Raw genomic sequence first — 72,089 nt, forward strand, 5'->3', positions numbered from 1 at the left:
TTAGATTCAGGTGCGTCCTTCCATGTGACGCCTTACCGTGAGTGGTTTCACTCTTACCGTACTATATCTGGATCAGTCAGACTTGGAGATGACAGGCCTCTTGATATTGTGGGCTGTGGAGATATTCAATTGCAGTTTTCCACTGGCAGTTCCTTTTTGCTCAGGGATGTACGTCATGTACCTGCGCTTACGCGCAGTCTTATGTCTGCAGGACAGTTGGATGATGCAGGGTTTCATGTCTGTTTTGGGGATTCTGCCTGGAAAATTACCAAATGCAGACTTGTGCTTGCTAGAGGCGCCAAGGCTGGCAGCCTCTATCCTCTTGTTGTATCTGGGTCTTCTATAGACCATGTTTTGGCAATGGGCTCTATCCCACATGTATCACTTTGGCATGCCCGTTTGGGGCATATGTCTTTGAAGGGAATGAAAATGTTATCTGGTTTGCAGTATCTTCCGCCTTTGGACTATGCACGTTTTGACTTGTGTGATCATTGTCTTTATGGTAAGCAGAATAGATCTACGCATAAGAAATCGGGTAAGCCACACATGAGTGAGCCCTTGACATTGGTGCATTCCGATGTTTGTGGGCCTATGCCTTGCATGTCTATGGGTGGCGCGAAGTACTTTGTTACCTTCATTGATGATTTTTCTAGGAAAGTGTGGGCTTATCCCATAAAGCAAAAGTCCGATGTCTTGGCAGTCTTTCAGCATTGGCTTGCTCTTGTTGAGAACCAGACTGGGTATAGGCTGAAATGCCTTAGGACTGACAATGGGGGAGAATATGTCTCACGTGCTTTTGAGCAGTTTTGTGATGACAGGGGTATTAAGCGTCAGTTGACCGCCCCTTACACCCCACCCCAGAATGGTTTGGCTGAGCGCATGAACAGGACTATTCAGGAGCGTGTGCGCTCTATGCTTAGCCATGCAGGCCTACCCCAGAGTTTTTGGGCTGAGGCAGTTAGTACAGCAGTGCATGTCATAAACCGATCGCCTTCCAGTGGATTGGATTTCCAGGTTGTAGAGGAAGTTTGGGCTGGTAAGCCACCCTCTTATGCGCATCTCCGTGTCTTTGGATGTGAGGCATTCTGCCATGTGCCCAAGGACAAGAGGAGTAAATTGGATCCAAAGAGCATTAAATGCATATTCCTTGGCTATGGTGAGTCAAGAGAGATGGGCTATCGCCTATGGGATCCGCAGGCGCGGAAAATAGTACGCAGCCATGATGTCGTCTTCCATGAAGACAAGATGCACAGGCAGCCTGAGAAGGTGGTTGAGATCCGCAGAGTGATCTTTCAGGAGGAGCCTAGAGCTCCAGCATAGCCAGTAGTACAGCCTGCAGCAGTTCCTCCACAGGGCGAGGGTACTGGACAGGCAGCAAAGCCTGCGGTGAGACGGACTGCTAGAGACAGACGTCCACCTGACAGATTTCAGCCCTCTATGCATTATGTTTTGGTTACAGATGTAGGAGAGCCTTTCACTTATGATGAGGCTATGTGCAGGGGTGACAGTCACTCCTGGGAGAGGGCTATGCAGTCTGAGATAGACTCCCTGCATAAGAATGAGACTTGGGATTTGGTTGCCTTGCCTAAGGGCAAGAAGGCTTTGCCATGCAAGTGGGTGTACAAGCTGAAAAGTACCCCTGGACACCACAAGCCGGCATACAAGGCTAGATTGGTAGCAAAGGGTTTTAAGCAGGAACATGGTGTGGACTTTGATGAGGTCTTCTCTCCTGTGGTTAAGATGACCACCCTGCGCTTAGTCTTGGCTTTGGTTGCACAGCTTGACTTAGATCTATATCAGATGGATGCCAAGACGGCTTTTCTACATGGGGACTTGCATGATGAGATCTATATGGATCAACCTAAGGGCTTTGCAGAACCTGGCAGGGAGCACCTAGTGTGCAAGTTGAAGAAGAGCTTGTATGGCTTGAAGCAGGCACCTAGGGAATGGTATCATAAGTTTGATGCCTTTATGCAGTCACAGGGCTACAGCAGGAGTGCTATGGATCCGTGTCTTTACACGAAGAAAGCCCATGATGGCAGTTTGCTTATCTTGGTACTCTATGTTGATGATATGCTGATAGCAGGGAAAGCTCATGATGAGCTAGATGCTCTTAAATCTCAGCTGAAGAAGAGCTTTGAGATGAAAGATTTGGGACAGGCCTCACATATACTTGGGATGCGCATTAAGCGCGATAGGCATCAGGGGTTTTTGTATCTCTCACAGCGGGAGTACATTCATAAAGTCCTTGAGCGCTTCCGCATGCAGGACGTAAAGCCTATTGGCTGTCCATTACCTTCTTATGTGAAGGTATCATAGGCCGATTGTCCGCAGACAGATGAGCAGAGGGCCGAGATGGCCAAGATCCCTTATGCTATATGGCTACACCTGGCAGCAGACATTGGGATGCCGTGAAGGGTATCATGAGGTACCTGAAGGGCACAACAGATATGTGTATTTGCTATGGCAGCCAGGATACAGGGGTCGTGGGGTACACTGACTCCGATTATGCAGGACGTGCAGATAGTAGGAAGTCCACTTCTGGCTATGTATTCACCTATGCTGGAGGGGCTGTCTCTTGGATGTCCAGGGTTCAGAAGTGTACGGCTTTGTCTACCACTGAGGCCGAGTATGTTGCAGCCACTGAGGCTTGCAAGGAGGCCATATGGTTAGGCCATCTAGTTGCTGACCTTGGGATTGATGCTACACCTACGCTGCATTCGGATTCTATGAGTGCCATTCAGTTGGCTAAGAATCCGGTCTTCCATGCGAAGACGAAACACATTGAGGTGAGGTATCACTTCATACGTGGTGTCGTGGAGGACAGGTCTGTTGACCTTGTCAAGATCTCCACTGACGAGAATCCTGCAGATCTGCTCACGAAGAGCCTCACTACTGAGTGCTTTGCCTTCCTCAGGAGGTTGATGGGCGTTGGATGAGATGTCGCCTTTCCTCATCCCTTGTACCTATGTACATTTGTACTGTCTTTTCTTTTTCTTTTCTCTCTCACTAGGGCAAATTCGCCTTTAAGTGGGAGGTTGTTGGGGGTAAAGGCGCCTCCGCCGTGCCACCCCGTGTATTACTACACTGACAGTACCCGCCACTACACACTGCAGGTGGCGGGCGCCCGTCACGTCACTTTATTCTTTATTCTTTTAGTGACAGTTTGAAAAAAGGAAGGCCCGGTCACACATTGTGACTGTTGGAGTTCCCATTTCTTGTCTCTCTCTTTCTTGCTGTTGCTCTCCCGCCATAGCTCGCGTGCAAGCTTCGATCCTTCTCACCTTTCAGGAAGTGCAAGGAGATATGTCCTAGGTGACCGCAAGTCTAGACCGCAAGTCCATGACTCTTGGGTATGCCCTCCTACGCCTCTATCTCTACCTCTACCTCTACCTAATGCCATCACTGGTATTGGTCTGTAATCCATAAGATCGGATTACCCTCTTCCTCATATGAGATGTAAGGGTTTAGGTAAGGTTCCTCATCATTCAGCTCCTCCACATAGTGGACTGGGGAGCATTGCTCGGTGTATAGGTTATGTAGGGTCTAGGTGGTCTTGGTATTCCTGTGGGTTTATCTCCATCCTAGGAATGGATTGTTTAGCATCATTGGATGTTGAGAGACCCAATGGGGCTCCTCTCTCGAAGAAGTTTGGTGGCCTATTCGCTAGGTAAGGCTGATTGTAAGGTTGTGAATACAGAAGTCTCCTTGGGTCAACAATGCACAGCATTGTGGATGAACTTACTACAATTTACACAAGGTCGGACCTAAGGTCCTGACACTCAATTGGCAGGTGGTTTCCACCACAATACACACATTGAATGTGAGGGCGTGTTGGTCTTCTCATCATCTTTTGTAGTTTGGCTAGCTCCATTATCATCTCCGCTAGTTCCTGACTTGGGTCAGTGCCTTTTCCCTTATCATGAGTACTTGGACCTGATTCTTCATTTGATGTTGGAGTTCTCTCAGAGTTCCTAGGGTTAGTATCTTCTTGAATTGAGATCCTAGAGTGCCTCTCCTTGAGTTGGTCATCCACTCTAATGGCCTCTTCAAAGACCTTGGCTAGCATGTCTCATTGCAAGCCTGAGTTGCCTACCAAGGCCTTGTAGAGTTCTTTGCCTCGTATCCCATTGATGAAGATTGTAGACACCACTCTCTCTATGGGTCGTTTGGTCATTGGGATTCTCTTAAAGAGACTCCACACATGGGCCACATAATCCCTGATGTCTTCCTTATATCTCTATTTCATGTGCATGAGTCATGCGATCAGGTTTTTTGAGTACCCAGCCTCTGAGAATATCTTAAAGAAGAGATTCTTAAGATTAATAAAGTCATTGCACTCTGCGGCATCTAGGATGGTGTACCAAGTCCTTCCCTTATCGCTTAAGCATAGGTCGAAGGCTTATGATCATGTTGAGCGAGATTCGTAAGGTCGTTAGCTTCACAACCTGCTTAAACTGCTCTATGAAGCTGTAAGGATCATTGTCCAACTGATATTTTTCTAGCTGCTTCGTGACGACTACACGTATTTTTGGATTGGCTCGTGGAGCCCTAGGTAATTCCTAATCCTGCAAGCAACAAGGTAGCCAACGACACTTCGCTTGGTAGAAGTGTTGGTCTAGCGATTGCTTAATGAGAAGTTCACTCAACGTAAGATCTCCTTACAGTGCTCTTTCCCTCTTGGCATTGGGGCATGCCTGTTTGCTAGCGCTAACACTCACTAAATTTCACACATTTCCATCCTTTGCTGCAAGCTCCTGGCTTTTTGTTCCTGATTGTAGGTTACTAGGCTCTGTAAGGCTTCCTGCGCTAGTCTCCTCTCCTCTTCTAGGTCTGTTATGACATCATCAGTCATCCTACTGTGGTGGTCTGTCCTCGGGGGGGTCACCTTATAGAACATGTAATATACCACGTGAGTTCAAAAGAAAGGGTTTTTTTATTGTGTTGACTTACAGTTTTCCAAAAACAGAAGGGGTTTATAAATGCCACTCGTGTAAAATTTACATTAGGGGTCTTTTTATTCATAACTTTCTAGAAGCACACTTTTTTAGGGAGGCAAGGGGGGTGTGTGGGGTGGGAAGGGGATGGGTGGGGGGAAGATGGGGGGAGGGGAATCAATACTTAAAGGCATATATGTTCTTATGAGACAAATATTTACAACTAGCATGGGGGAGAGAGGATGGATTCTATCACAGATTTTCATCAATATGAGTTTACCTTGTGTTCACATTAAAATCCAGACAACTTCCAAGTTTGAGGATTGTAGGCAACATAAGAGCTTTTGTCAGGTGAGGCAAAGCATCCATAGTTGTTGCCTCTCTCTCTACTTCTTATTCACATCAATGCCATCACATCAACAATGAAAGCAAGGTGGAAAGGCAGTCAAGAAAGAAACCAAAATCTCCAATTGCCACATGCTATTGCAACCATTGGAGACCCTATCCTTTAAAATCACTCAGCTGCTTGGGGCTTTGTCTCTAATCCCATATCCCTTGTCCCATGTTGGTCAAGGTCCATTGAGGGAAAGACTCAACTCACCTATGGTCAGACATGTATCCTTGAGTCACTTACACTTTTCTCTCTCTACTTCTTATTCACCTCATCGCCATCATATCAACAATGGAATCAAGGTAGAAAGACACTTGATAAAGAAACCAAAATCTCCAATTGCCATATGGTATTGCAACCATAGGAGACCCTTTCCTTCAAAATCACTCAGCTTGGATATAATGCTTTCTCCAACCTACTAATGGAGTCTCCATAATCGTCCCCAAGCATCCTTTTCCTCAAGCACTAATAATTATTCCCATCTTCGAGAATCATGTCCTCTTGCTTTATCAACTATGTCATCATGTGAAGTTGTGTTCTAACTATGTAACTACATATGTATGCACGTCCACTCACATAAACTAATCTATGCATGATATCAGTCCTTGTAAGTGGGATAACACTCCAGGCTTGCTTGGATTTCTAACCCATCTCCCACATCATGTTATGTGCACTAAAAAGAAGACTAACACTTCCACTAGGGAGAGAATTCATTCGAGGTTTTCCATTGCAAGACAAAAGATGTAGAGAATCTTGAACCATCATGTATCCCTCAACAATGTTTTTACATCCTCTATGACCTACAAACCAACCCTAGTGTGACTAGTCAAGTTTATACAACAAGAGAATCACGCATTAATTGTAAAAAATCAACAATGATAAGATCTTGACCAAGCACCACTTCAATATTAGTAGCTTTGTCACCGACCACCACTTCAACCAACAATCACTAAGTACCATACAACATTATTTATACAAAAACACTACAATACTTCTAAGCATAAGATCTTGATCTCCCAAGCATTCCACGTCTTTCATGATGACGAGTGCCATGGGATTGGCACTCAAATAGTGAAGAAGGATGCAAAGTCGAGCAAAAGCATAATGGGCCGAATTTGTTTTGGAATGTTTTTTTTTTTTGGATTGCATTAGATTTAATAGGGCACCAACATCTGCAAAATACAACATTAATGTATTCCAATTATCCTAAGGTTGCAATTTTATTTTGTAAATATTATTGAGAGTTGGGATGACTCTCATGGAAATTGTAAAATGTCCCTGTGTTTGATAGGAAGAGCCACAACTAGATGAGGTTGTGGGTGTTAAGCTTCTATTCACTTTCAATGGGATTGGTTCAATTAACCTAATATGTATATATAAATAAAAAGAGAACCAATTAAAGGCCAAAAAGATGGTTAGGGTACCCAACTTATGGGGGAATCTTAAACTCAAAACCTTATGCATACAAACTAAAAAGTGAATAGAGGGGCTCATTCATATGTGTGAATATTTCTGTGTCCTAGTTCCTTACCTCTCTTTTGCCTACTTATGAGAGTGTGAAGCAGAGGGAGCGAGTGAGAGTGAGAGGGACTTGAGAGGTAAAACTCTATCTATTCTCCTATCTTCTTATCCATCTCTTCTAACTTGATGAAAGGTAAAGTAAAGTGTGTGCGTGAGGTTGAGTGACATGGAGCGAGTGAGGGAGGAGTGTGAAGCTCTTCTTGTCCATCTTCTCCTCTTCTTGTCCATATTCTCCTCTCTGCATTATAGTGGCAAGTACGTAAATGACTCACAAAGCTATGTGTGGATATATAATAAAGAGATAAGTCCTTTCTCGCTACATCTCGATATTGATTTAAATTTATCATTTCTTGGACAACAAAGGTAGGTGTAATTGGTTTTAGTAGAGTGTGAGTTGAGGTTATGTGTGAGAGGTAGTCACAAATGTATGTGGTTTGAAGCTCTTAAAGGAATAAGAGTTTGTCCTTAAGTCCATGCGTGAAGCACAACACATACTCTCCTAGAATGTGACATGTTGGAGCATTGATAGATTGTTGCATCTTATACATTCTTATTGGGAGAAAGGAAAAGTTAGGGTGCACTTTGTAGGCAACATGGTTTATTGATGTACTACATGTAATTGATCAATCATTATTGCAATGCTTTGCATGGCATAGTTGCCATAAAGATTCATCATGGAGGGTAGCAAGATTAAATAGAGCATATGTAAGCCAATGGGCTGGTGGCTAGGCCTTCCTATCAAGGTGATGATTATCCTAGCTATCATGGCTTTTGACCACTATCCAATTGATGTAGTCTTCAAAATCACCTCCATTTCAACTCAAGGTATCCTTCCTAAAGAAACATAAATTCGTTTAGTAAACCAAACAAGCTTTGGCTTAGGCTAGTTGAAGGCAAGTTCAACCCACTCTCAAATTAGAAGGCTACATGTTTTTATCTGATTGCACTTTCAAATGAAGATGGCATAGATAAAATTGCATTTAGAAGAAAACATATGGTTGGTGTTTCTAGATGTAAATAGTTTATTTTGTATGATATTGCTCTTAATCATAAAGATGCTATTCTCATGTAGCTCCTAGTAGAACATATTGAAGTTTTTCTTATAGCTCAAGGGACGAATAAGATTGAATGTTTGAAAATCCAATTAAAGGGAAGATGGTTGATAGAGGGAGATACCTCCATCCCTATCTTTTTTTCAATACTCTTAAGATTAAGTATAGAAAAGAGATGACAATCATGATGGAAGAGGAGAATGGATGCTCTCATTTTGATGGCCTCCACATGTTTTGTAGGCCTTTGTTGATGCTCTCCACAACTTGCTTAATCATAAGGGAAAGTGGTTTTTAAGATAAAGAAGGGGATGCATTTTGAGAGGAATGACAAAGCAATCTTCTTGAAGTCAAAATACAACTAGAAGAACTTATACCCACAAACCTCTTAGAGAAGAAAAAGTAGGCTCTTAGATGTCTAGCAAGCTACCCCTCTCCTAAACTGAATGTGTTCATTTGGAAGATATTGGCTAGAAACCTATTGATGAAAGATACACTTGCCAAATTTAGAAAGCTTCAGTACTATGCCTTGTTTGTTTTAGGGAGACATAAAACTATCCTACACTTGTTTTGGCAATGCCCAATGGCAAAGACATTGTATACTAAACCAAAAAATCCGGTCTCCCAAGTGGGTCTTAATGCTTCTACTAGCATGTGTCTATTACTTTTTCAAGGACAAAGGTGCCTTGGATGGCAAAACCCTCAAGCTTTGGAACATTGTAAGAGCTGTGATTTTGAAGCACACATGGTTTCATAGAAACATGATTCCTATGTAGAAAGCTAGAGCCCCATAGGTGCAACTTTTGTTTAGATCATGTGTATTTTGAAACCTTAGCCTTATTGAAAACCATAGGCAGTGCCCTATGCAAAATCGCCCCCCCCCCCCCCCCCCCCCCCCCCGCCCAACACAACCACCACCACCAACTACTGCAATGAATCGTATGGCAAGATAGTAATGCAAATGGCTAATATTTGTAACGTAAAATGAATGTTGTGATTTGACCTTTAAGTCCGCAATACACATCTTGTGGAGCCCAATCAATAGCATATTGTCCACCTAAATAATGAGAATCAGCAGATTGAGGGGATGGGTGTTAGTATTTCATAAACCTTGAGAAGGAGCACCCTTGTGATCAAAGGTACCGAGATAGATTGAGGGAATGGGTATGTTAGTATTTCATGTTGGTTTGGGTAACAAGTTAAAAAAGGCCGACATAAATCGAAGTTTCGTGTGATGAAATGCTGCTGATGTCGACGTCGAGAGAGAGAGAGAGAGAGAGAGAGAGAGAGAGGTAGCTACAAAGGATAACGACGTGCCACTGGGAGCAGTCCTGGTCTCATCATCAATGCGTCCTGATCGGGCTGGAGCCTGCGGGTGACAGGAGAACAATCAAAAACACATACACACGCATTGACAGAGTTTCTGATGTGTCGGACCTTTCTTGGTTTCTGATGTTCAAGTGTGGCCGTGTATATACTCAGTGATTGCACAAGGGCGTGTATATACTCAGTGATTGCACAAGATCGTGTGCATCTCTGTTGTGAGAGAGAGAGAGAGTGTTCGTGCGTGCATGTGTGTGTGTGGGGCATCATGAGCCAGCACTGTGCCCCCTACATCTGATCCTCGCTCACAATGCTTGTCCAGCAGGAGCGAACCAAGCCCCTGCATTCAGCCTGCCCACAAGCAGGGTGCAAACCCGCCCCACGGCAACGATGAGGACGACAAGAATGCTTCCGCAGTGAAGATTGACTTCAAAGCTGCTTACCTCAGATCTCAGCTGCTCTGAAAGGACCCTGGCCGCCTCAACCAGAAGCGCACCCTCTCCGAGCTCGTTTCGGACAACCTACCCAAGCTTGTCATCTTGGGTCTCTTGCTTCTCAGTGTCCTCATCCTCATTCCTCATTGTCATTCGCAGCTGCGGTGACTCCTCGGCCCTCCTCTGAGTTCACTCAGGCCTAAAGAGTGCCGAGAAGAATCCATACCCTGAAGTATTCTTCAAGAAGGTGCACAAAGTGGTAGTACTGGGAAATTCCATGTTGTCAAGGCAGACAAATGGATCGTGGTAACAACCCCTGACTCTTTCACGGAGCAAGTTCAGGCTATGGTGAAAATGCAGGGATGGCAAGTTTTTGCCGATGGAGATACAGACACACCAAGTGATTGGGAAGTGAGAGGAGTCATTTTCTTGTCAGTTGAGCAGCAAGCAGCTCTTGGATATAGGATCCTTGCCCACCTTCCATATGTTTCATATGTGAGGAAGAGTGTTGGATTGCAAATAATATGTGAGGAAGATTGCAAATAATATGTGAGGAAGAGTGTTGGATTGCAAATAATATGTGAGGATCTGAACAACCACTTTGACTTGGAGCTATCTAATAACAGGAGCAATAATTTATTGCAGTATTTGTCGATTCATAACAGAACAATTGTCAACCCTTACATTCACTTTGGCCAGAGATGTGTGGCCTAGGGGCTTCCCTCTGGAATTTGTAAGCAACATAAATGCAGAGATTTGTTATGGACATGTGCCAAGTGGAAAACAGTTTATTCAGCAAGGATTAGCCAATGGGTTCCTTGACGTTGACGCTGTTTTTTATGATGCCCCAAAATCAGAATCTGAGTTGTTTGATATCAAGTTTGATACACATGCCCTTCTTGCACTTCCACAGGGTATGATAGCTCCCATTAATCATCTCAATACATTGTTCCATTCTTAGGCTTTCTGGGCGCTCATGCTTCCTGTATCAGTAAACCCTCGAGTTTCAGACATAATGAGGGGATATTGGGCGCAAAGACTCTTATGGGAGATTGGGGGTTATGTGACACTATATCCACCATCGATTGACCGGCAAGATACCTTGAAGCCACATTTCTTTGAAGATGAGAAGGAATTACATGAAAGTGTTGACACACTGGCTGACTTTTTGGTCTCTTGGAGATCAAAGAAGGCAACCTTCTTTAAATGAGCCGTTGAACTAAGCTATTCTATGGCTCAAGCAGGTTTTTGGACAGCTCAAGATGTGGATTATACTGTGGCTTGGCTTTAGGATTTTGTTTCAGCGGGGTATACCCAACCAAGGATGTTCACTCTTGAAATTGACAGGGGGAAAGCTCTGACAGATCAGTCTCAGTACATTGGGAGTTCGTGCCTTTGGCAGTCCCCTCCACACACCTTGGTGTGGTTGAAGCTTCAACAGTAGGCTTTGAAGTTGGAAATTTGCTCAGATGGAGAAAGTTTTACGGGGATGTTGTCTTAATCATGTTCTGTGATTGGCCAGTTAATAAAACAACACTTGGATGGAAAATGCTTTATGGCAGAATTTTCAAAACTGTGGTTATACTTTCCTAACAAAGTGATCCAGCTTTTGGAGTTGAAGCAGTTGAAGACTGGCAAGTACACAAGTGAGTGAAAGAAATACTCTTTTACCTCAATGCGGACACACATGCTGAAAGTTATCAGGACATTCAAATAGCTTGTGTTTGCAGTTCATAACATTTATTTGTGAAGGTCCAATCCATAAACAAAATCTTGCCTTGATGTCTTGGGAGGTTTTTTAGTTCACAGGTTTATGAATGATGTAATTATTGAGAAATGAAGCTATTGTCCAAGGGGGCGCCTTCTCTTTGGGCTTCTTTAGTCCATCTTTTATTGGTAGAGGTTTTAACAACTAAAGCCTTGAAAGTAGTAGGTTCTATTATGTTGCAGTGTTAATGTTTCTGAAACATACTAGGGATGCCTTCAAAGACATGGTATGTGTCAACAAACTGAAAGCAACTGAAACTCAATATAGGAATGGATGTCTAAAGCGGGCCAGTTTTTTGACACTAGCTTCATTATACGAATTGCCAAAGAGTGGAGTGATAGAAACTTGCTTTGATGATGTTGACTATAGGACAATTAGAGGAGAACGACTTAATTACTGGAGAGTTGTTGACCCATGAGCCATGCAAGCATGCTTGGATGATGTTATAGATGAGAAAAAAAACCCATTAGCTATACTCTTGCCATTATTACAGTGTGCCAATACATCTTCAAAGTCTTGTGGAAACAATTAGACCTGGAGACAAAAGTGCTTCAAGCACTATTGAATAGGCCCTTCTTTAAACTTTTATCTCTGTTGTGATTGCCAAATTTTGTAGAACCAATTGTTAGCATTCAACTCTTTGGTCACCAAGGGATTAATATCAATCGAAATACATGATCTATATATCCCAAACATTCCCTCTAGATGTTGTTGTCACAAAACCAATATCAAGTAGCTAGTTGGATGGATGATTCTACTTTGTATGCACATTGGAGTTTTGTTTGTTAACCATCACTTTTTCTTTTGCAGACGACTTTCTCAAATCTTTGAGCATTATCCAAAAGCAGAGGGGTTCCTGTTTATTAAAGATCATGTTATTTTGAATTATTGGAACTTACTGCAAGACAATAAAACTAAGTTCCGGAATTTGCAGAAGGTCAGTTTGTCAACTTTTTGCCTTGAAAATTAACTCCTTTGTAAATTTGACTTAAAAAAAGATCATGTTTCTGTTTTTAAATTTCATTTAATGTAGATTTTATGTGAGGATCAAGAGTTTGGTGTGGGGTCTAGGTTGTTGCACAGTATATAGATGGAATTATTTAATTAAGCTTTTTTAAAAAAATTCCAATGGTTAAGACACATAGTGTTGGTAGCTATTGTTCACAAGAATCTTCTCTCACTTTGGAGGACTTGCTGTTTTCAATTGCAAACCTAGTGGTAAGCATGTTGGACAATGAGAAGCAGAACACCTTTGATCATAAACAAGCAATTATTGCAAAAACTGCTACATGTAGGGTAGAGAAAAAATTGATGCTACTACATAGACTATGGAACTTGTGCATGGTGAAGGATGGAATGGCTTCAAACTCTCAGTTTTTGGTGAAGAAATGCGCCCCAAGTTTTACTACCTTTGATGCAAGGCTCAACACCAAAGTGTCATTGAGCGTTTTTGTCCTTCTCTTCCTTGTCATCAAGGGCTTCCAAGAACATCTTTCTCAGCCTTAGTCATTCTTTGCTGGGTTTTCTATTAGGAAACATAGGTTTGCAAAGAATACACATGGACTGTGCGAACATGACTAACACATAGTGAACTTAGACAAGAATGCAAATGAAGAAGAAGAGAATGAAGAATGAATAAATGTTGTTATGAATGAATGAAGGGAAGAGATATAGCTGAGTAAGCTCAAGGACTGGAGGCGGTAGAATCACAATTCTCTCTTGGGAATGGGCTGAAGGAGAGTGCTAGAGGGTGTCCTCCGTCAGGGTGTTGTCCTTTGAGAATGGATCCTGAGGGTAGCAAACCACCAATGTTGGTGAAGGAAATTGATGCAGAGGGCTGAAGACAGCAGAGTAGTAGGCTGAATGTCAAAAACATAGCAATGTGAACCTTGGAATTATGGAGAACAACATTTTATAGCCTGGTGATAGGCTTTGGGAGGAGAAGGGGATAGTAGGTATCAAAACATGGCATTTTGAGTTATGGAGAATTGAGATGCCGGTGACGATATCTAATGTGGAAGATGTGGCTAGGCAGCAACCAATTGTACAAAATGCAACCTTCGAGGGTAAACCAACATAAGGGAGAAATTTCCAAGTTCCAACAACTTGGTGATAGTATCTAGGGTATTTAGTAGTCTTCAGGGGCAGGCAACAATAGTTGCTAGAGGGGGAAAATGATGATGGAGAGCTTGCATTGAAGGTGAAGATGATGGAAAGGAAATGAAAATGGGAGTGCATATTGGGTCCTCTTTAATACAACATTTTGAGCTAGTTCTACTGAAATGTCTTGTGTGATGTCTAAAATAGAAAATTGCTTTTTGGGGTTGATTTTAGAATCATGGTACCTTGAAAGGCAATTTAAGGTAGCCTAACATCTCCTCTCATGCTCAAAAAGGGTGATCAAAGAGAGTGAAAGGAAGGCTCTAGTCTTGACCCAAAGAGTCCCATCCCAATGAGATTAAGGCATTGTGCCAAGGGTGTCACTTTGGATTACCCAAGGACCTAGGAGGATCACGGAGGTGATGGATATTTTCTTTGAGTTACCCAAGAGGTCACCCCAATGAAATCAAGACATCAGACCAAGTTGCAATGGATTGCTCACAAGCCTGCAATGATCGTCAAGGCAATGATTTTTGTTTGGTGGATGTTTGTTTGTTTGACTTGGCCCAATGGTTCATACAAAAGTGAGACTCAAAGTACAAAACCACAATCAAGGGTGTGGATGTAAAGAGTAGATGAGGGTAACTGCCTAACTAGTGTGGTAGTAGAAGCGCCTTAGTTGGAAGAGATGAGTTGGAGAAGTAGTCACCATGGTATTATCAAGAGATGTTGGAAGTGTTAGCAGATTAGTCAGTTCATGGTTGAGTTTGGACCTGTGGTTCAGCAGGCTGGGCACATAGATTATTTAGGCATTTTATTTGTTATTATTTATTGAGGTTTGGGCATTATTTGCAGCCAGTCGGCCAACATTTAATGCTAGCCAACGAGTCATATTTTAGGCATTTATTTGGCCTATATATCGTATAGCTTCCTCCTCCATTTATTCATTCATCATTGGACAGTCCTGGGAGAGGAGGAGTAGGTGCTAGTGTCTCCACAGCCGGTGACTCACATTGTATATGTATTGTCTCATGTCTTGGTATATGGATTCCATTTCCCGAGTATACATCTGAGTTCTCATCTGTATTGTGTTATCTCTTTCTTTTCTTTTGTCTTGTGTTCAGCAGTTTATTTCAGCATGTTGTTTATGCTTCCATTGCTGAACCACTTTTGACATGGTATCAGTTTTCAGGTTTTGTGTTTCTACTGTGTTTTATTGCTGATTTCAAGAGTGTTTTCCCTCTTACTGATCAGGCAGCTGCTGCTCCATACAGGCGACTTGTTTGGTCTGCGTTTTCTTCAGATTTTCCATCATCTGTTATCCAACATCTCCTGCTGCCTGTGTTTTCATCGTTAGATTGCTGGCGACAGTTCCCTACACCTGTTTATGCAGTGTGCATGCAGCCTGCGTTTTGTTGTTTTCAGCACTATTTTGGGCTGGGCGACTGGCAGAACAAGCCGTTTTTGCTGTTTCTGGCAGATTTAAACTGATTTTTTGACTTTGTGCAGCAGATTTTGGCTTCTTTTGATCAGTTTTTGGGTTATACTGTATGTGAACTCTTGTTTTTTGCAGTCTATGCTGGTGGTTTGGCTGTGTTCCCTCTCCAAATCCTTTCTTTTCTCTACTTCTTTTCTAAATCCCCTACAGATGGATCCTTTGTGCACCTTCACTGATGATACACTATATGGAGATTCTAGTGATGCTTTTGCAGCTTCAGAGAGGGGTTTGAAGACAAAGAAGTTGAAGGCCCAGTGTTACCACTGTGGCAAGAAGAGTCATTTACAGGACTGTACTTAGTTAGCAGCTTCAAGGAAGAAAAAGGAGCAGACGACGAAGCATGATGCGGACTCTTTCGAGGAGTCCTTGTCTGCCTCAGATTTCAATTCCGATCCTTTGGCCAAGGCGAAGTCCAAGGTGGGGCAGGGATCCTCTCCTTCGGATCGTGGGAAGGGCTTAGTAGTCCCTTCCTCAGCTAGTTTCTAGTGGTGGTGATGTGGACATTCCTCGCGACTCTCTACTGCCAGAGAGGGAGTGTGAGAGGGTGGTGAGATGGGGACTCGTGCCTCATCTATATGTCTATACAGATGCACAGGATCTAGAGAGGGACATCCCTGACGCATCGACCGAAGTCTGGCAAGTACAAATCCTGGAGCTAGGATTGACATCTAGGTTCATGATGGGCTGGTTACTTGAGAGAGCCGGTGGCTTTCGTCTGGAGCTCACATGAGGGGACACTTTGGTGATCTAGCCAAAGATGGGAAATCCATGGTCATTTTTGCATTGCGGCATTGGTGACAGGATGGTCATGTATGCTACATTAGGGGCACTGTTGACAGACATTGAGAGCTGCTATGATCTTCTCTATCTTCAGGAGTTGGTACGATCGACATTGACATTAGGTTCTCTCCAAGGCACCTTGGTGGTGGCTTGCGCACCCACTGCTTGGGTATCCATGGTTTTACTCTAGTGGACATTGTTGTATGTCCTATGATGCAACATTATCATTGTATATTGTATTGTATCAGATCACCCATGATGTGAGAGAGGGTGTTAGCACATTAGTCAGTTCATGGTTGAGTTTGGACTTGTGGTTCAACACGTTGGGCACATAGATTATTTAGGCATTTTATTTGTTATTATTTATTGAGGTTTGGGCATTATTTACAGCCAGTCGACTAGCATTTAATGCTAGCCATCCAGTCATATTTTAGGCATTTATTTGGCCTATATATTGCCTGGCTCCCTTCTCCATTTATTCATTCATCACTAGATAGTCCTTGGAGAGAGGGAGCAGGTGCCAGTATCTCTACAGCCGGCGATTCACATTGTATCTGTATTGTCTCATGTCTTGGTATATGGATTCCATTTCCCGAGTATACATCTGAGTTCTCATCTATATTGTGTTATCTCTTTCTTTTCTTTTGTCTTGTGTTCAGCAATTTATTTCAACATGTTGTTTATGCTTCCATTGCTGCACCACTTTTGACAGGAAGCCCAGCCTTGGGAGGGGAAGCCTCCATGTTGGTTGAAGAAGCATGGCTCGACCAAGAGAGAACCACCAAAAATGGCCAACAAATCGGATCTTTAGCCTAGTTAGTACTGGTGGATACTTCCAATGCTGGTCCTTAACCAACATACAAGTCGATTATGTAAGTACTATAATAGACCAGAACTTGCATACTTATATCTCATACTAAGATGCTTTGGTGCTAACTTCTAAGCGAAAAGAATGCAAACTAAGTTAAAATGGAGAATGTGTGCAATGGAAGAGAGAGGGGAAAAGGTGAAGTCCTAAAGGTACTTAGCTTAAGGATAAAGTAGCATATGGGCCCAATTTAAGTAGCCTATGGAACTATTGTTAGTTTAGTTACTAGTATGTATTATGGGCTTTTGGTGGCTCATTTTGGTTTCTTCAGGTGTCTCATGTGACATGTCTCGTCTTGAGGCTTCTATATATGCTCCACTCTTCTCACTCTTGTATTGCATCATCTTGCATCCTTAGAGAGAGGGAGTCTAAAGGCATTGTTGTTAGTCATCATTGTGCTAACGCCTTGTTGGTATGATTGTACATCTTTTTCTTCATCTTATGAATTACATTGCCCATTCATTTTGAGTTTCTTGACTTGTGCATCCTAACATGGTACCATAGGACTAGTGTTGCAGGTTTGCTAGTTTTGTGTTTTCATTTTGCAGCTTTGCGTCTTGCGTTTCAGCTTCCTATGTCACAGGGTTGTGAAATTTTGACTTATTCCCTTGGGATAATTAAGTTAAGCACTAGTAGTGTTTATTTGAGATTAAGCTGAATGTGAGTCATGCTTGTGAGATATGCAGCCAGATATGGAGGAGAGAGAAATGAGAGAGCAAACAATAGACAGTAGAGTCGTAGATACTGTGTGAGCTGAAAACAGAGGGTGCACTTGTTGAACTGAAAACAGAGTGTACTTGATAGAATGAAAGTACAACTTAGGTCTAAGGTAGACCTAACCACTAACTCAATTGGAGCAAACTAACTCTAGTACTACCTCTAAGAGCAGTGACACAACTTATTACTTTAGTTGTGGTCACACTACAAACTAAACAACTAAAACATTTGGGCACTGCCCATAGAATTGGTAAATTCTAACACCCCCTTCTAGTGCTAAGCAACCAATGTGATGAAAGTATAGGAAGATCAATCACTAGAGGGTAGCAAGTTCAAAGACTTTGTGTAGGAACATACATCAAGCTAATGTATCCTGCATATCATCTCTTTGACATATGGTAATGTACCTCAATGTGTTCCATGTGGGCATGAAACACAAGATCCATGCCACTGCAATAGCACTTTTGAGTGTCAGAATGAATGGGCTTGGAAATCTCCAATGAAATCTATAGATAATTCAACAATCTATGTGGCTATATACACTCCACTGATGCTGTGAAGATTGCCATGTACTTAGCCTCACAAGATGAGGTAGCCATTGTAGGTTGTTTCTTACTTAGCCATGAAATGCATGAGCGGCCTAGAAAGAAAGTGCCCACGGGTAGATTGTCTAGTGTTAGAATCATTAGCCCAATCTGAATTGTTGTGAGCTTGTAGATGCAAGCCTCCCCCCCCTTGGGAAACAATAATGCATATGATTGAGTACCTTGCAAATATCTGAAGATCTGCTTAACAGCTTGCCAATGTACTTATTGTCCATGGGTTGCACATAAACGTGCTCACTCGGGATATTGCAAACTGTATGTCAGGACGCTTGATCATGTTGTTGAGAAACCACTTTTTCAGTTTCACACACTTTGTTTTAGGGTTTCACACGGATAGCCCCAAAAAGGGCTGGTATCCACATTTTGGCCACTTTTTTAGTGGGCGTCCACATAGTGATACGCCATCCTAGATAACTTATGCCTATAAATAGGTCGTCACTTCATTCATTCTTCACTTCTAATACTCTTACCACTCTTCAATCATTCTTTACCCTTCTTCCTCCGTCATCAAACACCCTTCCCGCCCCTTCCAGTACCCTCACCTCCCTTTAGGAGGACATTTCGGTTCGTGGCTCGTGGCTGCCTTCACCCTTCCTCTTCTACTTTAGGTGCCCTGTTCCAACATTAGGCCTTGCATTTGGAGCATCTTCCACCTGGCATCACCATCATCTACTTGGTGTCAGCATCCTTCTCCTTCAGGCTTCACCTTCACGTGCGTTTTTTAGTGTGGAGACCTTATCCTTGTGTGATGTCATCCTTTCCAGCTTGGTGTCAGCATCCTAGCCTTTGGTGATAGTCTACATTATTGAGCATCAGTGATTTCATTACTTGTCCATCATAGGGGCTGCTGGGACTTGCGTTTTTGCAGCTTGGCTCCTCCATCACTTGGCGTCATTCGTTTATCATAGGGGCAACCATCCTTCTATGTCTAGAGTCTCCTCTATTCATGTTTATATGTTGGTATTGATTTGGGTCTCCATAGTACCTTATAACTAGTTTCCACATAATAGAAGAAGCACCAGAGACGGGTTTTTATGAACTTGCCATTGGGCCTAATTGTGATGAACACATTGGGTCACTGATTGTCTTGAAAGTGGTTTGTTCTCCCTAGTTGAGAGGTGGCCATCCTAACTAGCTAGATACCACAATTGATATGCACCTTCCTCTCATGTGCTTGTGGGTAGGTTGATGGTAGCTTATGCCAAAGTAGATGGAAGAATGTGTTGAGTATAGTTGGGCTACCTTTTGTGCATTATTCTATGAACTTTGTGTCTGTCCAACATCTAGTTGGGGGGGGTTGCAGAATGCATGAATGTCAAAGGAATCAAGGTTGAAACCTCAATTTTGCACACATATGGGTAATTTGTCCCATCCAACTTCTAGAGAGGCTCACGAGAATGGGCACTTGAACGCATGGTGCCATGAAGCAAGACAAGGTATGGATGTCTTTGATGAAGTAGAGGGAATCGAAGAGAGATGAGAGGGAGGCCGGTCATGGTCCACATCTCTATCCATATAATGATCATGTTGATCTTGGTGATCCTCACAATCCTTAGTTGTGGTTTGATGTTGAGACCTGCTGTTGATGGCAATGACCTACAATAGGGCTGCATTTGACAACGAGGGTACCTAATCTTGTGGGTCTTTGCAATGATCCTCACGATCTCATTGGTATTCATGGTAGTCCTTGTAGTCTTGATGAAGCTCCCATTACATACGATGTTGACAATCATAATGGTTTGCTATCTCAATCCTTTAATCTGCAAGAAAAAACACTTTGTTTGCTGATGAAATGTGCTGCAAGGCTGTGTTTTGATATTGACAACCCGTTGATGATGACAATGACCTGCAACAGGGATGCATGTGACAAGGACGACATGTTGATGACAACGGTCTGTAATTTGATGACATTAGTTGTGTTCCATTGAAGACAACTGTTGCAATACCTTTGTGTTGATGTCATTGTTAAGCTTAAAAGTTTGCATCACACATTAAACCTTGATTAGCTCATTTAACCAACCCCAAAAGAGAGTGTGTGTCCCATACGCTAACTCCCATGGCTTAGTTGGTTCCTCATTTGTAAAGATTTGGTGTGCATAGTCACTTGGCATCCCTTATCATTCTATCATCAATCTTCAGTTCACACCCATCTTCCATTGTTGTTTACGCTCTTATCGTAGGATACCTTGGTTCTTGGAGTGCTGCTCAAACCGTTCCAGCCTTCCATCATCCATGCGACCTGTCCAGATACTTACAGTCTAAGCTTGCTGATCATGGCCAGCTGCCACCTTCTCTGGAGTATCCAGGAGTTGTTGCCTCAGCTAGAGACTACACATTTTGCAGCTACAGGCTGTCCAATAATTGTTGTCTCATCTCTAGCAATTTCCATCATATTGCACCTTGTGTTTTTCTGCTAGCACTTCATCAACATTGTTGTCTGTACATTGTGTTTTCCCGCCAAGCACGCCACCCTGCTGCTGCCTAGTCATCCTTTGCTGTATTGATTGGCTGATGTCATCACTGGACCAACTATACTTGTGTTTTCAGCAATTTTGGGCTGACATGCTGCTCCCACCTCTTGACATAATCAGAGATTGTCTCTGCATTTCATTATCTGTGTGAGGTATGCTTTCTTAGAGCTGTCATGAGTGTCTTGTGTCTCTGACTCCTCTTCTAGCTCACCTCATCCCAAATCCACTAAGATACATGGAGGTTTGAGGCTCATTGTATCATATCAGCATATTTGAATTTATTAATTCATTCTCTTTTTATTTTGAGTTGTCTTCACTCTTGAATTATAGTGCTATTGTAAAAGTTTCATAATATTAACATCATGTCGGGATATCCATCTTGGATCATTGTGAGAATTCCATGGCTAAAATACTATTGTATCATGTTTTAATTTGAATTATACAGAAGGTGCCATGAAAATGCACATTTGATTCGAATTTTAGATTTACAGAGGGATATAACTATCGCCTTCAAAATTCACAAAAGGGGCATATAAAATGGTGATTTAAAAAAAAAAAGGGGTTTTTAAAGTATCCTTTGAACGCACGTTATATAGAGGGCTTCTATAAGGTGACCCCCTCGAGGGTCTGTTCGAGCCTGTAGATCGTAATTGGCAACTAGCCACTAGATCTCTGTCTAGGTCGAGCTCTTTATCTTGTTTGTGGTTAGTGCTTGTCTCTGCCATGTCAGCGGTCTCTCTCTCCACCAAGTTGTCAATGAGATTGATTAGATTGGGTAGATTCACTCCTCCAATGGTGTCTGTCCTTTCTGGCTTCTCTGTTGCGTCTTTCGCTTGGTCCTATGCTTGGGGTTTTGATCTTCCAACTATGTCTCTAGGTCTTCTCCTATTGGTGGGTTCATTTTATGATTATGTATGAGTGCATTCCTTGTTAATTGCAAACAATCCTTAATTTATAGTCACTCGATATGTGTGTGGTACTCTCTTTTTCCATGCATTGTGCTCAATCAGCTGAGCTTTGGACTTTTATTAGATGTACTTCAAGTGTTGGAAAACAATACGAGTGCGAAGGTAAAGTGATTACATGGCTCTTGTACTCTCATTTACGGATTTGGCTTGATAGGTTATAATCTGTTCTCATTGGTCCTAGGGTTGATTGAGATCCGTTGGGGATCTATAACTCAATCTGGTGCTGCTTAGCGGCTTGGACCGCGCTAGCTGGTTGGCTAGAGTTGCTTCTGTGAGAGTGCGCAGCGAAAGAAGAACACGAACACAGAGGAGAGGAGAGAGGAAGCAGAGAATGAAGGAAGAAAGTCTGCACTGACTGAGATGAATGCGGAATACACTGGAATGGACAGAACAGTCCCTGCACGCAGCCCGGAGCGTCAGTGAGGGAACCAGGACAGACTGGAAGCAGAGGCAGCACCAATGCCGGAGATGGAGACGGAGGGAGCAGTGCTGTACCTGCAGAGAATGAATGCTGGACTGACTGGGGGGGCTGCTATAAATAGCCCCCAGCCAGCAAACTGGCCGACCAGCTAAACTGGCCGACCTGGCCAGAACTGGTCCGACTGACCAGAACTGGTCCGACTGCCCAAAATAATGGGCAGTCACCCCAAAAACAGCCCAGATCTGGGCTGTAAAATGCCCAAGGCTGAATGCCGACTAAAACAGCCTAAAAACACACTGACAAAGCTCCTCTGTCTCCTGTCAGACTCTGACAGGAGCTCACAACCAGGAGATGACAGACTGAGACTGAATAAGAGCAGGCTAACACCCCCTCTCAACTCCTGGGAGAGTCTGAAGACCCAAGAACCGCATGTGATGAAGCAAAGAAGCCTGAGGCAACGGCTTCGTAAAGAGATCAGCCGCATTGTCCGCCGTAGGACAATAGACCACCACCAGCTCCGAATCCACGAGCCGCTCTCGAACATAGTGATACTGAACCTCAATGTGCTTCGTACGAGCATGAAACACTGGGTTCTTGGCCAGAGCAAGAGCACTCTGGTTATCCACGCGCAGCTCCGTAGGTCCGGTCTGGGAAAAGCCAATCTCCGCGAGTAAGCGACGGAGCCAAACTGCCTCCATAGCGGTCGAACATAGGGCCCGATACTCAGCTTCTGTAGAAGAAAGTGCCATAGTAGGCTGCTTCTTGCTGCTCCAAGAGACAGCACCAGATCCAAGGGTGAAAGCATAACCTGTAGTGGATCGTCGCGAATCCACATCACCTGCCCAATCAGAGTCACTCCATCCAGAAAGGGTAATCCCATCTCCATATATGATCCCAAAGGATCGAGTCCCCTGCAAATAGCGAAGAACCCGCAAGGCTGCCTGCCAGTGATCCTGGGTAGGAGTCTGTATAAAGGAAGACAATAAAGCCACCACAAAAGAGATATCCGGCCGAGTGTGAAGTAGCCAGATAAGAGAGCCGACAAGGCACCTGTAACGGGTGGGATCGGTAAGAGGAACTCCAGCTGTCAAAAGCTTGGACTCAGGGTCCATAGGGCATGAGATAGGCCGACACTCAGCCATATCAAACTCCGAAAGAAGCTCGGAGATGTACCTGTGCTGCGAGATAAAAATGCCCTGTGCCATTTGATAGATCTCCAGACCTAGAAAGAAGTGAAGGATCCCTAGATCCGTCATGTCAAACTCCTGCTGTAGAATGGACCGTGTATGCTCCACCTGCTGAGTGTCACTCCCTGTAATGATAAGATCATCCACATACAAGATGAGGAACACCGAAAGAGAATCCACAACCCGTAAGTAGAGGTTGGGATCATAAGCGGAGCGCGCAAAGCCACTCTGTAGAAAGAAGCGGTCAATCCGCTGGTACCAAGCACGAGGAGCCTACTTTAGGCCATAAAGAGCCTTCCGTAGCCTGTAGACATGATCCTCCTTCCCCTGCACAAGAAAACCAGGAGGCTGTGAAACATAAATCTCCTCCTCAAGAACTCCATTCAGAAAAGCAGACTTGACGTCCATCTGATAGACAGGCCAACGGTGGTGAGCAGCAAGAGCCAAAAGCACTCGGATGGTGGACATCCTAGCTGTAGGAGCAAAAGTCTCAAAGTAATCCAACCCTGCACGCTGGGCAAAACCCTTGGCAACAAGCCTAGCTTTATGCTTGTCCAAGGAGCCATCTGCAAGATATTTGGTCTTAAAGACCCATTTCACACCAATCACCTTCCGTTTCGCGGGACGCGGTACAAGCTCCCACGTATGGTTTCGCTCGATGGAGTCGAGCTCGGCCTGCATAGCCTGTCTCCAAATATCCTGTGCAAGAGCCTCCTCCACAGTGGAAGGCTCGGAATCCTGAAGAATCTGTGACATAAGAGCATAGTTCACACATAGTGAACTGTCCCGCTGGGCCTGTAAACGGGCTGAGCGACGAGGACCTGTAGAAGAAGCAGGAAAGTGAGTAACACCTGAATCCTGCATGAGCCGGCGATACCATAAAGGAATCCTGAGAGACTCCTTCTGTGAGGGAGACCGGGGGGTCTCCGGAACCTGTAAAGCACCCAAATCGGAGAGGGACTCCCCCTCACCGAGTGAAGGTAGATCCTCCGCTTCTGAAGAAGGCTGTATATTCCGTGAAGATCCCGAAGTGGCGGTAGAAGAGCTCGTAGAAGACGAAGGCACATCCACCAAAGGGGAAAGAGAAGCCGAAGGAGGAGGAATAGGGGGGGTGCTAAGGGTGATCCTGGAAGGAAGTGAAGGGAGAGAAGGTGGGGGGGGGGGGTCCGTCGAGGATGAAGAAACATCTGTAATAGAACCATCAATCGGATCCTCAGAGGCCGAAGCCTCATCAAAGATCACATCCCTGCTCACCTCAACCTGCCGAGTCGTCGGGTCGTAGAGCCGATATCCCTTCGTGGTCGTACTATAATCAACAAAGATAAGCTTTCTCGACTTAGAGTCGAACTTCGTCTTCCTCTTCTTCTTGTCCACATGGACAAAAGCATTGCACCCAAAGATGCGAAAATGGGACACGGAAGGCTTCTTTCCAAAGAAAGCCTCATATGGAGTCATGTCCTGTAATGCCGAAGTCGGAGAGCGGTTGCGAATATGCACCGTTGTAGCCACCGCCTCACCCCAAAGGAAATGAGGAAGACTCCTATGCTCCAGCATAGATCGGGCCATCTCAATCATGGTCCGATTCGCACGCTCCACCACACCATTCTCTGATGGTGTGTTCGGATGGGAATACTCCACCCGAATACCATGATCCCTGCAAAACGGAGAGAAAAGGTGAGAAGTGAATTCTCCACCGTGATCAGCTCGAACACCACGGACCTTGGAAGTTGTTTGGGTCTCCACAAACACCTGCCACTCACAGAAACGGGAGTACGCCTCGCTCTTGTACTCCAAGAAATAAGGCCACACATAACGACTAAAGTCGTCCACAATCAGCATCAAATACTTGGCCTTCCCAAGGGAGGCGGTGACCATAGGTCCGCAAAGGTCGGTATGAACCAACTCAAGCGGAGAAGTAGCCCTCCTAGAAGCAACCTGCGGGTGAGGCTGCCTGTGCTGCTTGCCCCTCAAGCAGCAAGTGCACAAAGTGTGTGAAGAGGAGGGAAATCAGGAAGTCCCTCCACCATCTTCCTCCTAGAAGCCTGGCGAAGAGAATCGAGGTTCAAATGACCATACCGAGCATGCCAGAGCAGCCCAAGCTCATGGGAAGTCCGCGCAGCCAAGGCTGTGAGCGTATAAAGCCCACCCTCCTGTGTACCTGTCCAAAGAGCATCACCTGTAGAAGCATCCTCCACTGTGACTGCATCCTGAGTAAAAATGACTCGGGTACCTAACTGAGTAAGACCATGCACAGATAATAGGTTAAAACCCAAATCAGGCACATAGAGAACTTTGGCGGAGGAAGACCGCCTGTTAGAAAACATAGGTAAAGTCCCCACTCCATGAACAGGAACTGTAGAATTGTCACCGATGGTGACTGTACCCCCTCTGGAACGAAGATCCTGAAGCCAATCCTGACGGAAGGTCATATGTGAAGATGCTCCACTGTCGACGAGCCAAGGCTTCTCCTGTGTGGTAGAAGCTAGGGCAGTGTCTTCCTCAACAAAGAGATGCACAAACGCAGATTCTGTTGTGGCTGGGGCCGCCTTCGAGTCCTTCTCCTTAGGCTTCAAATGGGGATACTTCTGCCAACACTTCTCCTCGGGATGAGTGCCCTTCCCACAATGGGGACACTTGGGCTTCTTCTCCTTCGCATCCTTCTTGTCTTCCTCCTTCTTGTCCTTGGCCTTCTCCTTCTTTTGTTTCTTCTTCTTGCCACCACCTGTGCCAGCCGTAAATGCCTTGGTGGAGCCACTGGCTCCCACCTCTTTGAGTCGCTCGTCATGCTCCAAGACAAGCGGGAAAAGCTCCTCCCATAGGAGAGTCTCACGGGTCCTCGAAGTGATGAGGCTGGTGTAGAAGACATCATAACGGGGTGATGGCAGCTGAGTCAACAGAATCATCGCTATATCCTCAGACGATATCAGACGACCAAGAGAGGCTAGCTCGCCTCGCATATCCTCCATCTTCGTGATGTGCTCCTTCATGAAAGAAGAACCATCAAGACTGAGCATCCGCAACTTCTTCTCCAGGGAAATCTTGTGGGCAAATGTCTTGTGCTGATACAAAGACGCAAGCTTTGTCCATACTTCCGCCACGGTCTTTAACCTGTGAACATGGACAAGAACAGAATCATGGAGACTCATAAAAAGAAAGGAATGGGCTCGAGAGTTGAGCCTATCCCATAAGGCTGCACGGTCCATAGAGGTGCCATCGGACGAATCCACGGGGGGTCAGTCGATGGGCGAAGAAACAAGCTCCCACAGATCAAAGGTATCAAGGATGCAAGCCACCTTGCATGACCATAGGGAGTAGTTGGAACCATCCAACTTGTCTTCCTTCAGAAAGGAAGGGAGAATCGGCACCTGGATAGAGGGAATCAAGGAAGGCATCCGCACAGTTGATGCAGTCTTCCCTGAAGAAACCTTCGCAGTAGATGGAACCCTCTGAGATGCATGGACTGAAGAAGGACGAGTGCGAGGAGGGTCTTCCCGATGTCGAACTTCACGATAGTCCCGCCTCCGCTCAGAGGAATGATGAGAAAGAAGCTCATCCTCTGAGTCTTCAAAGCCTGAAAACTGGTAAGACATCTTCCAATCTGCAAAATACCAAAGAAAGTTGTGCCGCTGACGAAATAGGACCAGCAATGTGGTCACCAACCACCAAGACACAGGCAGAGAGTGCCTACGAACACCTGGATCTGCAAAACGCAAATAGATCTGATGTCAAACACCAGAATCGAGACCACCAGCACCGGGAACAAGCCCAGACAGATGTCGCCTGCAGGAAAGGAGCAGCCGGGGGTAGAAGCGACCTGCAGAACAGCAAAACGCAGGCTGTAGGAAGGTCGCCCTGCAGCAGAAGAGGTCGCCTGGCAGCAAATGCAGGGTTGCTGCGTCACTGGATGACATGGCAGCCCCTGTGTACAGCAAACGCAGGCTGTACAGCCTCCTGATGCAGTCGCCTGGCTGGGATGGACCTGTTGGCAGCCGCCTGAAGCAGTTGCCTGGCTGTTGAGAAACTGTGGGCAGCAGCAGTAAGGTATTTCTCTCGTCCTCCGTGCTCTCAATCAGGCGATGATACCATGTGAGAGTGCGCAGCGAAAGAAGAACACGAACACAGAGGAGAGGAGAGAGGAAGCAGAGAATGAAGGAAGAAAGTCTGCACTGACTGAGATGAATGTGGAATACACTGGAATGGACAGAACAGTCCCTGCACGCAGCCCGGAGCGTCAGTGAGGGAACCAGGACAGACTGGAAGCAGAGGCAGCACCAATGCCGGAGACGGAGGGAGCAGTGCTGTACCTGCAGAGAATGAATGCTGGACTGACTGGGGGGGCTGCTATAAATAGCCCCCAGCCAGCAAACTGGCCGACCAGCTAAACTGGCCGACCTGGCTAGATCTGGTCGACTATGGCCAGATCTGGTCCGACTGACCAGAACTGGTCCGACTGCCCAAAATAATGGGCAGTCACCCCAAAAACAGCCCAGATCTGGGCTGTAAAATGCCCAAGGCTGAATGCTGACTAAAACAGCCTAAAAACACACTGACAGAGCTCCTCTGTCTCCTGTCAGACTCTGACAGGAGCTCACAACCAGGAGGTGACAGACTGAGACTGAATAAGAGCAGGCTAACAGCTTCTAAGTCTGCGTTTTTTTGATTTACCTATTTCTTGCGCCAGAAAGGTGCTTTAAGCGCCTGTATGGCCTTTCGAGGTTTGCACGGTAGTGGTTTGGGTTAGTTAGGGTCTTCAGGTCAAAATTTTGAAAAAATCCAAATTCGGCCTAGCAAGTCTGAATTGCAGGGGTCGAATGTCCAATTCGGCTTGTCCAAATGGTTGAATGAGAAAGGGCCGAATATCAAATTTGGCTAGTAGTCCGAATGTGGTTGTTTGAGGGCGGAGTGGGCAAATGGTCGAGGGCCGAGTCAAGTGGGCCGAATGCCAAGTTGGTTCGAATGGTTGATTCGGCCAAGCCGAATGTCAACTCGTCTGAGTGGGTTTGGGATGAGCGGTGGGCATCCAAATGTTAGTGGGCTGAATGGGCGAACACACGAGGGCCAAGGGCCGGTTCTGGGGTTCAACCCAAAATCGCATCACTTGGACAGACCAAATGCGGCATGATTTTGGCCGATGCAACAACAAATCGATTGAATCACAAGATTTATGATACACCCTATAGCAAGCACCTCTAGATCAAAGCTATGGATTGAGGAGAAAAGTTGTGTATACTTGCAATGTGCTAAAAACACCTAGGTGAAGTGATCAATCTAATGGGGCCAATAGGTCTCTCTCTCTCTCTCTCTCTCTCTCTCTCTCTCTCTCTCTCAATGCAACAGTGTCAAATGAGCCCTTCCTTGGCCTCTGGGGTTATAAACTCTTCCTCGACCTCTCCAATCACTCTCTTAATGGCATAAATCCTTTCAAGTACCCCTTTTCCTTAATCTATGCCTTGTTTGGGCCTATTTTACAGCATTAACCCTAAAGATTTCTACTTTGATTTCTCAATCCCTATGTACTCTAAATGCAATAAAAATCAAAAGAAGCATTGAAATAATTTCTCCTATTTGTCTAATCATCGAAAACACAAAATACTTACTTGCTTCAAAGATTAAACTCCCAAATCTCCTACCTACAAAGAGCATTGGTTCGGGAATAAATCCTACTTTGATGCTCGATTTGGGTGCACAAGAGCTCAAGCTTGAATCCGTTGGTCTCGGCAACGAAACCAAAATGTAGAGGGAGCCCACTCTCAATCACCAAGACCCACGGACCACTTATTGTTCAAGCGTTTCAAGCGAGCACCTATGGCTATCTCTCACCTAGCCGACGCACCTTCGATTCTACCAAGGTGTAATGAGTTTATCTCGATGCCCAAATAAGTTGTCTCCTCCCTCAAGCACACTGACAGCTCCTCCACAATTCGTGATGCAAGCTCAAGCATCCTCAAGCCTCCATCTCCAAGCTCCATCCTCCATAGCCGCGTGCTAGACGAGAGAAGAGAAGATAAGAAGAAGAGAGGAGGTGATGGAGAGATTCACCTCCAATATCCCTCACCCTCACACTCTCACTCCCTCACACACTCTGTCTCAAGCACTCACAAGTAAGACAAGAGAAGAGAAGAAGATAAGTCGGCTTTTGCCACACACCAAAGAATGAGCTTCTCCATTCACTTTTTGGCTTTTATTAAATCCCTTTTGGGCGATTCATCCCTTTTTTTACATGACTGACCATTGTGACAAGGTCCTTTTTTCCATTTCCTTCTATTAGCCTTCTCTCTTTACCTATGCCCATCTACCTTTTACAATTTTTACAGGAGGGAGCTTGCTGCTCTTTTACAACAGTTTTAGGAGCGCCTTGTATTTACAAATGTGCTTCTGCCTTTGACTTGATTTTTGAGACCGCCCTTGCACTTTTAGCCGTTTTCCATCCTGCCTTTTCCATTGCATCCACATTCTTGACTTCTTTTTCTTTTGTCTCGAACCAGAGTTAACACCATCCATCCTCTGGAGAACACATATTCATAGTGGAAAATTTCATATAAAATGCTAGCTTTTGTTGTTGATAATACACAAAAAAGAAGTGATTCGGCGCAAGATATATTCCATAAATTACTCAAAGCAGGTCCACAAAAGTTCTATTCTACATTTTCACCTCTCCACCTTGGCTTGAAATAGTAGACATAATATCACACTATATTGGAGAGTAGCCAAGTTTGTAGCTGACAAAGAGGGCACTGGGGGGTACACTAGGACTTGATGAAACAAAGCGTAATTGAGCCAACTACTTTCAACTCCTTGATTTTGGTATCTTGACTATCAATTGTGAAGTTTGTTGATTATAACTCTACTATTTGTGCAACAATTAGATCTTTGGACTCTTGGTTTTCATTAAAAAGATAATATCTTTCCTCAGTAACAATAGCTACCTAAGTCTTTGATTAAATTAATTAGGCTTGCAAAGAGGAACTAGAATTGAAACAATTTCAACCATACGCTTTAAGCATTTTCTTTGAATCACTAGAGGGAGGAGGAGAATCATTATCTTTAGGGATGGGTTTAGGATCTTCTACAGGAGGAGGAGAAACCGCTGAAAGGTTTTCAAAAGGTGGTGGAATTTCCTTGGTAGGGTAGAGTATGTCAAAAATACATACAAGTACGACCCATAGGTGATACTACTCATAGTACCCCTAGTGACCTTGATAAAATGTTGATCTATTTTTGTGTATGAACTCCAATCAATGACCATGCCTTTAAGCATTGTTCTCGAGGCAATGAATAACTCCTTGGATAGGTAATTGGATGGAGTCTTAGTAGGCATGAACTTATCCTGAAAAATTTGATATAATAGCTTCCAAAATGGATCAAAGATCATTACGATTGAGGCACTTGAGATAGTAAGAACTTTCTTAGGATTGAAGATGATATGGGTTTGTTTTTCCAACACCTTGAGAATGTCCTCATTAGCTAAGAGCTAATGGGCTATTGGAAAAACATATTCATGATAAGGAAGAAATAAAGCTTTCCCCAAGTCTCTGGGTGTCATCGTAATAGTGGTATCTTAGACAAAACCAACATGCTTGCTATACGAGGATAAGAACTCATCACATAGAGTAGGATCATTTGGAATAAGTGGCAATGAAAGAGCCACGGAATTGGAAAGGCCGGCCTTAATAATAAGATTTAATTTCAACAGTGAGGAATTGTCTCTATAGACCAAAGGAACATATTGGACGGTTGAAGTGCCATTCAGATAGCAAAACACACACCCCACACAAACATGAAAAATGTCTACAAAATAACAAAACAAAAATATATAAGAGATCGACAAAATATCAACTCATATAGAAGACCACTAAGCACCCCAACAAACACATCCTATACATTTTTTGACATGACCTACCCACTCATGTGACTGAAAGCTTCGTGATATGTAACACACATGTATCCTCAAAACCTCGTATCATATAGTAAAAAAAACAAAACAAATATACCATACCCTCAACTACAACATCATGACCATCAGAATACCAAAAACTAGAAAAACCACAACACATGAATGCCAATGAACCAAGATTCAACTAATCGTGTCGACAACGATTGACTAGTAGACTGCATCACCCATACTCCCACACAGCGCGTTCATTGAATTAGTGATTAGTGAGAAGTGATTGGATTCAACTTTAATTTTTTGTGGATTTTAAAAACTTATCACAAATGGACAAATTTTTAATTAGGTGATAATCCTTAGGAAAGAAAATGACAATTCCTTTATCAATTAAAAATTATTAAGCTTACATGGTGCATTAAACGTAGCTCGGACTTTGTAACCTCTTTGAGGGTCTCAATGTAAATTCCTTCTTAAAAATTATTGTGTGTGGAGTGCTTTTTTGCTACGTGTATATGAGTGATAGTTGGTTTCTTTTATTGCAAATTGAAAATGTGTATGTATAGCATACGAAGCATATGCAATGTAAATGACATGTTTATTTCATTTCATTTTAATGGTGTGTGTCAAGAATGGATGCACATGGAAAAGGTGCATAGCTATGTTTATTTTATTAATTAAATGTGATTTATCATGCACAAAAAAGAAAATGGAAAAATTGATACTTGAAGGGTGTGTATATGCACCCTAATCTAAATGCACACACTAAAAATCAACTGACCATGTCCTCAAACAAAAATCAAAATGCAATCTAGTAATTTGCAAATTTGCAACATTAGGAAAATGGCATAATTTTTTTTAAAATTTGTATTTTGTATGGATTTTTTTCACAATTGATTAGAATTTATTTGGATGTTTTTTTATTTTTGTTTGTTTTGTTTCAACTTTTTTGGTTTTAATTTTCAAATGATTTTTAAGGGCCTTAAATACAAATTTCAAGTTTTTATTAGATTTTAAAACTTTGTTCTATTTATTTTTAAAATTTCAAATGAGATTTGCAAAAACTTTAGATATTTTTTTGTTAATTTTTAAAATTTTATTGGATTTTTATTTGATTCTGTTTTATTTTTTTAAATTTGAATTTTTATGGATAGAAAAGTGTGTACCCAAATTCGCTATATTGTGCCTAAACATCAGCAACGAACCTTGTGGTATTGACGAAACCCCATGCTCGTCCTTGCGTGTAAATAGGAACCACAACTTTGGTGGATACACAAACCATAGCAACTTGTGCACGCGAACAACAAACAAGCGGGGGAAGTACATGTGAATGAGGGGTTTGGGGGGGGGGGGGGTGGGTGTAGTGGGAGAGGGAGGAATAGGGGGGTAATAAAGGGGTGGATTTGGAGGGGGGAATGGTTTTTTTTTTTTTTTTTGGGGGCAAGGGGGGTAGGGGGTGGCGAGTGGTGGGTTGGAAGAAGAGGAGGGGAGGACAAGGGGGAGGAGGGTAATAGCTGTAGGTTGCGAGCAGGGGAGGCGACCGGTGGTTGGAACATGGCGATGGTTCGAGCAAGGGGTGGCAGTCCAGTGCATAGCAACGATGACAAATGTTAGGATTGTGAAGGGCAGCTACTAGAAGCCTAGGGCAAGAGGGAGAGAGGGTGGGGAGGAAGGATGAGAAAGGGAGGGATGAAGAAGCATGGGAAAAAGACAAAGGAGAGGACAAAGAAGGAGGAGGAGAAGGTAAAGGAGGAGGAGAAGGAAACAGAGAAGAAGGAGGAGATGTAGGGAAGGGAGGGGGTAAGGAGATGGCGAGGGGAGAGAGGGGGAGGAGAGAGAAGAAAGAAGAGGAGAGATAGAATGGAGAGGTGGCTAGAGGCAAGGAAAAGTGGATGGTAGTTTTTTTTGTGTGAAGAAAATTAATGATATGTTTTTTACTTTTATTAAAAAGAGGACCTCATGTCTTGCACATATGGGGTAGAAAATTTATAGTGACAGGATCAGGAGGCCACTTAGAGGCATGAGCAAGATCTACATGATGCGTTGGACGCGAGGGCATGCAACACGAGATGAAAAATGGACGTTCATATGGAATGTGCGAATTGGACACATGAAAGTACATATAAATACATTTCAAACAAATTGAATGTTGAATTGAAGTGCAAGAGAAAGGAAAAGTGGATAGGGCAATAGAGGAAATAGGGTGGACAATTAAAATTGCAATTTCGACATTGTAATTGCATATTCACATGGAAAATATGCAAAAAAAGCACATGCAAGAGCACACAAAAATTAATCTTGAGAGATCCATTCATCGAAACAAAGTATGAAAAAAAGAAATATTTCTAGTTTGATGAGCCCCACATGGCTACCCAATCAAAACACAAGTTTGACAATGTGCAAGGGGTGGGTTCACATGAAAAAACATAAAAGAATGCACACACAAGATGGATTAAATTTTATCCCAAGAAGATTCGTGAGTTGAAAGAGAATGCAATGAAAATGAAAAATGTCGGGGTTGAAATAGGGATGTCAAGTCAAGATGCAATGTTAGTGGTGATCGAGCACGTTCTCAAGGAAAAAATGATAAAAACTTAATAAAAATTTAATAACAAGAAAGCTGTGTGTCAAAATGAGGTGCACTAAAAAGCAAAAATGTTAGATTATAACGAGTTGTAGAGGGCTACCTTATTAGAACATAGTTCTGATGAGAATAGACAATATTCAAATAAAAAATAGCAAAAACGCGTAAGAAAAATACCCACATTTGCAAAAAATTAATAATGATCAATCTAGGTGTTAGGTTAATGGGATATAAAAAGAAAAAAATGTCCAAAGAAAGGGAATGGTCAAAGTAATCCTGTCAAATCTCCATACAGATGTAAGAAAGATATGTTCGCATGGAAAGACATTTGATTCACATAAAATCCTTCAAAAAATAAAAATGTATGAACCATTGCTTGGAACAGAGGGCTCTAAAAGAAGAAAGTGTCGAGTACAAAGGTAAATAAGACTATGATATTAGATTCTAGGTTTGGTAAACTTAAGATGTATTCAAATAAAAAATGCGCAAAATAAGAAAAGTACAAAAGAGAAAGGAAAAAACCCCCAAGAGAGAAGTAGGACATTATGGATGGGTGGGGCAAGGACCCTAGCATGGTTAGAAAAACAACATTTTAAATCGATCAAATGTAAATGATATTCGCAAGATGGACATGTAGGGACGCATCCCTAGATTTAGAATCTTACAAGATTAGGTGATGATGACCTACATGGCCTATGCATTGACAAATGACTGGACCTTGATGTCCCCACTCTTAAGATATAACATACACACATATACACAAAAGTAGGTTTAGAAATACTTGGCCCATTTAACAGTTGGTCGAAGTAGACAATCATTGTGGTGTGAGGTGTAATAGTTGGCGACAGGAGGTACCATAGCTTGGCACAATACACATATACATGGTAGAGACCATGTAGTAGCACCAAGGGAGGTAGCATTGTCAATGAAGGTTGACAAGTTGTCATTTTCAAAGCACATTGCCCTTAATCTTACCAGCACTCATATTGAAAGAAAAGATCAGTCGCTTGGTCCCAATTACTTACATCACTCAATAGATGTTGAAGGACCCATATCTTACACCCAGTTTGGAATTCAACAAGATGAGGAGGCTTAGAGGGACTATGCCAACGTGCACAATTGATGGTGCATCCATGCATTCCAACCCTAGTGTAGGTGTGAGAAGGAAGGCTAGGGGGCCTCATAATGTAGTACACAGAATAGAGTGATATGCCATGTTGTGGTAGTAGAGGCCAGTTCTATGTCCGTGTGTGCATAGGAAAATGGGAACATACCTGATTACCAACTATTATGTCTTGTAAACCTCACCTCTCATTTGATTGAAGGGAAAATCACTCACACTCAATCCCCCCTCTGTCTCACACATTATTGAGAGATACAAGATGGCAACCTGATTCTTGAAACCCATCATTGTATTCCTCACAGTCACTTATGTGAATATTGTATGCCTTGTGTACAATTGATAGGGCCATAATGCATCCCACCTTATGCTAGCATACAATGCGAGAAATGAAGGCTAATGAGCTTTATAATGTTATGCACAGAACAAGTAGCGCTTTGTGCATTGAGAGGTCCATTCCGTTCGTGCAATGCTCCATGCACATCTTATCTCTCATTAATTGAAGAAACATGACTAGTCACTCACCCCACTCTCTTTAACACACTCTGTTGATAGATATAGAGGGTAACCCATGCTTATATCCCTATTGAGTTAGAATGAAAGCTCACATCGTTTAACGGGCTATCGATGAAGATCTGGCTTTGACTTGTTGATAATATCAAATAATATCTACTAATGAAGAGGCATACCCAGGGAGGTAGCTGATAGATCAATAATTTTGTTTGGATGTAGGAGCTTTCATCTGTTGGAGAAGTCAGACACTCTACAGAGTGATAGGATACAATGCATCTGGGAGGCAACTTTAGAACTGCATCTTAGAGAGTTCGATTAATGAGCCAGCTAATCTAGATTGTGGGTGTTTCCACATTTTCCTTAGCCAACTACCCACCCAAGGGTGTTTGCAATCTTTTCTTGGAGTGAGGCATATTATGACATGGAATTTCTTCATTTTCTCCCATAAAAGTTTTTATTTATTTATTTATTATTATTTTTTCTTATTTGTCTCCTTACTTCGGAGGGTGTTTCCACCTTTTCTCAAAGAGTAGGTCAGTATGGCCAAGACCAAAGTCATTTTCTCCCATAATGTTTTTTGGATTTTTTTCTTTGTTTCAAAGGCTAGAACACTATTTTTGTGAAGCATCCATGCCACCTCTGTTGGACTAGACGAGAAGGTAATAGAGCAAGGGCAGAATCAAGGGAACAAAGGACTTCATCTACCTCATCAAAATCAAAAAATGGCTATCAAGAGTAGCATGAGAAGAATTAATGAGCGATGTCCAAAAGGGATAGGATTTATCAACTATGATTATCAGGATCTCCAAGGAGGGGAGTACTTCTTCAGGTGATAGCCATTTATCAGGAATGGATCATCAGAGGCATCTACATCTTAGATCTCTACATATCCATTAGGATTAATTGCTAACATTTTGTAAGGACCCATCTAGTGTTGTTGGGGTTTTCTTGGAAAATTTTCAAAGCACAAACCGTATGTGAGAATGACGTCACCTTCCTTGAATTCTTTGTGCTTAATGAAGTTATTGTGGTAGACCTTGTGCCAAGCTTGTGTGGCTTCCATGCACTGTAGGAACATCTACTATATTTTATCCAAGCATTTCAAGTGCAGAAGACAATGCTATAGAGACTCATTATATCCGAGGTGCTCTTTGATAGCCACTTGTAGAGAAGGTAGTTCGAGTTCCATAGGGAAAAAAACTTCTATGCCATGCACCACTTGAAAGGTTGTTTGTCCTATAGCGGCCTTATACGAGATTTTATACAACCAAAGGGCCTCTGTAAGATGATTGTTCCAATCATGGCGATGTGTGGTAGTTGTCCTTGTTGGGATCAAACACAAGATGCGATTGGTAACTTTGACTTGGCTGTTGGCTTTGGAGTAGTAGGGAGTGGAGTTATGATGGCAGATCTTGTAAAGCTTTGTCACCTTGTCCATGATCTTATTCAGAAAGTGAGGGCCTCTGTCACTTACAAGCTCTAAGGGACTAGTAAAGTGGGTGATAATATTCTTGTAGAGAAACAAAACCACACTATTTTCATCATTTCACTTGAGAGCCTTGGCTTTGCACCACTTCATCACATAATCAGTATATACCAAAATGTATTTGTTCACTTTCGTTTGGTTGGACACATAATCAGTATATACCAAAATGTATTTGTTCTACTTTCGTTTGGTTGGAGGGTCAATTGGCCCCACAATGTTGATGCTCCATTTTATGGACAACTTCAAGGGAAGGATTGGCTATAGTAGCAGCATGGTATTGGTCTTGGTGGTTTTCCCCATGCATTGACATGCATCACATCACTTGCAATAATTATAGGCATCCTTATGGAGAGTTGGCCACCAGTATCTTACAAGCAGAGCCTTCCTAGTTGTCACTTCTCCTACAAAATGTCCACCACATGGCTTGTCATGGAAAGCCTTTAGGATGGTGCCAATCTCATCTCCTGTGACACATATATATGGCACTTCATCTTTGCCCTTTTTATATAGTGCATCATCTCTAGGAGGGTGTAGGAGATTGATTCCAACATAAGCTTCTTCTCTTTGTTGGAGAGGCTATGAGGGTACTGTTGGGTTGCCAAGAGGTTGACAATGTCTACATACCAAGGGATAATGGTCTCTACTAGAAACATAGATACATCTAGGAGGTCTAGATTATCCTATTCCTCTTCTTTACTCTAAGGAATTTGCGAGAGATGATTGGGTAAGACATAGGAGCAACTGGGCTTAGTAACCGCTTCAAAGTCAAACTCCTAGAAGGGAAAATCCATCTGATCATTGTACTTTGACATCTGCCTTGTTCATCAGGAAAAGGATAATGCTTCATGATCTATGCAGAATTTAAAGTGGATCAATAGCAAGTCGTGTTGAAACTTTTCCAAGGTGGGCAAGCACCATTGCTAGGCCTCAAGCTTTATCAATGTGTAGTTTCTTTCTCTATTAGTAACTTTACAGCTTGCATAATAAATGGGATGATCTAGCTTTGAAGCACCTTTCTGATAGAGGATACCTCCTAGGCCTTTGATTGATGCATAAGTATGCACATGGAATTCCTTCATCCAATTAGGAGGGTGTAAGATGGGTGCTTCAATCAGACATTGCCTTAAAGTGTTAAGGGCTTCTTTGTAATCATCTATCCAAATGAACTCTATATCTTTCCTTAAGAGCTTATGCAGGGGATTTGTAGAATGGGGCTTTGTATGGGAAGAACAAGCTCTCTATTGCATCTTTAGCTTTTTCTTCTACTTCGGGTTTTATAGTTGCCATGCAACAAGGGGAGTAGTATATCCGTGATTCTATTTCAGTGTTAAAACTAATTTTAGAAGCTACATTGGGTTCAAGAATAAGGTATTCACTCGTTGATAATGACTTTGCTCATAGTGCCCATTATTAGGAATTGTGCTTCTGGTTTCTTTGAGAATATTTGTCTGATAGCATTTTCTACTCTGTTGATGTTCCATCTACATCTTCATTGAAAGAGTCAAACGAGATTTCTATGGAGGTGGATCCATGCCCTTTTTGAGTGCCATACTTCTTTAAAACTACTTTATGTGGTTTCTTGCCTAGAGTTAGGGTTCCTTTAAACCAGTTATCCTTGCTCTAGATTCAAATAGCCATGGTCTTCTGAGAAACAGAGGGTAAGATATTCCATAAGAGTTGGGCTTTACCACCAGCTAAGTGAGGGAATAGTCTCATCCAACCATTGTGGTCTTGACATATGGGAGGATACCTAAGGGCTTGATTCTACTCTAATCAACCAATTCGATGAGCCACTAAGTCGGTTGCATGCCTTATAGACCGAGATATTTCATTGTGACATTAGTCATTACATTCACTGAGGAACCTCCATCAATCAATGCACTTGCATCCAGATGCCAATCTTTGGAGTGATAGGATCCAGGAAGGTGTTGGTCACATCTACTTCTTTTATAGGCTCTAGGACCTTATTTGTTTTAGTAGTAGTCGTAGGATTGGAAATCCTCAGACGACGTTGAAGTGTGAGAATACTTTTGAACCTTTTGCCACAAGTGGGAGATAGCATCAACAACTGTCTAAATGCTAGATTAGGGTAGAAGGTATCTGGGTCCTTCACCAAGTCATATTCTTTTATGGGATCTACAAGCTTCTCCAATTGGCTACGGAATGGAGCTATACCCACTTTCATTTTTTCTCTTTCTTCTAGACATGATATAATATCTAAAATTCTTCTATCATTGGGGATAGCTTTGCCTCTTCTGTCTCCTAGACCAGCTTTGTATTCTTCTATGGTACTAGACTATTATGTACTATATTGTCTTGTATTATACTGCTCTATGGTTCTCTTGGGAGCTTCACAATTTTTGTAGGTGGAATATTCTCTTTTGAAATTGTTGGTTCTCTTTTCTTAGCATGCGTAACTCTAGCTACCTCCAATTCCACTAAGTTGGAGGCCGGCTCCTGAGCTTTCTACTAGCTATGAATGGCATTAGCCTTTGTAGAAGCTAGATTAGGATAGTCTTTAGCAGTGTGGCCTTCTCCTTTATCTCGACTACATAAGGGCTTGTAGTTTATGGACCTTCTAGGGTTTAGGTAGTTTGGGGAGAAATTACCATTTTCTCCACATCTGTAGCATTCCACTTCTAATATCTAACCTTCATAAACCTATCATTCTTTGTAACTTCTTTGGGTGGGGAACCTCATTTAACCAAAATCATGGCCAAATTCTCTAGGCTTTGGTTAAATATCTTGGCTTGTCATCTTGGATTCTAGCAAGTTGAACCTTGCTTTTTCATTTTTCTTCCTTTTGTCATGCATCTCCTTTAGAGAGCAAATGTATTCTGTATGATTCTTTCTTATGTAGTAAGAATAGAATGCTCCACAAATAGTTGGCTTTTGGGTACATTCAATAACTAAATATCTTGCTGCTTGTTGATGGCACTTTTCACATCACGTATTTGATTGCATCACATCTCTTCCTACTTCTACAATGTTAGATATGCTAGTAGTATTTACTTTTAGTGTTTGTACCTACTTTGTGATTACATCCATAATCTATTTCTTGATATTGGCAATTGAATTGGACAAATAGTCCTTCAAATTTTCTCCTCCTGAAGAGCACTTGTAGTAGAGTTTTGGGAAGTTTCTATAATCACAATATAGATTGGTTGGATTGATGCAAAGGGTTCTTTGTTCAGATCTAGTTTAGAGCTCTTATTGGGATTGTTGGTTATTGTTTCTAGGTGTTAGGGTTCCACTATTGTTGTCGATTTGCCATTGGAAAACTATTTAAGGCCATTGTTATTGTGGTTGAACCATCATTTGAGGCACTGTCTGCAGCCACTGTGGATTCCATGCACTATACTATGATACTATTTGCATCTGAGGATATGGATAGGGACTAGTTCCTAGGATTGCATTTGGTGGGTATATCATTGTTGGCATTGTAGGAGGTAGGATTCCTCTTCCAACTATCATAAATAATATTGCTTCAACTTCATCATATAATCTTTCACCTTTCATTGCAACTTGCAGGTTTACTAGTCTTCTCACCTTCACAAACTTATTGACTTTCTAGTTATAGGTCTCTAAGAAAAAATTCCTTCTAGATGCCTTCATCTAAGTTATGGTTGGTCTATCTCTTTTGTATGGATTCCATTTTAGAGAAGTATGCTTCCATCCATTCTCTAGAGGACTAACTTAAATTCATGAACTCCTCTCATATTAGCTCTTCAAAATCTTCACACTTAAATTTGGTGAGAAAGGCTACCTTCAGTTTCGTCCCATGAGCTGAAAGTGCACGCTACTTGTCTCTCATACCACTAAAATATCGTGCCTTTGAAAGTGGTGGAAAATTTTACCAACCAATGCTCGAGGGTTCTGGCATTATTGGCTACACATGCTACCATGAGCTTGGTTACATGAAGATCAGGGTCAGCATTGTATTCTCTCTTAAAGATCGGCAATGTGACTATATTTGTTGACTTATTGTCAACATTTCTAGGACAGATTTGGCCGGAAAGGGAACCTTGATTTGCCATTGGGACTTTTGTAAAGAGTGTTGAAGGGTGTCAAAGGAGACTTCTCCTACTAGCTTGTTCTCGGCTTTGATTTTTAATTTCTCTCCTCTCATGTATCTCTAGATTTGTTCTATTGCTTGTGTCTTTATCACATCATTCATTAGGGAGTTGGCTCCACCCAGTTTGTTTGTGCTCATCAATAGACATGGATTAGAGGGGCTTGAGTCTTTTGAGGACTCTCTTGCCAACATTTCTTCTATTTCTTTCATTTTAACATATTTGAATTTAGCTTTTATTCCACTATAAAGAGGAAGATATTCTATTGTAAAGGTATCAAAATTCATTCATCTAAGGATTGCCATAGTGTCAACATCCTGATAGTACTACCTTTAGAGAGTCTCAATGGTGTATGTTGGAAAGAACACTTTGTCTATCAACTTCCAGTGGATTGCCGTTTAAACTTAAACATAAGATTATATGTGCACCAAGTATCCCACGTGTCTTATTGTTATTTCCATGAACAAGTTCCAGTGCTTTTCCTTCTTATTCTTATAAACCTCCATTGACCATGAATCTTGAAGCTTCTTCACAATCTCCAACTTGATAATGTCTTAAAAATCTTCAATGAATACCAAATCTTCCATTGATACCCATTCTTTATATTTTGCTCTTCAGTTTTGTGGTAAACAATTGGTTACAGTGATACAACTTTCTAAGCTTCAGAAGCCAATGGGATCAATAAGTCACAAAGAGCTTGCATAAAGATAGTGATATGCTTCCACCATTGAGGAATGAACTTCTTGTAGAAAGTGGCTTTGGAAATGAAGGTCTCCAATTCTTCAAGGGTATTAGGAACTTTGCCTTTCTTTCTTCTCAATAGTGCATTTCCCTTCGTTACTAACCTCTTTATATGCTTGTTGATGGCAATATTCCCTAGCTGTGCACCAAAAACATGGATCCCTAAGAGGAACATCAAGAAAATGAAAAAACTACTATAAGAAAATCTATCTTGTCACACCAACAAGCTTGTTATTTATGCTTCAATCAACCACAAAAATAAAAAGAGCACCATAAATAACAAATCTTTACGCATTGTCATATAGTGAATCTCTCGCAAATTTATCACAACAAATCTTTAACATATATTTCATATAAACCACAAAAGAACCAAAGGAACATAAAAGAATACTCAATATTGAATGGAATTCATAACATAATATTCATATTTTATAGTCTTTTTCTCAATCTCTCACATGTAGATACAATGTTTCTTCATAGAAATTGGCTATCTCTCATACACAATCTCTCTCACATATGCTCTCTCTCAATAGTAAATGAGAATAACAAAGAATAAATCTCAATAATCCTCTTTTGTTCATGGATACACCTCCCAAGAGGTATGCTTGATATGAAGAGTCACTAGATCTACTACAATGTCCCTTGAGTTTACTTGGAGTATTCCACAACTACTTTCTCTACTTCTTTGAGTGATTAAGAGCTTCCATTCTTCTCATTCTAAGATTGGAAAATATCCTCAAATCCATTAAATGAAATACTCATAGAGTATAGAGAAGACAACAGAAAGCATACAGAAGCTCAGCAGTACACTGCAGAAGGTCTACAAAAGGCATAAAAAAAATATAGCTCAAAATAAGACCAACTCAATTCATAAAAAACCATCAAATATACTCAATAATTCTTCAAAGCTCTTATTTACAATCACAACCTCTCAAAAAAAAAGAAAACAGATCAAAATAGAGGCAAAAGTAGACATATCAAAACCAAACAATAGACACATAAAAGAACTTAATAGAATATCATAACTCAATCAAAAATCATCATGAGCTTCTCAAACACATTCAACCTAACCCAAAACACTTCCAAACCATCCAAAAACCAATTAATAATACCTCAGATCACCATAAAAAATCACCCAAAATCCAACAAAAAATAGCTAGAAATACAGACGTTTCAACCTTCAATACCTTATTGCTAAATTATATATATATATATATATATATGCATGTGTAAACATTGTGTTGCGCAAGGTGAAAGTGAATTGCAATCTTTTGATTGCTTGCTTGTATGACACATTTTCTTTGGAAGAAAACAAATAAATAGATTAAGCAAGAGTGCACATGGGAATGACGTAAATTGTACCAATCACATTGCTTAGAAAAGTCAGAAAGCCTATTTGAGCATGAGGCATGGTTAGGGTTTACAATTATGGATTGGAGTTGAACAAAACCACTATAACTAGGGCAAATAATCTAAAACGACCTATATAATAAAAGAAACTTGCTATATGAAAGAACAAAACAAAGAAAAATCTAAGGGAAAGAATAAGGATCATCAAAGGAACAATAACTCTAGGATCAACAAACCATCTACTAAATCATAGTTGAAAAACCTTTCTAAGGAACAACACGATGCAAAATGAGGAATTGTTAAGAGACGAATATAAGGAATTGAAGGTGGCATTAGAAAGCCTTTAAGCTATTGCCAATAAGGATGTTAGTGAGGTGTCACTGATAGGTTTAAGAAACCAATATAGTACTTTGGTTGAGCCAAGCCAAGATACGTTAGATAAGCTAGATGATAATTGCTTAATGCAAGAAGGAAAATATGTAGTGAGAGATGGATGACATATGAAGATTATTGAAAAATGTAAATGTCAGTGGATCATCCAGCCACTTAGTAATTGATTTGATACAATGGAGCTTGTTACATAATTTGTATGGCTTGCACATCGAGGCACATGTGTGGCCAACTCATTGTTGGTGGGACTTTGTGTCATAATGGGTTCCAAGGACCAAGCAAAAATTTCATTCGTCACTAAGAAAATAGAAATGTATAGAGTTGGGGATGACCCCTATAGATTCGTATAGGAATTTGAATAGGTATGTGAGGCACACAACCTCATCACAGTGATGATAAGAAAGCACATACATGCCTTCGTACTTTACTTGAGTGACAAAGGCATAATGTGGTTTAGAAGGCTGAATGCAAATTAGAAAGTTTACTTCTATAATCTCAAGGGCTTATTTATCATGTGGTTCACAGAAGCTAGATATGGGAACAACCTCATTGTATGGCTCATGAACTTGTAGCAAAATAAGATAAAAAGAGTATGCATGAATGCATCACCAATGTAGAAGTCTATACAAGCAAATTTCTCTCACTAAAAAGGACAAATGCCAAGGTTGTCAAAAAGGAATTTGTCAAAGGAATTGGAGATGAGCACATCTACGAAGCCATGGCTAGTAATTTGTCTTTAGATAGATTTGATCTAAATGTAGGCTTGGGTGAGGCCATACGCATTGATGACTTGTATAGTGAAAGGAAAACAACACCAACTCAAACTAACTAGAATCATTGAAGCCTTGAAAAACCACAACCATATGATTAGAACATTCAATGTGTGCATTGTGGGGGCAACCACCTTCCATTTGAGTGTTCCAAGCCTCCTCAAGTTTTTACAAATTTTGGATGTATTGGCCACAAAGCAAACTACTACCAAGCATCCAAATGATTGCCCTATGCAACCCCTTTCAACAACCATCATATCCATAATAGAATAGGGTGCCATAGTGACCTAGGCCTTTGGAGGGCCTTTGCAAGTAGTGCTACTAGCTTCCACTAAACAAAAAAAATTAGCAAAAAGAGTAATAGAGATCAATCCCTTTGGCATACCTCAACCCCTAGCCTTGATAGTCACTCTTGCTATGAGCAATGCTCCTATCCACTATAGAGGAGTCCACCTAAAAAGAAGAATACTCAAATCCATACATGACCTATGATGAGGAGCATAACAATGTTCTCATGGTTTATAAACCCATAACATTCATAGTGTTGGGGTGAGGGATAGGGAGAGATCCAACATAGTTCATAGATCCAATCAAATGTAGGAACTATGGACAACTTGGACATGCGTCCTCGAGATGTCCATAAGAAACTCAACTCCCCAAGGATGGTCAATGAGATCAATGATGCTCTAAATGTGAGATAACACATATGTATCCTTATTGTCCTAGGCTAAAGGGTATCGCAATTAAAGCCATTGTCCTATCAATTCCCTCACACTCTTCAAAGTAAAGATGGTCCATGACAAGGACACAATATTGATACCCATATCAATGCTATCACGAGAACTCAAAGCAAGAAAATTGGCATCAACATTCTAAGACCGTCCCACTACTCTAATGGATCCATGATAGGGAAAAAGAATTCCAACAAGAGGAAAACAAGGGAAGTTAAGAAACTCTTGTTGCAAAGTGAAGGGATTACTCTATCGAACTGACCAACAAAGTTCTATCCAATGGCGAGTGTGCAACTACCGCTCCTGAAATTGAGAAGGTTGCAACAATAACAAAAGAGTACCTTAATATTGAGAGATAGTTAGAAATAATTGACAAAGTCAAGAAGTGGATGCAAGAGGCTTAAGAAGCTAAGCAGGAATCAAACTTTGCATTAGACATGAGTGCTATAAGATTACCAAGCACCGCACTGTTATCTTACCCAAGATAAGAATCTAATTTCAAAAGGTTATCTTCTAACTCACTTGAAATCAAAATAAGCTAGAGTCTCAAAATTTGTGGACAAAATAGCAACTAGCCAAATCATTGGTTTTGATGTAAAGATGTGGAACATGGCCTTGTTGCATTGGCTTCAGACCAGCATAATAGGCCATTAATGTACAATATCCCTAACCTTTGAAAAACACTTAAATAATGAATAAAGAATAGAGTGAAACTACAAGAGCCATCATTTTGTATAGTCCAAGGAAACAACACTAGAATTGAAGTATCCAACCTTTCTGCAAGAGCTCTCAAAGTCAACAGGTTCTATAAAGGGATTGAGCATCACGCCTTTCTTCCTCTAAAAGCTCTTGATGACTCACTAAGAAGAGGAATAATTCACATGACTGTAGGAGTTAGTATAGTCAATCAATTAATGCCAGCAACATTAGTAAATTCACCCATTGAGAGTGTGTATTTCAACCTTATAGTGGCCAATGGCTACAAGGTCCAGCCCATTAGGGGTCTTGAAGGACTAGCTTGTTAAGATTGCGGAAATCAGTTTTATGATAAAATTTTATGGCAATGAAAAGAGTGGATTGTGATTACAACTTTCTTTTAGGCCACTCTTAGATGTGAAATGCCCCTGGGTAAGGGAATAGTCTTCTTCAAAAATAGGTGAGACACATTGGGGGTGGAGATGGAAAGTTGGAAAACCATGCCCATGGACCTTGATGCCATATTCAATGTGCTTCAGGGTAATACAAATTGCACTTCCATCGTGAATACCCGAAACAAATATGTTCCTTCCCCCAATGATGAACATGATTGTATGCACATTCTTGCCATGCTTGACCTATCCTTTTATGGAGGAACAATAATATAGAAAAGTAAGTGAATAATTGATTCAAGTAGACAAAGAAAAGCTCACTATATGTCTAATTGAGTCTAACATGACAAAATTGACAATACCTATCCTAACGTTGTAGGGTTCAATGTTCTTGTCAACCACTTGGAATGGAAAAAAATTCTTGCTTTGTGATCACGGTGCCTTACAGAGAATCTCAAAGCAAATTTGTTGATCCTTGAATAGTTACTTTATCAATGAGAATGAAATGGAAAAGGCTACACCAAACATTATTTGATTGTCATGCCAAGTTCATTGCATCACTAATGAAGCTTGGCGAGCTTAAGGAAAAGGAAGATAGTAATCCTAAATAACACTTTATTAACAAGGAAAGTAAAGAAAATGAAGACAATGAGTCCAAAGAATATGATTTTGACAAACAAAACCATAGAGAAAATTGCAAGAGTACTTAAATCATGAAAAGTAGATGAACTACTTATGGATGCTTGGGTAGTAAGAGTGAAGTTGGACTTAGAATCACTACTTATGGATGCATGGGTATAAGAGTGGAGTTGGAACTAGAATGTACTACTTATGAATACTTGTGTAGTAAGAGTTCCTAAACCCTAAAAGTTAGATGGACTTCTTATCGATGCCTAGGTAGTAAGAGTGAAGTTGGACCTAGAATGGTTGGAATATTTGGAGGTCCTTGATCGTGAGAAACTAGGGTTCTAAACATTAAACATAATTTCATCTCTTGATGTTATCATAGAACTGAAGAGGCACAAAATGGGGACAAAGACTCACTTTAAGGATTGGCCATGACAAGCTCAAAGGTAGATGATAGTATGGATTGTGATCTAGAGATTCCACAGCCAACTCCATCTTGACAATTGAGCATAAAATTCAAGGAGGATAAAGCTAGAAAAAGCTGAGATATTGATGAGATGAGAACTAGAAAAAGCCATAGGATCTCACAAAAAGATGCACTCAATTTAAGAAGGGGGACTATGTAGTCATTATGTTGGAAGTGAAACAAGAAGGAAAATCTAGCAAATCGATCAAGGGACTTGAAAATATAAAGTAAACCTGGCTAAGGAAGGAGAGTCTCCTTAAGCCATCTACATTACTAATGACCTTTTGGGGGAGAATAAACAAAAACTCATCAAACTTCTTAAAGAATCCCAAGGCATACTCACATGGAATTACATTGATCTCAAGGGAGTACAATTGCACGTGCTCACCCACATCATTCCTATAGATCCAAATGTCAAAGCCACAAAACAAAGATCATGCCCAGTGAACAAAAGATATGTGCATCTTATATGAGAAAAAATGGGCAAGCTTCTCAAGGCGAGGCTCATCTACAAGATAGAACATATAGACTAGGTATTGCTCATCATGGTTGTACTCAAGGAAAATGGAAAGATTCGAGTATGTGTGAATTACAAGAAAGTGAATTTAGCTACTAGGAGAGTTTAATATGCATTGCCTTACAAGAAATATATGATCAAATATGTAGTAGGTAAGGAAGATTATAGCTTAATGTTTCTTTGGATATAATCAAATAGCACTTTACCCTGACTCGATTGGCATAAGACTACCTTTTCCACTGAATAGAGGGTGTTCATATATATTGTCATGCCCTTTAGGTTGACAAATGCACTTGCAATGTTCGAATGCCTAATGTGTATGATTTTCAAGGACATGCTTTGTGTGAGTACCTTGAAGTGCTTGTTGGACAAGGCTTTGCATCAACTCCTCATGGGATGAGCACTTGGAGAAACTTTGAGTGGTATAAAAAAAAGGTAATGCTAACTCTCACCAAATTCACTAAATTGTTAATGTTGGGTAAAACATGGGATCATTCTAGGCCACATTGTGTCCAAGAATGAGATAACAACAACTGACATATCAAAGATATGTGTTATCGTGGAGCTATCACTACCAATGAATGCCAAAGGAGTTCAATGCTTCCTCAATCACAACGGTTACTATAGAAGCTTTGTGCTTAGTTATACTTCCATTGTGAGATCACTATACAAGCTCTTGATGAACTAGGAGTGGACAGGCAAATGCCAGCAAGCTTATGAAGATTTGAGAAAGGCTCTAATCAATGTGCTTATTTTATGAGCTCTAATTGGGATCTAATGATCCCATGTGGACATTGATGTGTCAAAAATTAGTATTGGAGCACTGCTTGCGAATTTGGAGAACACAAGATGGATTTTCCTATGAGCTTTGCTAATTAATAGCTCATGAAAATTGAAATGAATTACTCAACTATGGAACGTGAAGGACTTGGCATGGTACAAGTAGTTAAAAAGTATTGCTACTATCTTGTGCTTTCTTTGTAGACCATCAAGCCTTGCTATATTTGGTGAATAAGCTAGGCACCACAAGATGCATCGAAAGATGGCTAATGCAAGTACTAGAACTCAATTTTAACATTGTCATGTGAAAAGGCAAGTGGCATTACATATCAAACCACATGTCAAGGGTGAAAAATGGGAAAATAGAAAGGGGGATGGATAATAATCTTTTGAATTCCTAGGTATTTATTCTATAACAAGAGTCTTAGTTGTTCAAACTTGACCTAAAATTTTATTGGATTGAAGATATTGTAGGTATACTCTTGAATGATTACCTAAGCGCCCAATTAAAAAAAATCAACTAGCATGCCTTCTCATTAAAATGAAGCCTTATCAAGTACTCACAAGACAATTGTACAAGCTAGGGCAAGATGGATTACTAAGAAGGTGTGTATACGAGCATGAGATTGAAGATGTGTCATAAGAACCACATGGAGGAATAGTTGGAGGCCATTTTAATTTTACCACAATGGCATGAAAGGTTTTGTAATCCCAACTTTGATGGCCAATAGCATTCAAGGACACAGCACGATTCATGAAACATTCTGATGAATACCAATGTACAAAAGTGCCTATTAAGAAAGATGGAATGAATCTTGTGCTAGTTATTACTCATCAATCCTTTGAGAAATAGGGGGATAACTTTATGGGACCCATGAGTCTTGCTAGATAGTATTCCCAACCTAGATACATCATAGTCACTATTGATTACATGACAAAGTACGCTGAGACATGTCCCACGAGGAAAACTTATGTAAGTACCCTAGCCAAGTTCTTGTGGAAGCAAGTGATATCCAAATTTAGATGCTTGATATAGATCATGGAGTAATAAAGGAAAACATTTATAAATGAAGTCATGGAGCACCAACTATTTACATTCCTAATCCTTCATAGAAAATCAACACCCTATTATCCATAAGCGAACGGTTAGGACAAATCAACAAACAAAATGCTAGTCAACATACTGACCAAAATGGTATCAAGATCACCATTAGATTAGGACAATAGACTTATGGTAGCTTTATGACCATATCACACTACATATAAGATGGCCACAAGATAGACTCCTTTAGGTTAACATATGATATAGATGCTATCATCCTTGTCGAGTTTCTGATCCATAGCCTATACATAACACTAGAAGAATATTGGGAAGGAAATAAGGCCTAGAGCTAAAGCCCCACCAAATTAGAATGGTAAACGGAAACTAGGCTTTTAGCCACCCATGCATTCATTGTAGAAAAGGATTGTAGGAAGGCTTGCTTTGACAAGCAGGCATAATAAAGATCATTTGAAGAGGGAGACTTAGTTCTCCTTTAGTCACTCAAGGAACACAAGCAAAAATTGGAACTCAAATTAGGATCCTACTATTTTTGTGCCATCAGCCGAATTGGAAAAATGGAACTTGAAACTCTTGACATGGAGGGGGATTGGGCCACTTTAATGGTAGCCATATCAATAAATATTACCCCTTGGACAAGCTTGGTACAAGAAGCCCATATCAACCACTAAAAATGAAGGTAATGGTAAGACTTGAAGAAGACCATAACACACCCTCACAATAGAACTTTTAAGTATGAGAAAGCACAATTAGTAACTTGGATGACAAAGAAGAGATGGTTGTACCACTAGCCTATTTGTGTATTAAACTTACTACTTCAAAGGAAGTCCTAGTTGATGATCTCATTGATGGAGTCTCAAACTTAAACACCTTATCATACAAGTTTTGGTATCAAGCATGCCAACCCTTGTTGGTACAATGTGACGAGAAGCTAAATCCATATGGTGGCTCACCTTATTTAGTGCTAGGAAGTATAAGTTGATGATGACCATTGAAATAGAAATCATTCCAGTTCTTTTTTATGCTTTGTCCAACTGAAAGATGGTAAACAAGATATCCTACTAGGACACTCCTTGAGAACAAAAAAGCCATAATGTTACATTGACTTTATCAATCAATAGCATATTCACCTAAGTCTCCCTTGGGTAGAATAAATTTTGCCTTTAGTAAGGGGGAATTGGTTTAAAAATGACATCATAGACCAAACCTATCTAGCTAAGCCACACAAGAATTTGTAGAAAATCCAAGCCAAAAGCTCACATCATTGCTACATGGATGCCCAAATCTTTACAAGTTGTACAAGACTAGCACAAGGATAATTGTTGCCATCTAGATCCCAAATAGAGCCTCTCATGCTCACCATAATCAATGAAAAGCCTCAAAGATTGCAACCTAGATGCAACAAATCAATCCACTAGCTAAAAATCCATATTAACAAAACTATGCCTCAACAAGTTATTTGGATATATAGGGCCAAAAGCACTCAAGGCCCAACTATGAATTAGTTTCTCATAGGCTTGAAGTGGTTGTACCTCAAGCATAAACAACCAAAGAAACACCACCTTTGACACCTTCAAATAAGAAAGTGTAAAACATGACCATAGCTTATAGTGCACAACATAACTACTACAAGGATACTTTAACCAAGAGCAAACAAGTAGTCACTACTATAATGCCCTTGATAAAGAATGCCGCAAAGCCACAAGTACTAGCTAGGATGAAGCCCTATTAGAGTGGCCAATGAATATATCAAATGGCTATCAAATTGGCCAACAAAATTAGTATTCCAACTTCTCACTATTTCACTCAGCTTGACATCACATTCATGACACTTACTTGGCCCTATGAGATGATAGATTTGAGAATCACCAACAATGAGCAAATGATAGAGCTTTTCTCCTATTGGAAGACTAATTGGGAGGATAGCAAACACATATTTTTCAAAAAGTCAAGTATTTCAAAAGACATACAAGATGATAGATTTGGGAATCACCAAAGAACAAATGATAGAGCTTGTCTCCCATTGGAAGACTACTTGGGAGGATAGCAAACACATATTTTGCAAAAGGCAAGTATGTCAGAAATATGTATTGATGATGTTTCTAGAGAAGAGTGCCAAAGCCATGTGGGCCCCTATCATGAAAGCAAAGGACCTTGCAAAAATTGTTGAAATACAATAAAAGTGTGGGTCCAACATCCATTTCTCAAGGCCTAGTACAATCATCATCTTGACATTTCCTGTAATGACATAGCATTAATGGTAGTCAATTAATGACTAACGTAGAATAATGACAAAAGTGTGAGTCCAAGCATCCATTTCTCAAGGCCTAATACAATCATCATCTTGATATTCCTTGTAAATATGGTCAATTAATGATGAATGTGGAATAATGATGTACTATAAATACCTTGTAGCATGACCAAACTCACTACAATGGAATTTTGTTTTGTGCAATTCTCATTGCTCACAATTTACCATACCTCTATGAAGTGGAGCAACATCCTTTATTGGACAAAGTACTTCTAGAAGAAAAACTTCACATGACAAGCCCAACTTGAAGGCCCAAACTCATGAATGGACATAGTCACTTATATTTGCGAGCTTCCACATCAACCATTTGACTTGGATGCACTCACATAGTTCTAGTATAATCCAATTTTTTTGAGAGAGTGGCTTCTTCTAAACACCATATCCAAAAGCACTTCTTAATAAACCATAATTTTCATTACATATAAAATAAAAATTATTTATTTAATTTTATTAAAAAGAAAAGCAAAACAAAAACAAACTCGAATCAAGTAACTAGTACATATGAAACCCAATGTGATATTACAACTAGGAAGCTATCTATTGCCACTAAGAAGGCAGGGGGCACCAAGAAACCAAATGACATAAAATAGAGTTTTACTAAGTCGATGCAAAAACAAAATAATGTTGAGTCTAAAGTTTTCATAATAATGTTGTTTCAAGTGTATTGCTTTTGTGCTAAGTCTAAAATTGTCATATTGATGTTGTTTCAAGTGCATTGTTTTTTTTTAACTTTTTGTGGAAAATGTGTAAGTGACTGGTGGGGTTCCAACTCCGCTCATAAGAATGAGTGATCTTGAATTTCCTACAGTAAGCATGACCCTAAGAACAAAGGAAAAAATTTCTTTATTGTAGATCAATGCAATAAGTATGACTTATAAACCACCACATGGGGCCTAGGAAATCTCAAATTCCAATTGATCAATAACTGTGATGAGCTAATTAATGACAATGACATGGCCAAGAAACCTTTTGAATGTTGTGGCTTGCAACTTTACATTCAAGTGTGTAGTGAACTAGCTCCCTTGACTATATGCATAAGCTTCATTCATGACTATGAACCTAATTCCCAAACGAGTATGCTAGCATTAGGAATACAACATAAAGAAGGGAACATAAAGAAGGGAAGGATCCATGAGAACTCCTACAATTCTACAACAATGGAAAAAAGTAATTGATCTCACTCAACACGGTCTCATCGATGGATGAGTTACATGTAACTACCCAAAATTTCCACCACATATTCACTTACAAAAAGCCTCACTCTTCTATAACAAGGCTACCAAAACACCTCATGGAATATATACTGAATAAAATAGATCACGACTAGAGATTTGACTTACTTTTGGATAGAGACTAAGTTCACAAGACCATCATTAAGGCCAAGAAAGTACTCACTCGGGCTCCTAAGCGAGCTCTTCCAAGTTGAAGGGAATGGCTATTAGCTTTGCAAGTGCACTCACTAGAGTAATCAAGTAGGATTGAGACTCTCTGTTGAAGCACCACTTGCTATAGGAATTATCACACCAACGGGAAGATTATCACTCCTGGAGACACAATGCAAGAATAGTCACACCCAAAAGAAGCTAGGGGAAAAGCCAGAGAAAAAGAAGAGGAAGCAAATAGAACAAGCTAAGAAAGAAAAGAAGTAAAGAGAACAAGCTAGGAAAAGAGAGCAAGAGGAACAAGAAAGAAGAAGTGGAATTTCTAGCAAAGAACATAATAGCTAGAAGGGCAATTATAGAAGTAGAGAAGAGAGTGAAAATAGCTCATTTATCTCAAACCCTAATGACAAAGGGACCCCCAAACAATGACTAGTAGCCCATGCTCTAAAAAAAAAGGAGTGGTTTTTCTTTGGGTGATGATCTTATTCCTCCAGGATTGGTTCCAAGGTGAGACCAAGATACCCCTTGTTGAGCATGTAGCCTTTTTCTACTTCTTGTAGTTCGATGGAGGACTCTTGGATAGAAGAGGTGGTGCAAAAGGTTTTTAAGCTAGCATAGGAAGTTTGGAAGCTATAGCCAAAAGAGTGATGATTGTATCACTCCACCTACTTTGGATCCCTTAGATGAGGAGCAAGACTCTTACTACCTCACTTGCACACTTATGTCATCGTTTTGCCAATAAACAACAACACCAAACTCCCTACAGTATACAAAGAGTAGTCCCATGAACAACCCCCAAGGACCAACTTTCTATTTTGGTGTATAATCACATTGTCTTATAACAAGATGATGAATGAAATGTACTGTCCTTTGAGAGTCTAAAATATATTTCTTAGTGAGATATACATATTTAAACTCTTTACATGTTTTAACACTATTCATGTTTCTCGAATCCTAAATGTTTAGAACCACTTTGGGATTGTCTTGTACTACCTTTGAGTGGCGTATTGGTACTTTAGCAATTAAAAATTTTTACCACTTTGAAGTGATACATCATTAGTTTTCATTGAAAAGTTGTACCACTATACCACTTTTAACCTTTTAGAAGTGATATAGCACCACTTAAAAGTGATATAGTCCACTTTAAAGTTGTACCGCCATGCCATTTTTTTCTACTTTAAAGTGATATTACTTTGTTTTAGTGGTGTAACATGAATATTAGATGGTACTGCATCACTTTAAATTTGTACACCATACCACTTATTATCACTTTAAAGTGGTATAACACCAATTCTTAGTAGTGCAACATAACTTAGATAGTGTTGCACCACTTGAAAGTGGTCCTTAATCATTAGTTGTTTAATTAAACGTTGCAAAGTTAGGAGTGAGCTCTAGGCTTTAAATTTGAGAGTAAGTTTTACAAAGATGTAGCACATTGGATGTTATGCATCATTTTCATGTGGTGATGCATTACTTTAAAGTGATAATGTATCACTTTAAAATGGTAAAACAAGACAATGACACTTAATTAAAATAAATATGACAAATGATTCTTGAACCTTGAAAATCTACATAAAAGGATATTGTAAATTTCCTCATGGTTTTAAAATACAAATTTGACTCTACAATGTAAAATGCGTGCTAGTTTATATACTATATAGCTCATGATCTTCGTTAGATTATTCAAACATTTTGGCTATGCTATCAACTATCATAGGTTCCATAGGGTACTTTGTTGCCCTTATCAAGTGGGAATATATGAAAGCTACTAACTTATTATCCCATAGCTCATATGAGTTTAGTTGTAGAGATTTATACTAATGACACATAATTATAAAAGTGTGGGACTCTATCTTGTTTCTCCATGTGTCCATTTTGCTCCTTAGCTACATAAACTTTAAAATGTAGAAGTTTAGCCTCCTGATTATCCTCTTCAAACAACTATTGTGCTTATAGTGCACAATTATTGATCATAGAATACCCATTTGCATAGTCCATTGCTGTTAAGTCCTTCAATGGTTTGTAGCACCATTTCTAGGTCACCAATTATCATTGTGCTTGACCTCCTAGAAGGTCATGCTAGCTTTTGTCTTTTGCTTATCATACATGTAATAGTTGCTCTTATGTTGAGGTGATTCTAGAAAAAGCAATAACTTCACCAACAAAGGTCACTGGATATTATTTTTCTTTAGCTACTCATGAATTAGTATAGCCCTTTTAATGATTATCCTAGCCCCATCATGTTTCCCCTTCCCATATCCTAAGTGAAAAAATTTCCAAGTCAATAAGCCCCCAAAAATTGCTTTGCTTTATATTGTCAATATTGTAACATCTAAGCAAACCTAGTGTTTTGTAGTAAAGCTAAGCCATGGAACTCTCAACCATTGAGTAAGTAAGAGATAAGCATGTTGTGCCGATAAAGTGTCATGTCTTCAACTTTTAAGGCAGAAAAGTGCATGGTCTTATTTATTACACTTGATGCAATACAAAAACAAGTAATCATGACAAAGATAGTGACTTGCTTAGAATACCAATGCATTAGCTAGATCTGTTTTGCTCCTTGAAGAATTAGTTCTCCATGAAGTCTATGACAAAGACCACCACCTCATTTGGAAAGAAAGAAATGTTCTTGAATTGTTGTGCTTGGCACCTAAAGATGAAATCATAAATGACATACTTCTTCAAGAGGTCTCAATACACTTCTAGAAGTTTTGTAGGTAGCATTTTATTCTTTCACAGTTCTCTTCTTGCCTTCATTTTTTGATCCACTATAATTTCAAAGATATTGACAAATGCTTACATGCTTTGCACAATATATTCTCTTAGATAGAACTGAATTTTATTTATAGCACATGCATTACATGTTTCTAGAGATTTACCCCCGATTTCACAATTTCTTAGTATCACTGCTTCAAAAAAAAAGAAATATTGAAGCAAAAGTACATTTGGAATTGCTAGAGATTAGTATAGTAAATGTTTCAAAACTTGTTAATGCTATACTATAACTAGGAGTTTGTGCAAAGCACAAAAACAAATTGTAGTGCCAATAAACAATGGTACATACAAAACAAATCAACCACCTAAGGTTCCCCGAGAAGATGGGTTGGATGTTTTGCACATGAACATCTAGCAATTCTTTATATTAGGGGACACCCTAGTCTCATCCATCCAAAACTAAAAGGTTAAGTCTTTGACAATTTGAGTAATACAGATTCTCCATCCATCTTGTTTTTGATATGCAAATGTAGAGAACAATCCGTCAACTTCATTTGGCATTACTTGTGGTATTTGGATTCATAACACTTCATAAAAAATTTCCTTCCTAGAACATGCATATGTTCATGTAGTTATTTTCTCAAAGTGTTTTACCATAGATTGACATGTCTGCATTCCTTAAATTCATATAGCACCCCAATATTCCCATCCATCCTAGAGTTGACCATTTTTTTCTCCTTATTTTCACTTTTAAGAAGTAGAATATTGCCTCTTTATTGTTGTATGCTAGAGTTTAACCTCTCTTTTTAGTAATGGAGAACTCATGGAAGATTTCATTGTTGCAACTAGTACTTTCAAGGATTTTGCTATAAGGAAAACAAGAAAGGTCATTACTAAATGCTCTACTTTTTATTGAAACATGACACTTTTTGCACTAATTTTCAACAATACTAGCTATTCATTTAGGAGTTAGCTAATATACCTCACAGATAATGTAGAACAGGAGCCAAGAGAGTGTATCCCAAGACTACATGAGAGAGAGAGAGAAAGCACATGCACACATGTGTGTGTGTGTGTGCGCGCGTGTGCACGTATGTGTGTTGCTTATGGTGCTTCTACAAGCTTATGTCATATGTTGGTTTTCCATATATATATATATATATATATATATATATATATATATATATATATATATATATATATATATATATATATATATATATATATATATATATAGCCTTTGAAGGGAGAGAGAGAGAGAGAGAGAGAGAGAGAGAGAGAGAGAGAGAGAGAGAGAGAGAGAGAGAGAGAGAGAGAGAGAGAGAGAGAGAGAGAGAGAGAGAGAGAGAGAGAGAGAGAGAGTATAGGACATCTCTCATCAAAGAGAGTACATGGGACCTAAGATAGAGACACATGCATGTACAGACAAACACACAAAGAAAGAGAGAGATTAGGGAAGATATGGACTCAAAAAGGGCCTTTTAGAGTAGATTTAATGACTTTAGTAAAATATTTGAGGTGGACCAAAGGGAGAGGAGGTGTTGTGCACATTCTATCTAGTTTGGACAAGGCTAAAGTAGTTTATCCAATAACCAAACAATCCTTTTTCTTTATTGTTTCTAGAACAAGAAGTAAGACACAATTTGAAACTTACATACTAGGATGCTTAAAAATTTTGTGATATAAATTGAACCTTTTAAAAGGAAAATAGGAAGGGTACTTGGTTGAATAGTATTGATTCAAAGCATAGTTAGTTCAACAAATCACAAGTCATATCTTTGAGTTGTGATGAGAACTTCGAAGTTTACTAAGAGAGGCATATGATGAGACCTTAAAAGTATACTAAGATTATGATGAGGACATAGAAGTTGCAAGTAAGTCCAGACATAACACAAGTTGCAACATAACTCGCAAGTCTCAAACTCACACACATTTTTTGGTTATATTTGACAAAGTGAACAAGGCTACGTAAGGGGCATTGAGTGATTGTAGTATAAAACTACAAGGACATCAATCATAAGCTATGAGCTAAGAACAACATAAAAGTTTCAAGCCAAGTTAGATAATTATCATTAGCTTCATATTTTAATCTAAAAATAAGTTTTACTTTACATTTATCTTGATGTGTGAGAGTGAATTAAAGGTTCCACACTAGATCTAATTGTGTGGGCTTGTTCTATTGTGCATAGGCATTACTATTTTAGAATGGAGCCTCCAAGAAAGAGGACTAATATAGGTTGTTCTCCAAAAGATCTACGATAAAAATCTACAAAGAATGCTTTTGGTATTACATCAAGAAATTTAAGCATCAATCTTAATGAGGCAGTGCTAGAGGAAAGTGTGACTCCCAACGCTAAGGGAGGAACCAATCTAGCAATGGATAACATGGAATCATGACAAAATGCAACCCAAGGAAAGGAAATCATTCAGAATTTCACAGATGATTGGAAGCTCTCTTTTTCATGGGCCAATGATGTGAAATATGCAAAAAAGAAGCAACAAGTGAAATGCATATGGTGCATAGAGTTTAAAATGGATAATCCTTTTTCCAAGGAAGCACTACATTCCAAAGAAGTGCATTGATGAAGCATGCAAACTCAGAAGCTCATAGAATAGCAAAGCAAGAGGGGATATGAAGGAGAAACATGTGGCGTTACCCATACAGAAGCACATAGAAGTGATGGTAGATGTAGAAAGTAAAGAATTGTGAGTGTGAAGTGAACAATGTACTTTTTTGCCATCAATGATATGTTAATAGAGTCATGCAAATGACAATGTGACCTTTTATGGTACATGAATACACCTTGTATGCTTGTCAATGATGAGTACTCCACTTATACAAACAAAAATTTAGGTATGGAGTTTTTAAAATCTACATGATCTATTTATTGGGAAAAACTCTTAAGGGATGTACAAAAGAGTCCTTTCTTTTCAATACTCATTGATGATATCATTGACATTTGATAAGAGCAACATTTGATAGTGTACATGGTGTACCTGGTAGAAGAAGGAAGAGGGCCAGCTACATGTAAGTTTGTGACATTGTTATGTTTGGAGAATAAGACAACATAATGCAAATTTAATGCCTTGATAGGGTTATTGCAAAAGATGAATTTGTCATTGTCCAAGTTGATTGGATTTTCTTCTAATGGTGCTTCTACGATGACGAGAATCACAAATGGAGTGGTTGCAAGACTTCAGAGACCTGCACCACATCCTGTGAGTGTGCATTGCATTGCACACACAGAGAGCACTTGTTATATCAATTGCATGTCAAAGCTTTATAGAATTTACTTATATGGAAAAGTTTGCAAACAAGGTATACTCATGCATGAATGGTTCTACAAAAAGACATAGAGAATTTGTTGGATTGATGAAAGCATTTGATCTCTCCTCTAGAGATTTTATGCATTCATGAAGTTTGTTGGTTGTGTCGAGGTAATGTTATGGAGAGGCTTGTTGATGTAAAGCCTATTTTGCTTGTAGACTTAAAAAACAATGATGCTACAATGTATGCAATGGTTACCACATATTGAGTACAATTTCTCCTTCATTTACTAGCTAATGTATTGCATGAGGTAAATGATTTGAATTTATACTTTCAAAAGGAAGCTGTGGATATTACAAAAGTTGCAATTCAAATTAAGGTAGCCATCAAAATTTTAAAGAAGTATAATCTATGCTCATCTTTTAGATTTGGTTCATGCAGGCTTAAAAAGTTTATTGGTATGTCAAAGGATGGATATGATGTCACAAGTGATAAGAATGGATGCCTACAGCACATGCATTACATTATTGAACTCTTCCAGATGGTAGTGTGGATGGATCACATAGTTCTTGTATTGTTATTAGAAAGGCATTTGTTGAGCACGGGGGATTCACTAGTAGTAATAAGGAAACATCACCTGCGTGCATGAAATATATGAAAATACCCCTTATTTACCCCCTATTTATGGGACCTTACCTTATAAAATGTACCTTCCTTCCCTTAAATAACCCCCTCCCTTACACTCATGTGGTACCATATGGTAAACTCTAGCGGACCCCCTGGGTTGTTGAGAGGGTGGTCCAAGAGCTTGAAATGAGATTTCAAGATCTTCTATTGTTCAATTCTACCAAAAAAATTTATCCAAGGTCATATGCTATGGACTTTGACATTGAGGATACTCAAATGAGAACCTTTGTGGGATGCTTATGTAGTAAGTTTGGGTGTATATTTGCTGATGCAACTCAATGTGAGTGGAGGTGGAGCGCTTTACACTTACACTTTATAAAGCTTACAAAAGCTCTGTTTTTCATGATGCATGGAAGGAGTGTGGAAATCAAGCTAAATGTATATAAGCATATCCTAGCCTAATGAAGTTGTAGCAAATAATGCTTGTTATGCCTTTGAGCATAGTTGCTTGTGAGCATGGGTTCTCAAAACAAAACTAGATTAAAGACGATGATAGAAGCCGCTTATGCTTAGAGACACTCAACATGTTAATGTTTTTATCTCTAAGTGCTCCACAAAACTTGCATGAGGTTATGTGGGACAATGTCTTTGAGACTTGGAAGGAGATGAAGACAAGAAGACCTCGCCATTTAGCTTCACAATGAATATACTTGATTGTATAACAATTTGTTTTTTGTGTGATATGCTTGGCTCATATGAATTTAATTTGATGTGACACTCTCAATGTTTATTGGTTTGATATGCTTCAATATTTATTGGTATGATATGTTTCAATTTTAAACATCATATATTCTATCATATTCTTATTTACTTTGGCTTAATTGAAGCAAAGTAGATGAACTTTTAAAAACATTTGATTTATAGTATATTAGTTTTTAACAAGTTACTTCATATTTAAAAAAACCTAAATTTATGAAGGTCGATACTAAAAAGTATTTTTTCTATGCTAAGGCCTATATAAAAACTAAGCTCTCTTATGAAGTCCAACTTGGTTTTTCAACTTTGAAGCTGAAGGCCACCTTAAAATTAGGGTTTCTCAAAGAATGCTAAGGTAAGGTTTCAAATTTCAGCCCTGGTCTAGACACACTAGTTGATGGCATGGCCCCCACCATCATGATGCTTTTGTAGGCTTTTCATATATTTTTTCTTTAAAACTAATGGTCACATGAACTAAGCTTGAGAAAAAACTAACCACCCCCCAATCACATCTTTATAAGGCCTTTTTTGAGTCCATATTTTACCATGTGTATGTGTGTGTACATAAATGTGTGTACATACATGCCTATGTGTGCATTTGCACATGCACACGCACACGCACACGCACATGCACACAGATTCTAAGCCATCAGTATGTACAATGTTGCAAACTGCAAGACTATGAGGTTATAATTTTCCTCTTTTTCCATTTCATTAAATGGAGAAACAATCATTTTGACAAATCTAAATTACTAGATTTATTTTTTACTGGATTTAATTATGGAGATTCCCTTTGAGACCTTAAGTACTTTAGAACATGAAAAAATTGTTGATTAGTTAATGAAATGCCACCAAAATACAACTCATTTGGCAGTGACTCACTATCTCAACCAAGTCACTCTCCTCTATTTTACCAAGTTTCTAGGCAACTTGCCAATACCACATGACTTGATATAAGATTTGGGGCCAAAAAGTGTTTCCTTGGGTATTTGAAAAGACTCTACTATTTCTACCTTCCCATAAAGCCTTGCATACATTTATTCTAAGGGTGTGAAAGGCAAGTTTTTCCCATTTAGTGAACCTATTTGTCAAGCCAAAAAAATGCAAGAATCTTTACGTTGTGTTCTCCTGCCAAATTCTAGTGGTTGCAGACTCTGTCCCAAACAACCTTGGCCATGCATCCATCCTAGAAGGGGATGTCTTGGACTTTCCTCTTCTCGGCCAGTGCAAGAACCTTTTGTCATGCCTCTTCTTTTAAGCTTGTCTGCATGGAAATTGGTGCAATACATTTTCTTTCATTCTTCTTGCCCTGGATGAAGCACTTGATCACGGAATCCAACTCCTTTTGACTTCTTGCATCCCATCTAATTAGGGGCAGGTAAAACCAACGTAGAGGGTTACAGATGAATGTTTGCATAATTTTGAGTCTCACGTGCAATGGCTAGCAAGTTTTGGACCAGGTCTTGATTTTCACTTCTCACCATGTCCAGGACCCTGTCTAGTTCTCGTGCTTTCCTCAAGGTCCACTCCTATGGGAAAGCACAAATACTTGAGGGGAGTACCCCTTCCTATCCTCTTTGTTGTTCCAAAGTAGCATTGTGCAGATCATCCTTCGATAAGCTAATATGAGACAACTTGTTAAAATTGATAAAGAAACCAACAACGTCACTATATAAGGCTAGGAGTTCCATTACATGGTCCAGCTACTGTTGCTTTGCTTCTAGAGCCATGAATGGGTCATGTGCATATCCCTGCCCAATGAGCTATTTGCCTTTGTATTTGATACCCCATAGGGTGCCTTGACTAGCCATTTGATCCATCATGTAGAATAATGGGTGTTTTGCCAATGCGAACAAAGGGGGGACTCAGGGGGGAGCCTTGTCTCACCGCCCTTTGCACTTCAAAGTGTTCTAGCAAAGTCCCCTCGAAGCATACCACTGTTTTCCCCTGGAGGCCTAGCCACATGGGAAGGTTGGCTATTCTCGGGTCAAATCCCACTTTTAGCATAAGCTCCCTAATGTAACTCAACTTTGTCGAATGCTTTTTCCATGTCGAGCTAGAGTAGAATCACCTTTTGGCTTGAGGACTTGGCCCATTCCGTTGCAAACATCACATTGAGAACATTGTCGGACAGGTTTGTGCCTTTGATGAACCCAAAATGCAACTTGTTGACACGCTTTTGAATTGTCGGGCCGAGCCTGTTGCTAAGCACTTTGGCGAAGAGTTTGTAGATTACATTCGTTAGTGATATGGGGTGCCTATGTGACATTGCTGTGCAATGGTGCTGTTTAGGAACGAGTGTTATCACACTTTGTCCATGAGTTTGGCAAGGCCCCCCCTTTTCCCATTAGTGGTCACATAGGTCATGAATTACTTCTTACAATAGTTGCCACTGGTTCTTGATGAGTTCCACTATCATGCCATCCAATCGTGGGGACTTCCTGGCTCCCAGTTGGGCTAGTGTCCCCATCAATTCTTCTCAAGAAAATCTTGCACTGAGCCTAGAGTTATCCTCCTCTATAATCACTTTGTTCACAGGTTGCAAAAGCTTTTGCATAGCTGCAATGTTGTGATCCCCTTGACTATCTTCATATAGCTTGTTGAAGTGGGATTTGTAGATTTGACTAAGCCAAGTTTGGTTTGTAATCCATTCCCCATCCTCCCCTTGCAGGATAGTTAGGCTTTTTCTTGCTCTTTTTTGCTTGTTGCTATTGATGAACGCCCGAGACGATTAGCGTATGTCGAGTATTAATCTTCTACTAAATGAGAGGCTCAATTTCTCTAGTTGTACAATAACCAGTGAGTGATAAGAAAGGATGCATCTAGTATCCCCCTTGGTCTCTAGAATTTGTGAGAGCCAGAGTCCATTGTTTGATATGGTGGATGGAGAGCAAGAGCAAGAGAGAGAGAGAAACTCAAAGTGGGAACTCCAACAACCACAATGTGTGGCCATGCCTTCCTTTTATTCAACCTGTCACTAAAGGAATAAAGAATAAATGACTGTGTTTGGCGCACACCACCTGCAGTGTGCAGTGGCGGGTACTGTCAGTGTAGTAAAGTGTAGTAATATAGTGTAGTAATACACGGGTGGCTAGGCGGAGGTGCCTTTACCCCCAACAAAATGAAGTCAAATATCTTCTATATTTCTAGCTGTACCTTTCAGTATATTGAATGGCTGCATGGACATTTGTAGGCTTGGCTACCCCAACTTCAGCTGAAAGGTTTGGATCAATCGGAAAGGTTTGACTAAATCGAAAATGTCTTCCACATACATGGAAAGGTTTAAAAATTGATTGGAATACTCCCTCACGGTAGAACCCCTTTGCCTAAGATCATACCACTTCCTTTCAAGCCTTTCCTTCTCCATTGGTGACATGAACACTTGAGTCATGGCTGATTTGAAGTTTTCCCAAGACTAAAAATTCTCTCCAATCTTGCTCATGTATCTCCATCACATATGCCCATATCCCTCTAGGTGTAGGGCTACATAACAAATCTTTGCTTGATCATTGTGTGGTAGAGTGAAATATACCATTCCTCAAGTTTAGTCAGTGAAGGGTTATCTCCTTTGAAATTGAATATGTTGATCTTGTCCTTGTATTCCTTGTCATAATGATAGTGTTGCCCATTATGATTGATATATCCAAAAGTTTGTTTCCTATTAAAATGATCACTCATTGCTTGTTGTCCATGATGAGGGGGTAGATAAATGCTATCCATTTTGATTATTTCCAAAAGATTGACGACTAAACAATGAGTTTCCATGTGATTGTTAGTTATGAGTGGATATTCCATATGGCAACCTATCATCATGATATTCAACATGCTGGAAATTGTCTCCATTCCTTGCTTTATCATGTGCATACTATCCTCAAACTTGAGTATATTGAGAACCAAACTCTTTATAGAAGGGATGCCATCCATGTACAAACTCATTTTTGTCACCATGTAGAGAATAATCTTCTTGTCCCTTATCTCTTGAATTAGTAAAGTTTGGCATGTTTCTATTCCAAGAGTTGGTATGAGGTTGAACTATTTTCATTCACCTTAGAAGGTCCTCCATATTCAAAAGTGTATGGTATATTCTGATGGGCTACTGTGGGCCTCACATTGCCATGAATAATAGGTACATCTTCAACATGGGAAGGTGGATTGCTTTGCAATTTGTTACCCAAGTTGTTGAATATTGTAACTAGCTATTTAAATTTGGCATCCAACATATGGTTTTGCTGCTCCATGTGTGTAATCATCTTGCCAAACGTGTCATCCATTGAATGGGTAAGTTGGATTAGACCTTCATTCATGTTACCAATTTGCTTTGATAGCTGCTGGAAATCATTGGAGTCATAAGTAACATTTACTTTAGTTCTAGTCTCATTGTCATGAGGAACCCTTGGCCATTGGATCTCCTCATTAGTTGTGCTATTGCCCATAAATTCTTGTCTCTAATTTGTGGCTCCTATGGTAGGATTAGCTTCAGTATGATAATCTTCTAAGCACTCATTAATGTGCTCCAATACATGCTCCTTCTTATCATTTGATGACAACTATTGTAAGGAACTCACCCCTTACAATGGTGGGGAAGGAATTACCTTCAAGCTCTAAGTGGAGATGTGAAAAATGATTAACAAAGATGCTTTACATTGCCATCCTCTTGCCTTTTATACTCCAGTCTAAACTAGGCTAATTTCCTAACTAAGGTAGTATGAAAACTGCTTTATTAGAGGGCCTAAATATGGTGTTAAATCAGGACGATGCATCTACCCAATTAGCACTCTCCCACCAAGAGGAGCGGGAGGCTTGGAACATAGCTGAGGACAGTTTGGGATTGATGGAGTACCTCCTGGAGTTCTCAACCACATCCTCTCAATACTTCACCTACAAGTCTCTCAGCTACTATGGATATTAGGCACACTTGGATAGGATCTGTTGAAGACTCCCCAACCCCCAGGAGCAGCCAACACAAAATGCGGTACATTTTTAGGGGATTGGGCTGATCCCCTTCTGGCATTTCCAGCTCCTTCCCCAACTTCCCAGCATTGTTTGCAAGCTTCCCGATCATCTTCGAAATCCTCGGCATTGGTTATTGGCTCTCAATGATTGATATGAGTGCTTCCACTTTCAGCCATTTCTGTATACACAGTCCCAGGACTGTCAAAAACATGGCATCACTTGACATTTGATGTTTGATGCTTCTTGGGATTGCCCGTTTGATGCCTATGATGCCCAGTGATGCCCGGATGTTATGGGATGCTATGTCTATACTTTGGGATTGATTTGGAGTAGATTTGGGCATCGATTGAGCTTCATTTGACAGTGAATATACTACTGTAATACAGTGGGCTGAAGCTCATTTACTTGGTGTATGCATTGGTTCTTGGATACGGGGTGCTTATCAACGATTTGAATGATCATACCAATGTATTTGGAGATTGTTGTGGGAGCTTTCGCTCAACTACCAAGACCCACGGATTGCTTATTGCTCAAGTGTTTCAAGCGAGCTCTAATGGCTATCTCTCACCTAGTGGATGCGCCGTTGATCCTACGAGTGTAGTGAGCTTACCTTGATGCTTGATCGAGTACCCTCCTCTCTCTTGCACTCCAGTAGCTCCACGATTCTTGATGCTAGCTCAAGCATCCTCAAGCCTCCTCCGTCTCCAAGCTCCATCCTCCATAGCTATGCGCGCAAGAGAAGAGAAGAGAAGAGAAGAGAAGAGAAGAGAAGAGAAGAGAAGAGAAGAAGAGAAAAGGAGATGGTGAAGAGCTTCACCCTCTTGATCCCTCACTCCCACACACTCACCCCCTCACACTCTCACAGTCCCTCTCTCAAGAGCACACACAAGCAAGAAGGAGAGAGGAAGAAGAAGACTCTTTTTTCCACACACCAAAAGAATGAGCTTCTCATTCACTTTTCAACTTTATATACAAAGCCCTAAATCCTTTTTGGGCGGTCATCCCCTTTTCCCTTTTTTACATGGCTGGCCGTAGCCTAGGCCCTTTTTACATGGCCGACTGTAGCCTAGGCCCTTTTTCCCATTTCCCACCATTCTAATTTATCCTATTCCCAACTAATTCGTACACTTTGCAGAGGAGCGAGCCTGGCGCTCTTTTACAAGGATTCGGGAGCGCTTCCACATTTTAATGGTGCACCTTTTACTCTTTTGTTGTCTCGGGGCAACACTGAGACTTTCTAAGGGTCGTGCCCGAACATTTAAATTTTTCAGGGTCTGGTTACCGGTCAAGGAGCCTTTTTCTGCTTTTATCCTACGCCTTTTTTGCTATTTTATTTTTTCCATTTTCCGCTCCTCTGTGTTGCGGGAAACACGGTAACATTACCCCCTCCTAGCCAAGTGCCAGTCCCCTGGCACTGCGATGGAAAGTAGTGGTTAGTTAGGTCTGCTGCTAGGCGGAACTGGTAGGTGGATGACACTGCTTACAAGGTGGTTGTGTGAATGAGAGTATGATGGAGTTTAATAAAGATGACCAGGAGAGATTCGGGCGTGCTTTAGGCTTCATGAAGATGCTCGGCATCTTTCACACAATTGTGGCATCCATCATGTAGCCGGTCGTCCCTTGAGCATCAGAAACGCTTGAAGCAATAAGAAATCCCTTAGGAGGATGGTATTGGAGGGATTTATCCTGGAGAAGCCCCCCCGAACTCTGCCTTGATAATGATATGGTTTGTCTTCGCATTGAAAATCTGTGTCTTTGATTTGAAGATCTTTGTCTGTGAGTTGAAGGTCTTCAGTGCTGCGTTGAAGATCTTCAACCTTGCCTTGAAATTCTTCAGGCTTGTGGAATCAATAAGCGATCCGTAGATCTTGAGGCATTGGGCATGCATCTTTGGAAGATGAGGTTCCAAGATCTATGCCAATGGCAGGTCTATTATTTACTGAGTACTCATTTTGCTTGATTTAGTTCAATCATGATAGCCATTAGCAGGTAGATGGTTGGCGGCATGAACCACGTTGGTCCATCCACTCCAATGCAGAAAAGCTCCTGAAACAGTAGCAATGGTGTCATGTCCGGCATATGGAATAGATTTTGGTCATTCAAGGATGCCGTGGGTGATCTTCTTCAGCTGAGTAGCCAGTTCTTAAAACTCGAACATAGCCTATAAGAAAAGTTGTGCACTCCCTAAGGGGTGTGTCTGCCTCTCCGTGTAGTGCATGGTGCCCGTGGGAGTAGAACTGGGAGATATGTCTAACCTTGGGCAAAGCCCTTGGTAATGTCCACACTTGAGGACCCAGTTCGTGTGTCCTTGGAGGTGTTGTGCAAGTCTTAGGGGGACATGTTTGAAAGTCCTGCCCTTGATGTGCTCTAAGCGTGAAGTGGGGAAGGGGCTAGGGAGAACCCTAGGTGCAGTGACTGTGGTGCATGACGAGGCGAAGGGGAGTTGCAAGCGGATCTTGCGAAGGTCTCTCTCTCTTATCTTTGCTTAATAGTAGATGCATCCCTTGGCTTTGCTATGCTTTGCTGTTGTCTCTTCTTTCCAGTTCACCCTTTTCTGTTGTTGCCCTGTGGCTTAAAAAAAATAATAATAATATAAAGAGGCTTATACATAGATGCATGTGATATAAGGGAATGATGGGAGGTTAATCCTCGTCATCTAAATGGCGGGTAGGGGATTGTGGAGGGCGGGGGGCCTTGTTAAGGAATCTACGACTCAGCAAGTAGCCCTTGAGATTGAGGCGGGTTTTGAGAGTGGTGGTGGAAAGGAAGGGGTGGTTGCACTATGTGAATTTTCTATCGCTCATATCCTCAAGTAGTGCAACACAGAAGGATGGCAAAAGAGTAGCACGCATCATGAGACGAGTCATGGTGCTGTTGTCTATGGCGTTGGGGTCGAAGAAAAGTGGTGGGAGGTGGCATTCTTGAGGGGCAGACTCTTGGTGGACTAGGACCCTAATTAGTCTGAGGTAATTACAAGTTGTTATGAAGGCGGGGTCAGGACAGGAGGTGAACTTACTAACGAATCTATCTATAGAACTATACAAATCAGGGAGGGTAAATACAAGGGCATCCTTATAGGAGGTGCTATTGGCGTTATAGATGATGGGAAAGTCGAACTTGCCGTGGATGGACGGATTAAAATCCACTCCTACCCTTCGAGGATACAGCATGAAAATGGGGTCGTTCCTCTCAGAAGGAAGGGTGTTACAAAACGCCATCCAAGCGTCAAGGTTGACATAAAAAATGTGTCTTTTCCACGTGGGTTGGCAATTATTGCCTTCCACCAATCTAGGCACCTGGAGGACTTTATCCTGCCAAAATTTGTGGTCCTCGACTTCCCAAGCAGTTAGGTATGCCTCTCGCTCCGCTAGCCACTTGTCCGTGAGCCTTGCACCCATAGCGATTACGTCGTTTATAAGTTTAATGGGCATTACTCTGTTTAGTGTAGCAGGAAGCTCAAAGCTCAAGTTAAAGGGATCACGGGCACATTCCTGCTGTTCCCAGATAATCAACTCTGCATGGAATTCAACGGGAAGATTCTCAAGGCGTGGTGGTAGAGGGGCAGGTTGTCTTGGAACAGGTCTAACGTTTAGCTTTTTCCTTGCCTTCTCTACCATTCTCTCTTGCGCTTAGCCAGGGCTGCTTTCCTCTCAGCAGATGTGTCAGGGGGTTACACTTCATCTTGTTGTGGAGGAGGGGGTGGTGGGACATAGTCCTCCTCTTGAGGTCCCAGATCAAACTCTGGTTCACCCCCTTTTGCTTGCACGTCTTCTTGCACCTTCGCCTCTGTGAAGCCGAGTTCGTCGATTTCTTGCACCGTCAGGCCTACCTATGCAAGATATCTTCTTTGCTCCTCCAGGCTCTGCGGCGGGCCTCCTAACTGCAGTGGTATATGCAAGCTGTTGTTAGGGCTCTGCGTGCAATGGCTAGCTTCTTCTGCAGCTGATCATTGGCTTCGTTTTCTTCCGGTTTGGTGGAGTGGAGCAGCGTGTTGAGGAAGGTGTGCTGCTGGGCTATCATGGAAAGCTGGGCCGCCTCTGCCTGATTCTCAGCCAACACTTTATCTCCTTCTGCTTTGGCCAGCCGGTGTGCCAGGTCTCGTATTCTCCTCTCGTTGTGGTCAGCCCATTCTTTTGCTCTCTTTTCCATATCTTCTAGGCTCTCCCCCTGATGGAGGGTCATAGCCATGAGTTGTTGCTGCTGGTCCTCGAGCTCGCGGTGTAGGCGGGACTGCTCCTGGTGTTCATTGGCGATTCGTGCGTTGAGTTGGTCCAGCTTCACCTGCATCCTTTGCACCTGCTCTCCTCTTAGCTGGTCTAGCTCTGCAGCCTCTTGTTTGATCTTCTCAAGCTGGTTTTGTGCCTCCAGGTTGATTGCAGAGAGCTGGTCGTTCTTGCGCTGCAGGTGAGCATTGGTCTCCCTCTCTCCGTTGAGGCGATCCATTAAGATTTTTCTTCTTCCTTCCCAAGCAGCATCGTGTTTCTTCAGGGCTTTTGATTCTTCTGCATCTTTATTGCTAGCTTCTTCCTTTAGCACAACAATCTCCCTTTGGTATTCTGCCATCTACTTTGTTTTCTCCAGTTGGAAAGCCCCTCGTGATTCTCATTCTGTTGTCAGCTCCTCCATGGCTGTTCTCTTTTCTTCCTTGGCCTTTTCTAGTTGTGAGAGCAGCTTCTTAACGTATTCATCGTATTGGCCTGCTGGAGGTGGGGGATGGGACATGGTGGTAGTGGTGACAACGGCTTCTATTTTCTATCTTTTAAGCTTTGGCCTTGGCTCCATATCAGCTGTGTTGGCTGCCCTCTTCACTCCTGACACTGGGGTGGCCACGGCCGCTTCTCTTGCCAACTCTCTTTCCACCAGGAACTGTAGCCAAGTGACCATGTTGCTCTCATCGACTTTTGGAGTGGAGCCTTGGGTGGTGGTGGCAGTGGGCGTTGTCATGATGAGAGTGGCTGGCGTAGAAGGTATGAAGAGAGGGGGAGTTGGTGTCATCGGTTCTTTGCCTTTTCCTTCTGCTGGGGGCAGGGGTGCAATTTCCGGCACACTGGTACTGGAACCAGGTGCTTCTGTTCTGTGCGGGCTCTTTGCGTCTTCCTCGTCTCTTTTGTGCTGCTCCTCAATGGAGCGATGGGTGGCGAGTGCTATTTCTTTCTCTTCCTTTCTTTTCAACTCCTCTTCAGTCTTCTTTTTTCTCTCCTCCTCATCCCTGAGCGACTTCCTTCGAGCCCTCTCCAGATCTTCCTTTTCTTTTTTCTTGTGCTCCTCTTCCCTTGTCCCATGCAGGGATTTTGTTCTTTGTTCTACGTGCCTCTGTGGGCTGCCCTGGGACTCTCCCTCTTCGTCTTCGTCAGTCTCTCTTTCATCTGAAGACCTACGCTGATCTTCTGTGTGAGGTGGGGATTGTGATGGTGACTCGTCACTTCCTTTTTCGTCTCCCTTCTTATCTTCTTCTTCCCGTCCTTGCCCTAGTGCTTCTTGGATTATGGTAGTGAGGACACCTCCAAACCCTATGGTTGAGGCTTTGGAGGATGATGCCTTGCGTGTTGATCGGGATGATGGGGATTCTCCTCCAGCGGCTCTTCCTCCTGTTGCTAGGGCCTTAGCCGAAGCCTCTATGGTTCTCCTCACAAACCCATTCAGGTTTACCTCGTCCAGTGATTGTGCCGCAATGCTATCGAGCAGAGGCACATTGATTTGGCTCATTATGCTATTGTACCTCTGGCTTGAGAACAAAGTGTGCACCATTTTTGCTTGCAGCTGGATGTCTGGGTTTGGGATGTCTGCCAAGCTAATCCCATCATTGGTATGGACCTTCACCTTGTCCATTCCCAACATGGCGTAGATGTCCCTCTTCGTCTTTCTTTCCACCTTATTTGGCAGCCCCAGTGCCCTTTCCACCAACTTCGGGGTCAGCTCGATTTGTACTTGTCGGGTGGCTTCATTCTCGCGCACCGTGATGGTGCCTCCGTTTCTATTAAAGGTGCACAAAAAGTCGACGCACTGGGTGTAGTCCACCCTCTGGCCCACCGCGTCTAGGTATTTCTGCACATGGCACTGGTCTATGATCTGGCGCACTGCTGGCTCTTCGATGGCCACGTCTTCAAGGTTGAAGATGTGACGGAACTTCAACTGGTTAAAGGCTCTAGTCTCCACTGTGAGGCCATACTTTGCTTGCTCCTCCTCCGAGAAGGGGAGCTTGCCAGCCTTGTCTTGGCTTGCCATGATCGATGCCTGCAAGTTTAGCCATTTCCACCATTAGTGCTTTTTTATAAGTAACTTGCTGAAAGAAGAAAAGCGTAACAGATTTTATTGATCTGAAATATTTTGAGTATAGCCTTAACTTTTCTTTTCAGACATTTATCATTACATTTTACCATTGCATTTCAAATTTTATTGACATTTCCTACTTGGTTCACTTTTTAAATTCCACCTTACCCCCTCCCCCTTTGGAACGAGAAGAATCCATCCCAGGATTAGAGGTTGAGAGGACAAGGGCGTTCAGCATAAAGGGCGTCGGTCTATTTGCGCAGGAGCCAAGCATAGAAGTTGGGGTTGTACTCTAGCTGAGCTTCCCGGTCTAATTCGAATGGACGGATACCCATGTGCGTGATGTACGTCAGAACATCGGTTAGGAGATCGCCAGAATCGACCCGACTTGCAATGTGGAGCTCTTCCTCTGTTAAGAGGCGGTCAAGGTAGGGATGTTCCTTGACGTGCTCTTCCATGGGTCGGCCACGAAGAGTGGTTAATACTTGATACGAGGTTGGCATGACATAGGTGGGGTTGTACTTTGCTGTTTTGATTGCGCGGCGCTGCTCGGCATTGGTCATTATGCGGTGCCCCTCAACTTTCCAT

General features: G+C 41.2%; 1 pseudogene across 1 annotated transcript; it reads left to right on the top strand.

Moving 5' to 3' along the window:
• The first annotated feature begins 7,015 nt into the window (after nt 1–7,015).
• LOC148023415 (putative glycosyltransferase STELLO1) lies at nt 7,016–40,040 on the top strand (annotated as a pseudogene). The gene is made up of 4 exons (XR_015693497.1): nt 7,016–7,212; nt 9,499–11,301; nt 12,234–12,360; nt 39,866–40,040. The product of XR_015693497.1 is annotated as a putative glycosyltransferase STELLO1 (transcript).
• Nucleotides 40,041–72,089: the final 32,049 nt, after the last annotated feature.

Source organism: Lygodium microphyllum, chromosome 16, assembly GCF_053477565.2.
Source record: "Lygodium microphyllum isolate KBCC chromosome 16, Lygodium_microphyllum_v1.1.10, whole genome shotgun sequence".
Lineage (NCBI taxonomy): Eukaryota > Viridiplantae > Streptophyta > Polypodiopsida > Schizaeales > Lygodiaceae > Lygodium > Lygodium microphyllum.